This window comes from Orcinus orca, chromosome 6 (assembly GCF_937001465.1).
Source record: "Orcinus orca chromosome 6, mOrcOrc1.1, whole genome shotgun sequence".
NCBI classification, from domain to species: domain Eukaryota; kingdom Metazoa; phylum Chordata; class Mammalia; order Artiodactyla; family Delphinidae; genus Orcinus; species Orcinus orca.
In genome coordinates, this window is record NC_064564.1 from 47,382,428 (window position 1) to 47,454,516 (window position 72,089).

The following is a 72,089-nucleotide window of genomic DNA, read 5'->3' on the forward strand; positions in this document are numbered from 1 at the left end:
GTCACATTTGTTTATTTTTGTTTTTATTTCCATTACTCTAGGAGGTGAATCAAAAAAGATCTTGCTGTGATTTATGTCAAAGAGTATTCTTCCTATGTTTTCCTCTAAGAGTTTTATATCGCTTCGTCTTACATTTAGGTCTCTAATCCATTTTAAGTTTATTTTTGTGTATGGTGTTCTAATTTCATTCTTTTACATGTAGCTGTCCCATTTTTCCAGCACCACTTATTGAAGAGGATGTCTTTTCTCCACTATATATCCGTGCATCCTTTGTCATAGATTAGTTGACCATAGGTGCATGGGTTTATCTCTGGGCTTTCTATCCTGTTCCATTGATGTATATTTCTATTTTTGTGCCAGTACCATATTGTATGGATTACTGTAGCTTTGTAGTATAGTCTAAAGTCAGGGAGTCTGATTCCTCCAGCTCCATTTTTTTCCCTCAAGACTGCTTTGGCTATTCAGGGTCTTTTGTGTCTCCATACACATTTTAATATTTTTTGTTCTAGTTCTGTAAAAAAATGCCATTGGTAATTTGATAAGGATTGCATTGAATCTGCAGACTGCTTTGGGTAGTATAGTCATTTTCACAATATTGATTCTTCCAATCCAAGAACAGGGTATACCTCTCCATCTGTTGGTATCATCTTTAATTTCTTTCATCAGTATCTTATACTTTTCTGCATACAGGTCTTTTGTCTCCCTAGGTAGGTTTATTCCTAGGTATTTTATTCTTTTTGTTGCAATGGCAGATGGGAGTGTTTCCTTAATTTCTCTTTCAGATTTTTCATCATTAGTGTATAGGAATGCAAGAGATTTCTGTGCATTAATTTTGTATCCTGCAACTTTACCAAATTTATTGATTACCTCTAGTAGTTTTCTGGTGGCATCTTTAGGATTCTCTATGTATAGTATCATGTCATCTGCAAACAGTGACGGTTGTACTTCTTTTCCAATTTGTATTCATTTCTTTTTCTTCTCTGATTGCCGTGGCTAGGACTTCCAAAACCATGTTGAATAATAGTGGTGAGGGTGGGCAACCTTGTCTTGTTACTGATCTTAGAGGAAATGCTTTCAGTTTTTCACTGTTGAGTATGATGTTTGCTGTGGGTTTGTCTCTGCACTTCCTGGACTTGGGTGTCTATTTCCTTTCCCATGTTAGGGAAGTTTTCAACTATAATCTCTTCAAATATTTTCTCAGGTCCTTTCTCTCTCTCTTCTCCTTCTGGGACCCCTATAATGTGAATGTTGTTGTGTTTAATGTCCCAGAGGTCTCTTAGGCTGTCTTCATTTCTTTTCATTCTTTTTTCTTTAGTCTGTTCTGCAGCAGTGAATTACACCATTCTGTCTTCCAGGTCACTTATCCATTCTTCTGCCTCAGTTATTCTGCTGTTGATTCTTTCTACTGTGTTTTTCATTTCAGTTATTATATTGCTCATCTCTGTTTGTTTGTTCTTTAATTCTTCTAGGCCTTTGTTAAACATTTCTTGCATCTTCTTGATCTTTGCCTCCATTCGTTTTCTGAAGTCTTGGATCATCTTCACTATCATTATTCTGAATTCTTTTTTCTGGAAGATTTCCTATCTCCATTTCATTTCGTTGTTTTTCTGGGGTTTTATCTTGTTCCTTCATCTGGTACATAGCCCTCTGCCTTTTCATCTTGTCTATATTTCTGTGAATGTGTTTTTTGTTCCACAGGCTGCAGGATTGTAATTCTTCTTAACGTGGTTTTGAGTAAAGCATCAGCTTTGTCCCTGGAGGTGAAGAGAAATGAACCCACTATGTTTTGGCCTTAAAATTCTTCTGTGAAATTGCAAAAGTGTGAACTTTTTATTCTTCCAAAGAATTGTAATCCTCCCCACACTGAAGTCTAGATATCGAGTCCATCCTAAGGGAGGTGTGCTTGAAGTCATGCCCGGAAGTTGTCACATTCGTGCCACATTTCAGTTCAGTTCCGCAGTGTTATTTTCCATGTGTTGCTCAGCAATGGTGTAGTGTCATGTTACAAAGGAGATGACCCGACTCTCCAGTTGTTCATCACGTCCTGCATATCCCACACCACTTTTTCATGACCTTGTATTATATAGGTCTCTTTGTGGTCATGGAATCTTTGGTTTTGCATCAGAGTAAAATAAAATAAACCGATCATATTTGGAATATATTAAAAAAAAGAAGCAAAAGACTTTAATAGACATTTCTCCAAAGAAGATATACAAATGGCCAAAAAACACAGGGAAAGATGCTTAATATCACTAACCATTAGGGAAATGGAAATCAGCACCACAATGAGATACCACCTCATATCCGTAAGGATGGCTACCATCAAAAAACAGAAAATAAAAAATGGTGAGGATATGAAGAAAGTTGAAACCTTGTACACTGTTGGTGAGAATGTTAAATGGTACATCTACTATGGAAAACAGTACAGCAGTTTCTCAAAAATTAAAAATAGAATTACCATATGATACAGCAATCCCACTTTTCGGTATGTACACAAAATAATTGAAAGAAGAGTCTTGAAGAAATATTTGTACACTTATATAGTCATTGCAGAATTAGTCACAATAGCCAAAAGTTGGAAACAACCTAATTGTCCAGCAATGGATGAATGGATAAACAAGACATGGTAAATACAAATAATAGTCCCCTACATATGAACGAGTTCCTTCTGAGAGTGAGTTTTTAAGTCTAACTTGTTTTTAAGTCCAACAGAGTTAGCCTAGGTACCCAAGTAACACAATTGGCTATAGGGTACTGTACTGTAATAAGTTTATAATACTTTTCACACAAATAATACATAAAAAACAAACACAAAAAATAAAGGAAACATTTTTAATCTTACAGTACTGTACCTTGAAAAGTACAGTGTACAGTACAACAGCTGGCATACAGGGGCTGGCATCAAGTGAACAGGCAAGAAGAGTTACTGACTGGAGGAGGGAGAGGAGGTGGGAGATGGTAGAGCTGAAGGATCTCCAGCAGTAGGAGATGGAGCAAGCTCTAGTTTCATTCACACCTAATGTTGACAGCACAGGTTCTGGTTCCTTGCTAGGTTCAATTCTCTCTATGCTCTTGGAAAAATGATCCAGTGATGTCTGGGTAGTTGCTCTTTTTTTCTCATCATAGATGATGCGGTAGCACTGGATTGCATATTGAACAGCTACTGCAACCTTCGTGTACCGTTCTACATTCAGATCCTATGCCTCCTCAAATAAAGAAAATCCCCTTGCCATTTCCTGCATCGTGAATCTCTTCAGCTCTTCAGTTACTTCTTCCTCTTGTCTCTCTTCATCCTTTCTCTGGGGCGCCACTTCCATCAGGTCTTCATTAGTAAGCTCCTCATGTTGCACAGCAAGGAGTTCAATGAAGTCCTCTTGCAGATCTAGTTCGAAATAAAGATACTGTACTACTGTACGCTATACAGTACTGTAAAGTACACAAAAGCACAACCACTTGTAGAGGATGCATGCACATGACAATGTATGCCAGACACGTGAACTACTTTATATGATTGGACATGCAAAGGCATGGTTGCATCTTTGAAAGTTTGTGACTTGAAGGTTCATATGTAGGGGAGTTACGGTGTTATTCAGGTTTAAAAAAGAAAGAAATCCTGTCACATGCTATGACATAGATGAACCTTGAGGACAGTATGCTTAGTAAAATAAGTTAATCACAAAAGACAAATACTGTGTGATTCTACTTACATGAGGTACCTAGAGTAGTCAAAATCCAACCCAGAAAGTAGAAAGGTGGTTGCCAGGGGCTGGGCAGAGGGAAGAATGGGGAGTTGTTTAATAGTTACAGTGTTTCAGTTTTGCAAGTTGAAGAGTTCTGGACACTGCACAGCAATATGAATGTACTGTACTTAATGCTACTGCATTGTATACTTAAAAATGGTTAAGATGGCAAATTGTATTTTACCCCAATGTTACCACAATTAAAAACAAAAAATAAAAGAAACAACAGGGCTTCCCTGGTGGCACAGTGGTTGAGAGTCTGCCTGCCGATGCAGGGGACACGGGTTCGTGCCCCGGTCCGGGAAGATCCCACATGCCATGGAGTGGCTGGGTCCGTGGCCATGGCCGCTGAGCCTGCGCGTCTGGAGCCTGTGCTCCACAATGGGAGAGGCCACAGCAGTGAGAGGCCCACGTACCGCAAAAAAAAAAAAAAAAAAAGAAAAGAAAAGAAACAACAGAAAATAAGTTGGTGAAACCATAAGTTCTTTGGATAATCAGTCTGATAGGTTTTCCCCGTTTAGCCTTCATTTTTTTTGAATTTGGAGCTTAAGCTTCATTGCATATAGTTACTTGGCATTAAATGAGCCCTCTCCACACAATGTGTAGTCCAGTACTACTAAGGCACCTGAAAAGAGATTAGTTATCCTTAAACCAAACAATACTCCAAAGAAAGCTCTACCTTCACCAAGCTGTTCTGTGAAGATTGATGGATTTCCGTATATTAGTTTTCTATGCTATGTAACAAGTCGTCACAGACTTGGTGACTTAGAACAATATGCATTTATTATCTCAAAGATTCTCTGGGTGGAGTATCTGGGCACAGCTTAGTTGGGTCCTCTGCAAGGCTGCAGTCAAGATATCAGCCAGGACTGGGTTCTCATTTGGAGGATCGATGGGGAAAGATGAACTTCCAAGATCACTCAGGTTGCTGGCAGAATTCATTTCCTTGTGACCATACAGCTCATATAAGCTTGATCCTTCAAAGTCAGTAAGGAAAGCAGTTGGGGGCAAGATAAAGTCTTATATAGCATGACTTAATCAGGGGAGTGACATCTTATCACTTTTGTCATATTCTGTTGATAGAAGCAAGTCACAGGTCTCTTTCACAATCAAGGGAGTGGAGGATAATACAAGGGCAGGAACACAGTGGTTGGAGTTGTAAAGTCTGTTCATCACATTTCTCTATCGATATTTTTCTCTTATATCGTTGACACAGTGTAAAGAGTGAATAACCTGTCTTGATTAGGTTGAAAGGTGCCTATAACTGATCTCTTGCTGACCTTGGGGATTTAAGCGTGTCCATTTCCTTGTTTCTACTTCCAGTGTACAACATTTTAAAACTCTCCTTCTGAAGTTTGGGCCTTTGAATAATCCGCAAAGCTGCTGCTTATTTTCTTTAGCAGTCTATATTAAACGCAGAACACTGGTTGTTAGAAAACTAATGATCTGTTCTCCCTTTCAGCTTTCCACGTCAGATGACAAACTTCAATCTCTAATATAAATTTACATTAATTAATAAGCTAGACTCAAATGTTTTCTTGGAAACAATTAGAGATTAAAAAAAATCTTAGTTTAAATTTTTTTCTTGTTATAACATACCACCATCCTTCAATTCCTTGGAACCAAAATGTGTATTGTGTGTGTATGTGAGTGTATGTGTACAGAAATGTGGATTTATGACAACTTTTTGGTAAGCTCAGAAAAGGTCTTCCTCTGTTTTCCCAAATAGTCTCAGTAAGTGCTCTGGGCAAAATTCAAGTCTTTACATTTCTTCTCTCATACATATTTACTACAAGCTTCTACTTACCAGACATTTCTGGACCATTTAAAATGCAATGGTTATGGTAACTTTCTGTGTACCTTTTTTCAGTTCTAACTCAAGAGATTAGTGCTGATATATTTGCTCTCTAATACAGAATACCTTTTTATAAAGGCATCTTATCTATTTCTAGCTAGAATGTCACCAGAAATAAATGCTTTTGAAACACTTTCCAACAAATTATATTAGGATTTTAAAACAGACTGATGAAACTCACTTTGTTATCCAAATAATCAATACTGAGGACCACACTTTCAGTAGAAGTGATCCCCTTGTGTGTACCCATAACTCAGAAGTTAATCTGTTCTACTTTCATGGTAGAGCCAGATGTGAATTTTGTCAATTTATGATTTCCTTCTGTTTCTTAATTCCAAAGGATATCTGATAAAATTTTCACATGGACCTTCAACATACTGTTTGCCTCAGGTTTATATGTGACTTTTTTTTAAAGAGGTGAGGCTATAAAAGCTGATTTAGCTATTTTCTATTGAATGGCAACTAAAGGTTGTCATGCTACATCACAGACACATGTTGTTTCATTTCATCTGAGAAGAGGTGTGGATTTTATGAGCTGGATTTTTTTAAAATTTCTTTAATAGTTAAGGAAGGGAGGTTCTAATATTTTAGGAAATTTATACAAGATTATATGATTGTTTGGATAGTGGTTCTGGGATTTGAATCTAAACCTAGCTAACCTCATACTCCAATGAGATAGGCTCAGATGTAGTGAGCAACAGATTGAGAGGGCAGGGCAGCAGAGCAGGCCCTGCACAGGATAGAGGATGTAAAAGCAGAAAGTAGTTGCGTTCCCCAAGCCCCTCCAATAGAAGAGATGTCTACCTCAAGATTATCAACCCTTTTCAGACAGACCACTGGTCATCTTATAGGCATCACTGTAGGAGCTAAGCCTTACATCTACCCTCCTCGCACCATCTCCAATGTGGCAACTGGCTACACAAAACACAAGGGGAGCCATCTGGAGACATACCAGTAGATAAGGTTTTAACAAGTTCAGATCAGCTCCTACCTCTATCCTCTATGACTTACATTCTCCTGAATTTAAAGCCTCTTTATTTTCAAATAACTTGCTGTTTTGAATTAATTTGATTTTCTAATATTTTGGTCTTCTAAGCCACCATGATTAAGAAGAGAAGTAGCCATAGAATAGAACAACTAGTTCTGATGTGATTGACCAGCACTATGAAAAGGACAGGCTGAAAATTAAGAGTGAATGGAGTTGAGCATTTTGTGTCCTAAGCCCACAGATCCATTTAAAAATTCCAACTTTGTATTTCATGTCAGATAAACAATTTCTTATGCATTGAGGAAAAATTGTGTGTGGGTGTTCACAGGGGGACAGGTATGAAATTAAATCTCTGAGAGCTTACTGTTCAATAGAAACTATGCATATACTATAGCAGCAATTAATTTCACACTAACTCTACAATACATTTAATATCAGCCCCATTTTATAGAAAATGATACTGATGTTCAGGGAAGTTAAATGCATGTTCCAGGCCGTAGAGGTGGCGAGTAGCACATCTCATTCCTAATTCGGTACTCTTTCCCTTACAGGTATTAACCAGTTGTGGTGATCATACGTACAATATTAAGATCAGATTTTAACACAGGTTCCTTCAAACATGCAAATAGATAAAACTATCTAAAACACTGTGTAAAAGTAAATGTATGCTTCCAAGGAGACTCTACTCAACTTAGATTTACCAATTAGTATGCAATTTCAACCTAATTAAAACATGTTGTCATGCAAGTAGAATAGTATTTTAAATCATTTATTAATAATTAACATTATACTTTATCTCTCTTGAGGATTCTGTTACTTAGTCAGTAAAGTTAAAGTTTTTAAAGTTTAGATGCTATTAAGAGATACATATGTAAAACTGGAACTTCCTCAATACCCCTGAGCTCCTCTGACTGGGACAGATGTCACCCCAAGGTCATCAACCCATTTCAAACAGACCACTTGTCATTTCATAGTCATCTGCATATAATCCAGCATCACATTCACCCTCCCCATAATCAGGAGATTGGAGTGGGGTGTCTTTATTGCTGCTACAACTCCAGCTTCCTTTTGGTCACAAATATCCATTCACTCCATTTCCCCATGTGAAAAACACTAAATTCCTCTTCAAAACATCCCCATAGTCCCATTTTTACATGGCATCAGGCTCAACCAGGTCCAGATGCAGTGCCTATGGATCTGGAGAGCTAGATAAATTGTCTGCACCCCTCCCATCACATGCACCCAACATGTGATGGTAGAAAAGGGCAGGATAACCCAATAAACACCCCTAACTCGAAATGGAATGAAAAGGAGGCAAATAGAAGTTATGAGTCTACAGCAATTCTGAGATCCTAACGAGCAAATATTGCCAGAATCCTGTACCCTGGGGATAAGAAATGTACCTTGACTAAGCTTCCGTTCAGTTCAGTCGATTGTTCTCTCTAGCTCTTGACTCCACTCTCTGGGATTTTCTCCTTTGCATCATTCTCCTTGGCCATTTTTGAAAAGGGCATCGAGCAGATTTCTTGGTCAGCTTCCTGTTGAATGTCTTTTAATATCTCAAAAATCTCATATTCTTTTAGTGCAGGCAGGAGGAGGTGCCTTTGCTAGTACAACTCTCTTGAAACCTTCTGAATTTCTATGTATTTGATTCCGGTCAAATCCATGTGCCAGATGTCACCTCTAAAATAGTTTTACAAAATACCTCTCTCTCTCTCCTTAGTTACTAGAGGATTGTATACATCAGGATTCTGTGGGCTTATGACCCTACATTTCCTAGGAGTCTTGTTGGCTTAGAAGATCTACTAGATGTATCTTACACCTTTCAGAGGTTTTAACAAAGAATGTCACAGCCACAGGCTTGATTTAGTCTTTGCTCTGAGATCATGTCTTACTGTAATGCTCAGAGTGAGTAGTTGTCCTTTATCTGAGGCTGTTCTTCAGTGGACTGTCAAAGAAAGATTACACTGGACAAAGTTAAAAAAAACAGGAAGCCTTAGTTAAGATTATTGCCGCAGAGGGAAGAGACTGAACTCAAGGTGAATGTATTTTTAAGTGCTGAGGTGAGTGATCTAGTGGAAAAGGACTAGAGGACATTAAGGAAGGAGATTGGTCAGTGGGATGTGCCATCACATTCAGTTGTTCCTGAGTTTGCAGATGTTTTTCTCTATGATTAGGCCATCTGTGTTTGCTAACTGATGCCCCTTGAAGACACTATCCTACCTTTCCACTGGGACTGGGAGGTAGGAGCACTCTCATCCTTGATGACTGTATTTCAAAGGGGTGGCTCCCAGGTCTTTTTTTTTTTTTTTTTTTTAATGGATTTACATTTTTATTAGGCTTACAAAAATTCAATCTAATGGTGTCTTTAGGTACATATTTACTGAATAAAATCAAATATATATTATCTTCATAATAACTTTTTTAAAAAATGTAATGGACTTATTTAAGTTCCTTCCATGGTTCACCATAATTTAGGTAGAGAAAATTCTATTTTTAAAAATGAATGAATTATTTATTTATTTATTTTAACATCTTTATTGGAGTATAATTGCTTTACATAAGGAAAACCTTTTTGTATTGTAAAACTGGCAAGAGGCTGGGAGAATATTTACCTCTCAAAAGGGCAGAGAAAGAGTTTACAATAGCAAGTTTTCTGAAGTAAATGCCCTAAGATAAGGGAGGCAGGGGACCTACCATCGGAAGAAAGCTGAGGGGAAGATTACAGCCATCTTGGTTAGGATACACCTTTAATTTGAAGACCGACAGTTCCTTTCTCCAGCCATGCAATCTTTGAGCTCTCTATTCTAAGTTTCGCTTGCCAACTGGCTAGTTTTTGTTTTATTTTGTTCTTTAATGAGCTCATCACTTTCTTGTAGTATCTTAAGTAACTCATACATTCAACATTTTGCCTCAAAATTTTATTTTCTCTCTTTTAAATAACTGTAACTAAAATTTTACCGAAAGTCTTGCCACTATTACAGGGCTCATTCTTCCAGCTTCCCGTAAGAGAGTCTCTTTGCTGCCTCCCACCTAATTCCAAATAAAACCGCACATATTTTAGTTTTTCCCATTTGTGTGTTTTGTTTTGTTTTATGGTATCATCCCATCACCAATTTTTCATAGTCATATTTTCCTACATAAAAATCTGTGGCATACAGCATTAAGTGTTTTTCTTGCCCATGGTCTTTGGGTCAGCTTGTGGGCTCAACTGAAGGGTATTAAGATGCCAGGGAAAACTTCTCATGACAAGGGCAGAAGCACAAAAGAGAAAGCCAAAAACTGAAGCATATTTTAAACCTCCTGTGTCATCAGTTCACTAATACAGTATTCCACTTGCCAAAGCAATTTACATGGCCACGCCTAAAGTCAAGGGGAAAGGAGGAATACTCTATCCAGTATGGATAAGGGGAAAAGGAACTGAACAATGAACACGAGCAAGGACTTACTCTACAACAGCTACTTTTGTTTTGTCTTTTCTTAAATTTTTAAATGAGAGAAAAATGTATGTTTCACAGGGCTGCTGTAGGAATTATACAAAATAGCATAAGTGAAACATCTAATAAGTTTACTGGCATATGTAGAAATTTCTTAAATTTTAGTTTCTTTGTACTAAGTTAAATATCATTCATCAAGGAAAAAAATGGACACTTTACATCTTATATTTATACATAGAATATTATTTTTTTCTTTAACTGGTGTCTCCCTTTTCCCTTTAAAAATATAATTCACTTTAGTAAATTTGTCACAAAGTGTTTTAGTCTCAAATAATGTGTGGTTTTACAGGTTAAATTTTTATTAGAATCCCTTCAGATATTCTAATTCTATTCTAAGTCAGTTACAACCCAAGATCCAGAATGAGACGTTTTCCCCCCTAGGAACATATTTAAAAGAATGGCTGGAGAAGAGCCTTTTGTGGGTCAGGACAGTCTTGATGAATATTCCCACCAATAATTAATTCCTGATTCACAGAATTAGGAAGGTTATGAATCTCCACTTGGTACAATTTAATCACTTGAACTTAATTTGTGTGAATTTAGCTGGAGAAAAACTGGACTAATTTCAGACTGGTAAGCAGATGGCCAGTTTTCCTCTGCTTACTATTCCCTCAGTTCCCTTCCTCCTTCAGTTTTCATCTACTATCTCACAAGTGTTTTTAGGACTATTCCCTGGAGGTTCATAGAATGAGTGATATTCTCTGTGGCTACTCACTCTGCTTAGATAGAAAATATTCCAGGAGAAAAAGAGAAAAATATATTGGCCCTTTATGAAACTGCCTTTGTCTGCAGTAGTAGGCTCTATCTGGCAACATTAAATACATTATTTATTGCTGTCCTTAAGATTTTCTTGAAACAGCAAAAGATATATTTAAATTGAAATTAAAATAAATATGCTGCATAATTGCTTTAGACTTTGATGTCTTAGCATTTGTATATAAATTTTAATTTATATAAATATGTAACTAAACATAAAGTTGTAGCAGTGAATAAGAGTATGAAATTTGGAGTTAGATTAAATGGGGCTTGAGTTCCAGATGTCTGACTCTGGAAACCAGATAGTCTATGTGAATTTCAGTATTTGCATTTGTTAAATGGGATTAACTCTAGCACATCCTTGCATGACTACTTCAGGGGTTAAGTGAAATAACTCAAATATTGCATATATTGCCTGGGAGAACTAAATGAGATAGGCATGTAATATGCACAGTACATGACAATTAGTAAGGACTAAAAATATATATATACTCATGTTTATTTATATCCATGCATATTATATATAATAGGTATTAAATGTTTTACCATAACTTTACTAATGTGATATAAACACTTACCCATTAATATTCTTCAAACAGGTAATAATTAGCAAGTCTCTGAATTAAAATAGGAATAGACAAATTTCTCCTGCAAAGGCCCAGTCAGTGTATATGTCCTGCTTTGTGGGACATATACACTCTATCACAGCTTCTCAATTCCATTGTTGTAGCAGCCTAGAAACCATGGACCATATGTAAATGAATGAGCTGTGGCTGTGTTCCAAAAAAGCTTTATGAACATTGAAATTTAAATTTTATCTATTTTTCACATCATGAAATATTTAGTTTTTTTATATTTTTGAAACGAATTAAAAATATAAAAGCCATTTGCAGCTCCATAGCTGTACAAAAAGAGGTGGTGGGTCAACCTTGGCCCATGTGCTATAGCTTACCTACTACTGAATTAAGACACTGTACCAGCATTGACACTCCTCTTCTCCCTCTTACAGTTTTTTTTAATTTACTTAATTTTTGATTTGTTTAAGTTTTAGTTTAGTTTAGTTTTGTTTTAAATCATGTAACTAAAGAATTCTCACAGGAAGGCCATACTGATTCTATTTACTAAATGGATATTACTTATCTGTGCTCTTTTCCCACAAATTATTTTTTATTTTATTTATTTTTTTTTTTTTGCGGTATGCGGGCCTCTCACTGTTGTGGCCTCTCCCGTTGCGGAGCGCAGGCTCAGCGGCCATGGCTCACGGGCCCAGCCGCTCCGCGGCATGTAGGATCTTCCCGGACTGGGGCTCGAACCCGTGTCCCCTGCATTGGCAGGCGGACTCTCAACCACTGCGCCACCAGGGAAGCCCACAAATTATATTTTTTAGTATTAGTTTGACATGGAAAGCAATTATTAGTTGGATAAAAATAGATCTTTAACAATTATGTATGTGCTTATGCTTGTACTTGATAAACCTTCCTATTATTTCTAATACAGTTTCTGGTTTTCAGTATTTCTACTACCTTGGGTTTTTTGTTTGTTTTGTTTCTGAGTAAATAAGATAACTATTATCACTGAAAGGAGATATTTAAATAAGTAGAAATAAGTAGAGCACAAAACAAAAGGCCTAAGAAATCAAATAAATCACTATAAAAACTGCTCTAAAATGTTTAATTTCATCACTTTTTATATTATGGCATAACCATTGTTTGAGAGGCTTACTCAGGTCTGCAAAACTCAATAATGATTTTTATTTTAGTTGAATAGAGTAGTTAATAATCTGATAGGCAACCTACTATCTAAGATAGCACAACTTCCCAAGTTTTACCATGATCACAGAAAAGTCAAAGCATCAGTTAACCATCTTCAATTTACATGCGCCCTTCCTGTGATGGTTAATTTTATGTCAGCTTGACTGGGCTAAGGGATGCCCAGATAATACTTTATTTCTGGGTGTGTTTGTGAGGGTATTTCCAGAAGAGAGTACCATTTGATTTAGTAGACTGAATAAAGAAGATCTGCCCTCAGCAATGTGGGTGGTAGCATCAGTCTGTTGAGGGCCTGAATGGAAAAAAGAAAACATGAAAGAAGGAAGGGTGAATCCCCTCTCTTTTTCCTTGAGCTGGGATGTCATCCATCTTCTCCTGCCTCCAAGCACAGGAGCTCCTGCTTCTCAGCTCTTCAGACTTAGGCTGAATTACACCACCAGCCTTCCTGCTTCTCCAGCTCATTGTGTGTCTACTCCTTTAGAAAAGTTCCCAGAACTTCCTTTTGATTCTAACTGAAATATTCTTCATCTAATTATTATTACATGCCATTTTTCCCCAATGTGTCTCAGTGGAAACTAGAAATATTTTCACCACTGGCTTAAGAAGTTAGTGAATCAGGGCTTTAAAAGGGCAGAAAATACACAGATGCACAATAAAAGTTTAAAGGGCAGGCCCTGACATTTTTGGAATACCCTTAGTGAATATTAAATAATAGAATTCTAAAGCTAGTACTAACTCAGGTTCAGTGCTTCCTTCTCTGTTGTGACTGTTGACTCTGCAGAACTCCCAGCTTTTCTTCATTCTGAGCAACACTGAAATGTGATGTTACTGCCACAGACTCTTCCTGTTTACTCTTTAAATTGTTTCAAATATTTTAAAGACTGAATTGGATTCTCCATGCAGCAATCTCATTGCTGCATTCTCTTGCATATCCAAGGACTCAAAGCACAGGTAAATAAAGCACCAATATAATGAAAAATGTTTTCTTTGATTTTATAGACTGGAGGTAAAGCAAGGGTAGAGAAAAGTTAAGGGAAGTGAACAAATTATACAGAAAGTTTTCATTATCTCCAAATTAAAAGATTCTTTATATTTACACTAAAATATGCAGAATAAAAATCAGACTGAGTACAGTTAAACATTTATGGTCTTCTTTTGTCTAAAATATTTCATAAAATCTGGAAATTTGAACAACTGATACTCAAACCTTTTCTTAACAAATTATGAAAATGTCTTAGTGCTTTACCTTTCTAGACTTAATATTGCTTTAGGAGGAACCCTTGGAATTTTTTTGATATTTACTATAAAGACATTTTGAATACAATATTTTTTAACTTACACTTCTGTCTCTAATTAAAGACACTGGGGAAAAATTTCAGTATCTTGAGGCAGGAATGCATATACATATATATATATAAAATATATATTTACGATATATATTTACAATATACATTTAAATATATATTTATATATATTTATAATATATTTTATATATTTATATTATATAAATAAGTTATATACATATAATTTATTTTTATCTAATGGGTTGGTCCATGGAATTATGGAACTTATAAATCATGTTAGACTTTGTGTTATGCTGCTTTTTCATGTTTGCTGCCAGAAAGCTCAGAGCAAACTTTGTAGTTTGTTTCCATTAAGTACATAGGACTTCATAGGATCCTATGGATTCTATGAGATGAGGATCCATAGGATGAGGTCATAGGATGTCACAGGATGAGGTTTCTTGCCTCCTTCCCTTCCAAAGAAGATATTGAAGGAAATACAGAAGTGAACTGGTTAAGTTTTTCCTTATCTGTACACTGATAAATAGAGATGAAAAAGTAGACTCTCTCCAGCCAGTGAAGAAATGTCCTCCGAAGTTCCTTTGGCAGATGCTAACCAAGGCTTTATTTTCAGGGATGGGAAGTTCAGAAGCTTAGAAAAAAAATTCATTTCATTACGTAGAAAAATTCAGCTCTTTTCAGTTTTTATATCAAACTTCATTGAAAACTCAAGGCATGTCATTGAAAGCTTTGAGTATTTGGAATGTCTTTTATTTTCTTTTTCCCAGTTAATCAATTATGATTATTTTTGAGATTTAAGTGGTGATTTACAAAGATAGACTTTATTAAGTTGTGCTATTTTGGGATATATGAGCATCCAAAAAGTTAAAGAAACGACAAAGAAATAAAAATTAATAATATAGGAAATTGTCTGATGAATTTTAATTTTCAAAGGAAAAGAATAGCTATCAAAGCAGGCACATACAATCTTAGTAAAATGCAGAAGATTGCCACAATGAAAGCATAGTGAAAGGAATGCTAGCATATAAATCAGCATTTGTTAAAATGAAGTGTTGGGAGATACCTAATATATGGTATATAGTAGATGCATCTGGGAGTACTGGGCTTAGCTCTGTTTCTTGGCTAAAATAATAAAAAAAATTAGTTGGTAGATAGCACATTTCCATATAGGCATATATGGCTTAGAAAACTGATTTAAGGTTTAACTTCTTAGTTTATAAGGACTTTATTTTACAAACTTAGAATTTTATTTTTTAATCGAAATATAGTTGATTTACAATGTTTTGTTGATTTCTGCTGTACAGCAAAGTGATTCAGATATATATACACATTTTATTGAATATTCTTTTCCATTATGGTTTACCTCAGGATATTGAATATAGTTCCATGTGCTATACAGCAATACATTGTTTTTTATCCATTCTATATGTAAAAGTTTGCATCTACTAACCCCAAACTCCCAGTCCATGTCTCCCCACTTCCCCTCCCCCTTGGAAACTACAACTCTGTTCTCTATGTCAGTGAGTCTGTTTCTGTTTCATAGCTAGATTCATTTGTGAAATATTTTAGATTTCACATATAAGTGATAGCATATGGTATTTGTCTTCCTCTTTCTGACTTACCCACTTACTATGATAACCTCTAGTTGCATCCATGTTGCTGCAAATGGCATTATTTTGTTCTTTTTTATGGCTGAGTAATATTCCATTGTATATATGTACACATCTTATTTATCCATTCATTTGTTGATGGACATTTAGGTTGTTTGCATGTCTTGGCTATTGTGAATAGTGCTGCTATGAACATAGGGGTGCATGTATCTTTTTGAATTATGGTTTTTTCCAGATGTATGCTCAGGAGTGGGAATGCTGGATCATATAGTAATTCTATTTTTAGTTTTTTGAGTAACCACCATACTATTTTCCATAGTGGCTGCACCAACTTACATTCCCACCGACAGTGGAGGGTTCCCTTTTCTCCATATCCTCTCCAGTGTTTGTTATTTGTAGACTTTTTAAAGATGGCCATTCTGACTGGTGTGAGGTGGTACCTCATTGTAGTTTTGATTTGCATTTCTCTAATAATTAGTGCTGTTGAGCTCTTTTCATGTGCCTATTGGTCATCTGTATTTCTTCTTTGGAGAAATGTCTAGGTCTTCTGCCCATTTTTCAATTGGGTTGATTTTATTGTTGTTGAGTTGTATAAGCTGTTTGTATATTTTGGAAATTAAGCCCTTGTCGTTTGCATGGTTTGCAAATATTTTCTCCCATTCTGTAGTGTTTTTTTTGTCTTGTTTATGGTTTCCTTTGCTGTGCAAAAGCTTGTACGTTTGATTAGGTCCCATTTGTTTATTTTTGTTTTTATTTCTATTGCCTTGGGAGACTGACCTAAGAAAACACTGGTATGATTTATGTCAGAGAATGTTTTGCGTATGATCTCTTCTAGGAGTTTTCGGGTGTCATGTCTTATGTTTAAGTCTTTAAGCCATATTGAGTTTATTTTTGTGCACGGTGTGAGGGTGTGTTCTTATTTCACTGATTTATATGCGGCTGTCCAACTTTCCAGGCACCACTTGCTGAAGATACTGTCTTTTTCTCCATGTATATTCTTGTCTCCTTTGTCGAAGAGTAGTTGACCGTAGGTGTGTGGGTTTATTTCTGGGCTCTTTATTCTGTTCCATTGATCCATATGTCTGTGTTTGTGCCAGCACAACACTGTTTTGATTACTGAAGCTTTGTAGTATTGTACAGACTTAGAATTTTAGTAAGAACTTAGCATTCAAAACCAAACAGGTTGGTTTTATGTAGGAAAGATAGATCTTTCCAAATGTTCACCTTTGCAAACAATAAGTTCTATATTTGCTTCAAATAGCGAATTTCATTAGCTGATGTTCAAGCTGCTTCCATGACTTGGTCAGACGTTGAGGACTCTGGTATAGGTATGATGCTTTGGATCTGTTTTAAAACTTAACATCTGGACATTTGTGTCTGTGATAGTCATAAAATTTAAAGATGTATATCTCAAGATTTGCAAATATTAGAATATGGAAATATATATTTTACAATATGTTCTCTGTACAATTGAAGTCTGTAGTATATGTCAGATTATTACTGACTTCTGGCAGGGATGGTTAGGTCTTAATGCAAGGGAAGTTTGCCTAATGCTTGGGCTTTTATGCATGTATTTTCCAAGGAACTGGCACAGGCTAGGATACTTGCTGAGAGAACAACTGGAATCAAGGGAATCAATCAGTTACAGGTGACAATGATTCTGGAATCCTAAAGAGGTTATTCTATAAAGGAGAAACTGAAAAGAATAATCATCATGATTGTCATCAAGGTGGTTTGTTATCTCTTCTTCTTGTCTATACATAATTTGTCAGTGGATTTTGTCTTTGGATCACTGAGTTACCTCTCTTTGCAGCTACACACCCATTAGGGAAAATTCTTGTAATACTGAGGACTTTTGAAATAATCCAGGATTGAAAGGAAGAGCGTTAGCTAGTATATGGCTAAAACTCACCAAAGCAAAACAGAGACCACAGCATTTAGGCCTTGCTTTATTTTGTCCATGGCGGATTAAAAAAGTAGGAATGCTTTAAGACATTCTGTCAACATCAAGTGAAAAGCAGAAATGTGAGGTGTCAGAGTCATAAAGACATTGATGTAGGATGTTTACTCGTTTGTCACCCTCTTTCCTTGGTGATCTCATGCAGTCCCAAGGCTCTCAATGCTTTTGATGTTCCTTTAAGTCCCTGGCATGATGCTCCAGGCTATGTAAGTTGGATATTTAAAATGCACCTCAAATTTAGCATGTTCAAAACTGCACTGTTTCTTCCTTCACTCCTGTCACCAGCTCTCTGTTACTCCTCCTTCCTCTGGTTTTTATGGTCATAGTAAATTGCACCATCAGGAACACACTGTTCAAGCCAGAATATTACAGTCATCCTGGATCCTTTTCTCTCTTCCTCAAGTCTGACAACAATATTTGTCCTATTTCTAATTCATTCTCTTTGCTTCATTGAGACCAGCATACGTGACTATAATAAAATCCCACTAACTAACTTCCTAACTTTCTCCCTCGCTTCTCTTGTCTTTTCTCTACACAATAGCCAGAGTTATCTTAAACATAAAACCAAAAAAAAAAAGCAAACAAAACAAAGTTTAATTATGCCACTGTCTTGCTAAAATTAATTTTATTTCAATTAGATATTTTAAAAATCTTTATTTTCTTCTTATTTCAGTTAGAATTAGATTAATTGTTGATAAATGTTAAGCAACCAGCTCTCTGGGGAATGAAAAAACAAATCTCTGTTTTGTAGTGATTAGCTTAATGATTTCCTTTGTTTCAAAACTCCCACCAGTTTCAAGCTAGCATCGTCATGTGATATCACTGAATGTGGAGCTGGAAAGAGGTGTGCAGTAGCACTCCATTGCATTGCGTGTCCACCAGATAGATACAATAGTTGTAAAATGTCTATTGTGATAATAGAAAACCATAGCAAAATAATTTAGGAAGTGGTGAGCTTTGATTGCCTTTGTTTCCAAAATGATTCATTTAGTTGTAAATTTAAATAATTTAACTAATTTAACCTTGAGTGTGGATGATGTTTAAAAACAGGCTCACAATACTTATGAAAATTTAGTGATCAGCTCTCAGAAACCTGTTTGAGCAGCTCTATCAATCACCCCACTGAACAAAATCCAAGACCTTTTCTCTGCCTAACAAAGTCCTTCATAACCTGGTTGCTACTTCACTCTCTATGATCATCTCAAGTCTTTGAGTCCCTCTTTTCCAGCTCAGTTGATTTCCTTTCTGGGGCTGGAGCACAGCAAATCTTTGTCTTCTCAGAAATTTTGTATCCAAAGTGATTTGGGTGGTTGTATTTTTGTTGAAACTGAAAAGGGCTTAGGGAAATGATTATCTCAAACTTGGGATACTTCATGCACCAAATGCATGAAATTACAAATCCACATATTTTTATTTCATCGTAAGAAACTCAACAATCCCCGAATTCACATAGTATTACAAATATCTGACAACAAGGCGATCTACTTTATTTCCATCATCTGAATATATTTCATGTGAGTCTTATTAAATAATATTAACTTTAGTTATTTCCTACCATTTTCTCAGGTCCTTTATGTAACTTAATTCTCCTCTTGCTTTTTGATTATTTTGCGGTAAATGTCTGAAATTTTCATTTGGATTAAGGATTTTTTTGACTTTTTTACAGTAGGAAATCTACCCACTGTAGAAAATATTATGCTGTACTGCTGCCATTCCCACCCTGGGGGATGGCTGCAGTCAGTGACTGGTCTCCATTGAGGTACAAAGGCCCTGTCACCTTGCCTCAATTTGGGGGCCATCCTAACTAGATCGCCTGAGGAATCTGTTGCAACTGCATTACAGTTCGGCTAATCCCTTTGTCTGATTTTGACTCTTCCCAGGGAACTTGACCTAAGAAATAGGTAGAATGGACACTAGTTTCCTTTACCAACACTCTACAACGAAAACTAAGTAGCTTTATGTGGATAATTTAGTAAAACCCTATCCACCTATACACTCCCCTTTCCAGCAACCTCCCACAAACACACTTCTTCAAGAATAATTGTTTTACTAGTATATACCACTCTTTATTTGCCAAATTCATCACGGTCCAGGAAGGTTCAAAGCAAATCCTGCTTTTATCCTACACTTAGCATCTTACCAGCACTTCTGCTTCTTTTCCTTAACCAGATAGCGTGGATGGAAACTCTAGCTGGGAATTCCTGAGATACCTTTAATCTGCTAGGTGTTTATTATTCTGTATTTAATACCTCTCTTTTGTCTCACTCTGGCCCTCTCAGCTTTTTTGGAATCCCCCGCTATATATTAACTGCTTATCTTAAGTGAACCATTACCTTCTTCATAAGATAATTATAAATTTAAATGAGCTGATTAGATAAAGCACCAGGCAAAATTGTTCTGGTACATATTAGGTGTTCGACAAGGGTATTTTGTTTTCAGTAGGAACTATACCTTGGTCACGTAACTTCATCTATAAGAGGCTCATAATTCAGCAACCAAAGTCTGACAGTAAAGTAATAATCCTGGGAGTCTAAGAAACACTCAAATGCATGCAACCTAAAGTAGAAACAAGATTCAAACTTGTCTTGCTAACTCCAAATCTTGCTCTGTTTTCAGTAATCTTTACATCCACTTATATTAAGAGTAAAACCAATCATAATTTTTAAAAGTATATAAAATCACAAAAACTTACATAAACATCAGTAATTGAGTCAGTATCTGTGTACTAATCACACTTCTATTATAGGGAAAGGTAACGTTGTATAGGCCACAGTGACAGCCCTCATTTTTTAGATTGTAAAAACGTATGAGTTTCAAAAATTGAAAATATCTAGCACATAAAACATAAGTTATTAAACAAAATTAATCCTGTCTTTGAATTTCTAATCACCAATTTGGTAACTTCTTTTGTCAAATTTTAGTTTAGCATGCTTCAAAAATCTTGGCAACTACAATGTGACATGGATGCATTTAAAACAGATTATCTTTTTGGATTTAAAAATGAAACAAATATTCAATATACCTTTGAGTGGCTTTTATGTCATCGTTACCATCCAAGTATGTACATAATAAAAAATTAGAAATCATGCTGAGATGCAATACACAGGATATGTGTTAAGAGAGAATTAAATATGGCAGAATATTAACAAATCAAGGACAAACATATTTCAGTTCCAAAAGGACCGTGAAGGTCAGTGAGTTCAGAACTCCTCCCTTTTCAGTGATTTTATAATCAAAAGGGCATAATCTATTTGTTTTCAATTTTATTAAGTAAATAGTCCTTTTGCTGTATCTTCCCCTGCTCCCTCCCAACAATGGTTACAAAAATAGCTATCCTAATTAGAACCAAATAATAATAATGAAGTATTATACTTATGAGGCATTTAATATTAGAGGGACAGGTAAAATTAAAAAGAAATGCTTATGACATAATGAGCTTATTATATAGGCACTATATTCTTTGATTTTTTCCAACAAAAGTGAAAGGAACTGCTATCAGATTATTTATTTGTCTTGTTTCCTCCTTTTTCCAGACATTCACCTAGTCCACATTTTCCAACCTCTTGTAGTTAGGATTAGTCATATAGTCTACTGAGTAGTGGCTCTCTACTAGGTCTGCCTTATAAACACCTCATACGCTGACTCTCATGTTACTTTTTCTTGGAAGTTTTATACATTAAACAACCTTGAGAGAACTATATATTAAAAATAGTGAAGCCCCAAGATGGAAAGAATCAAGATCTGTCAGTCTTAGCAGAGGATAATGTTAACTCCCCACTGTTTTAAGTTTGATACTATGTGGAAAACTAATTTCTATTCTATTAAGCCTCTGAAATTTGGGGACTTGACTTAATTATTATAGCAGCTAGCATTACCCTAATAATATTCTCATTCTCATTTTAACAATTATGGAACTTGATCACAGATAATTTTCTTGCCTTGGTAGAGTCTACCAGGTTTTCTCCTTGGACTAAGGAGTAAGAAAATATCCTTCTTTTCCCTTCCATTCACCATTCTAGATAAAATGAGGCATTAACTAACTTACTTTCTGTAGGCCTATACACTTTAAGCTTCTGTGTGTGTATGTTTGTTTGTGTGTGTGTGTGTGTGTGTGTGTGTGTGTGTGTATTGAGTCACTGTGTGGTTATTTTTATTTATTTTGGTCAGTGTAGATGTACATAGCTTATAACTCAGTTATTTTCTGCATCCCATTATTTTTGCTTAATTTTCACTTGCGTCTTTGATTTTATTATTTCAGTACTGATCCACTTTGTATATTTTGCTCTCTTACTGCTATCAACAGTCTCTCTGATTATGTACAGTTTTATTTTCTTCCACATCCTGATTTTTTTGTCTGCCATTTTCAATTCTCTTTAATGGACTCCTCCAGTGGCCATTGCTCACAGATTATGAAGTTTTTATGAGTGGAAAGAATTAAAAGGTTTAAAACCATTCTCAGGATAGGTTTTATAGTTGGGATTCTGGTAATGAAGGGACAAAGAACAAATAAAGAAATAGGATAACTGTCTACAGAGGCTGATGGTTCTATTTCTCATTGATAGACCAATAGATTGAAAACAATTGTATAAGGTATATAGAAGGAAATGCCTTCATAAAATCATGTAACTTGACAATAATTTAGAATGGAGGTATAATAAAGCCACACATCCTCAATTTCCTTATTTATAAACTTTGTTCCATCAGTGTTTTTCTCCATGCACTATTCCATCAGTGGCATAGCTACTTCCTGAGTTAGAAAACCATAATGGATCTCTATATCATACAGAGTTTGGAGGACTTATTCATTTTTCCTGCAAAAGTTAAAGTGCAAAACTTTCAGCCCATCAATCCTTTAGCAAGCTGTCCAAGGTGACATTTCATTAGCACATTTTGTCAGTGGATAAATCGTACAGCATGCTCTGAAGGGAAGGTGGAAAACATCTAGTCCTTTTTCATTAGATCCATCTGAACTTCAACCACTGGAGATTACATACAAAAAGCATGTGAGACAGAAGCAGCGCTATCCTGTCTATAAACTGCATTAATCATTCATCCCCTACAGAGTGTCTTAAGTCAGTGCCATGTCTCTGGTTAGGCCCCAAACTGGCTATTCAATTTTGAGCTGCATGACAGATACATTTCAAGGAAAATCAGAAACATAACGACTCCTGCCAGGCTTGATAAAGTCCTCATTCATCAATTAAGAGGTTCCAATAAGCTCAGATGGATATGGAAAAATAAGGAAACTTGCATGATAACACTTGATGATTTTCTCTATTCTTTCTCAATTTGCTGAATTCCTGGGAATAAGGATCACAAAGGCTTACTGAAAAACCTGGATTTAGAAGGACATCCTACCATCTGAAGCAAGAGGGTTCCTTTCATATTCTGCCTAGATCAGGCTCTATCCAGAAGCAATTGATAAGGAAAAGTTTTATGGGCAACTTCATAATTCTCAGTCGTTTTAATTCACTTAAAGTTCTCACTCTCTTTTTTTTGTTTCTTGTAAGCATGAAAGTCTGTGGAAATAGGAGTTTACCCTTTACTCTCATGATTTCAATTTTGTTGGATCAAATCAGAATGCTAGGAATCTTTCCCAGTTTTAAATAGCTATAGGGTCGAAATGTTTCTGAAACATATGCTCAGATATAAATTTTTGTTCTATAATTCCATCCAGGGAATATTTCAAACCAAGAGTTTTTTGTGTGTATAAAGTGGGGAGAATATATCTTTATAAAATGTACAGCATTTTCATTAGGCAAATTATCAAAGTGAATGAAAACTGATTATAAATGGAAGCTGTACCAGAAAACTAATAAGCATGATATCTGGTCAACCCCTAAGTGTATTGTGAGAAGTAGCCAGGACCACTAAAAAATATCCAATATCACTGAGGTCAGAATTTTTAGAAGCTAATGCTAATCAATGAGAACTTCGAGAAAAGAAAATATAATTTGTATTGCTTGCTTATATGAACCCATAGAGCTAGTCAATCAACAGATATATCTAAGATCTCATTGTGCCAAAGGTAACATTTGGCATTGTTGTGAGACTGCATCATGATTAAACTTTATTTCAAATTACTTCAAAGTGCTTTGTTTCCAATAAACAAATGGTTTTCAAACTGTGCTCCTAAGAGCGTCATGTAGCTATTCCTCAGGTGTTTCTAGAGCAAAGAGGGCAGATTGGAGCTCGGGTGGGGTTTGTGGGGAGCCTTCTAACATCAACTGAAACAAACGTACTGCTACATATAGGACACTTCCTACTAAGGTTTCCTTCGGACAAAAATTCTGCATCTGAGAACCATTAGAAAACCACTGTAATAATTAAAATTGAGGATATCGTTTTTCTTTTACTGCCACAAGACACAATTTATTTTAAAAACACAAGCAGAAATTTCCATATCTGAATCTAAGCCAACCACTGGCTCAGAAAATTTGGATGAAATATCTTTATTGCATTGATGGAATTACTGAAATTGGTTTGATGATCAGTAGCATAGCCAACATCAACCCATTTATTAAAGTGATTAATCATGGTCTGTTATTAAGCAGACTCTCCAAATTTTTTTTTCCCTCTTGGCATTTTGTCTTATTAAATAGAACTTAAAAGAAGTATCTTAATGATCTTTTTTTGCTGTGAAAGTAAGTAAAGATTTACTCATGTTGATCTCAGTTAAGTTTCCTGGGGCCTATACTTGACATTTGTTTAGTGATTTTTACTTTTTATAAAGTGCCTTCATGACAATTTCATTTTGATTTTCACAGCTGTGAATTTTACATAGTGCCTAGTCAAGCTTTAAAGTCTTACTGCCCAGGTTCATCGGATGGATAAGGTGGCAGAGCTAGAATTTGATCTGGACCATCTGCCTCTTAGACCCTGGACTCTCTGTGCATAACCTTCCCATTTCTAAATGGGTCTAGCTCCAGAAGACTTATATGTGCATACGTTGTAAATAATGGTATTCCATAGCCACATAGCTATGGATTGAGAAGAGTGGGAGAATAGTGGCCAAAATAGAAAGCCTAGGAAGCTTCAGCCATACCCATACCCAAACTCTTGTAGTCTACTTTGTGAAGTCACTCCAAATAACAACAACAACGTCATCCTCATATATGGACAAGTTACATTTTCTTCATGTCTTGTCTATTCAGATAGAAATCTCTTTCCTTGACACTCAAGGCAAAAATAGTCCCAAAACAAGATACGCACTAAATATTATAAGAAGTAGACTGGGTTTGGAAATACCTTGGAATAGTTCATGTTTCTAGTCAGACAGACTGCTGCTTTGAATGTTTTAATTTACAGTAGACAGGAATTAATTTGATGAGAACTGCTAGAAAAGAAAAGAATCTTATGTCACTTGACGGCAGGTTATTTGTACTGATAAGGGTATTTAGGGTTTATTATTATTGTTGTTATTGTTTTGAATGGGTGCATAAATGTCCAATGGAGTCAGGTTGGTTAGTGTCAGAGTGAGGGCAGTGTGCTAGTGTTGCCTGAAATTAGATGTCTTGGGTCAGGGCTCAGGTTCTGCTTGCTGTTTTAGACGACTAGGGTCACTTATAGGTTGTTTTAGGAAGGATACTACCACAAGTATATTTCCCTATTAATAAATAAATTGTTTTTTTGCCTAATTGGTATACCAAAATTAAGCACAGTGAGGCAGAAAGATTACTAGACAGGAAATCAGGACCTCCACAACCTGTTCAGTGATAGATTTTAACCAAGTTTTAATCTTGGGTTGAGCTCTGGGCCTCAGTTTCCTCACTTATAACATGAGTTGTGTGTACTGTATGCATCTAAGGTGGCTAAAACTTTAAGAGAGTCTACGTAAATAAACTGAAATCATGAAAAAACACAAATCCCATATTCCTTCTCTCTACTGTCAATTCATTAAGTTTTCTTTGATTATGCCAGGCTGTTTATGACAAAATGATCACAAGAGAGCACGGACATAAAACCTTCCTCTTGCCACACTGCAAAGGTCATCACAAAGCATAAACACCAGAATGAGCAGTAAACTACTTATAAAGAAATATCCTAAAAAGCCTAGGCGTTAGTGAGGGGTAGAATTTATGTGTGAACGCCTAAGTTTATTTCCGAAACATCGGATATCACCATTTGCTTTTTTTGCTGGGTACTCCCCCAAATCACAGAGGTCAGCAGTAGAATGGGCTCCCCAAGATGTGGTTTGGGACATCACTGTAATCGCTGAAACAAGCTAAGTGCTAAGATACCAACTTGTCTCTACAGGAAGGTAATTTTTTTAAAGCTCCTACTCTGAGGAGTGCCTGTTTTATGGCTTGAAGTTAAGTTTGGCTATTTAAACAGGTGATTTTAATTTAAATAACAAAAAGATTAAGGAAGATAACTAAACAGAGACTCCCACCCAACCTCCTGTTTTTGCAGATTGAGATTTAACTATAATAGTGCCCATGATAAACCCACTTACTATATGACCTAGTAGCAACACAGATGAATGAGGAAAAACCATTTGATTGAAAAATACAGCTTATTCATTGCTGACACTTCAAACTAAAAGTCGTAAGTTATGGTACGTTAGGTAAAATATTTCATTACTTGTAATAAAACCAGTTTCGATTAAGCCAAACAGGCAAATCATTAAAAAGAGGAAATGTTTCATTGAACCCAGGGGCAGGAATACGTATGATCTCAAGGTGGGACCTTGTTGGTTTATTTAATATGTCAACATACTGGGTCACAGAGTGCCCAGATTAAACATTATGTATAGGTGTGTCTGAGAGGCCATTTCTGGATGAGATCAGCATTTGAAGTGGTGAACACAGTAAAGTGGTCAGCAAAGTGAATAAGGGAGGATGTGTCCCATTCCTGCCTGCCTGCTTGAGATGGGACATCTCATTTTATCTTCTCTTGCCCTTGGACTGAAATTGACACTATCACCTCTCCTGCTCTCAGGCCTTCAAACTTGGACAGGAATTATACCATCAGCTCTCCTGGGTCTCCAGCTTGCAGATGGTAGATCACAGGACTTCTCAGTCTTCATAATCACGTGAGCCAATTTTTTATAATAAACCTCTCTCAATAGATAGATAGATAGATAGATAGATATAGATGAGAAATTGGTTCTGTTTCTCTGGAGAACTCTGGCTAAGACAGGGATTAAAAAATCAATCTTAAAGATCTGGGCAAATAATCCCTCTCTCTCCTATTGACTTCTTTCTACCAGGGGTTTATTCCTTCAGCGGGGCTTGGGGTGGGGAATGGGGCTGGAGGACAGAAAGCAGCACTAGGAGAAGGAGATATGGTCCTAGACTAGGTAAACTGACCAAAGCTGTCTAAAAACATTGCACACAAACACCAAAATCTCCCTGGTGATGTGTCTAGGAGAACAAATATATACTTGTTCCATGGATGTAATGCTTGCTCTGTCCTTATGGATCACATTTCCTAATGTGCTGGCACTGTGGTAGTGACACCAAAAAGAACACAGCAGACTTGAACTCAGGCTGGTGGAGGAGTCAGGCTTCTAACAAGGAAATGACAACAAAGTGGGATAAACGCTGTGAAAAAGGGGTCCAGTGAGGCCTTAGGAGGCCTTAGGAGAACCAAATGAAATCAGGAGGTTGAAACAAGCTTTTCTGGAGTGATAACCCCAAGACTTCTGGGCACTGCAAATACACCCTGTTAACAACGTAAAAAGGCCCTGCTGTTGGGTATTAAATAATTAGTCCAGCATTCCTGTCCACTGGATGGGCTTTAATGAAATCTAAATGTTTAGGCTTTAGTAAATCCATGGTAAGGAATTGCCATAGATAACTAACACTACCACTGACTGCTCAGATATTAAAAGAATTAATGTCTTAATCTGTAAACCTGGCTCATAATTCTTTAAGTTTATTTTTACTGCATAATTACACTTTGCTTATACACGTTGCAGTAAAATTGGGGCAACACTGCAGATGCCATTCTTCTGCAATTCAGTTTTTGCCTCAATCAGGTTATTATAGCTGAGTTGGAAAAGATTTATTATAATTGTAAATATGAATAAACTACAGTGGAGTTTTATGGAAATATCTGTATTCTCACAATAATTTACTTGAAGAACTATACATTTTACTATAATAAAAAGTACAGTAAAACATTGTTTCACTGTTCTCTTCCTTAAAGTAGGTATATTTCATGTCATATGTACATGCTGTAAATAGCACCTTCATTTCCAAATATGTACCTGCTGTTTAAACATTTTTGTTTAGTGAATTTAGAAAACAGTTAAATTAAAATGCTGTGTTGAAGGGAAGGTTTAACCTTAAAGTGAACTTTACACAAAATGTCAGTGAGCTACTGGGACAAGGGTTAAGAGAAGAACTGGTAAAAAAAAACAAAAAGCAGAAACCAATTAGTCATCTTCCAATTAGGTGTAGGTACTGAGAACTCATGTGTCTTACACTGTGGATGAAAAAGTACTAAAACACATGGTCTTTATTCTCATAGCAGCTCGTTATACCATTGCAGAGCCCTAATTTTAATATTCTTCTTTTATTCTGCTTTCCTAAAATATTGATACTTTGTCAGATGTTTCTCAAACAATGTATAAACACTCCTAGAAGCACATGGTAGAGTAGCAGGAGGTATCCTATACCACAGATAAAAATGGCACACGATCTTAAAACTGCACTTTACGTGAAGATTTGGCGGGGAGAGAGTTAAATCATTTAACTTGTAAATAAAATCAAAACATTACTCTTTATATACTGATAGAAAATTCTCTTAAAACAAAACCTGAAATTTTAAAGAAATGTGGACTCAATGTACAATTCCAAACTCCCTATAGGTATTAATTTACTCTCTTCTTCTTTTCAGATAAATTTCACCAGTACAGACGACCCCTGACTGATGATGGTTTGACTTATGATTTTTTCTACCTTAGTGCAAAAGTGATACTCATTCAGCAGAAACTGTACTTCAAATCTGGAATTTTGATCTTTTCCCAGACCAATGATCTCTGGTATGGTACTCTCTGTGATGCTGGGCAGTAGCAGCCACAAGATTACAAGGGTGAACTACTAACACACTTACAACCATTCTGTACCAGCACAACCATTGTATTTTCAACTTTCAGTACAGTATTCAATAAATTCCATGATTTAACACTAGGATAAGATAGGCTGTGTGTGTTCGGTGATTTTACCCCATGTAGGCTAATGGAAGTGTTCTGAGCATGTTTAAGATAGGCGAGGCTAAGCTGCAATGTTTGCTGGGCTAGGTGTATTAACTGCATTTTTGACTTCTGATATTTTTAACTTAGCATGGGTTCATTGAAACCCCATCCTAAGTTGATGAAGATCTGTACTTTGAAATATCTACTTTATGTTACTTTCTTTCATATGCTCAGGTTCCTGAAAGTCATAATGTGGGAAAAATTCAAATATCAGTGATGTTCTTCTGTTTACTATGTATCTACTTAAATGCTTACTTCATGCTAGTCTGTGTGCTTAGGTTAAATATCCTGTCCATAAGAAAGCTTCCAATTTAGTTTCCTGAATATCTGACTTCAGGTAAGCAAGGCTGGACCCACTAGAAGGAAATCTAGCAGAATTTTTATTTAATTATGACCTTACAACAAACCCTATCACAATTTCCCTGATTCTCCTCTAGGTTTTCCTCTAGAACCTCAAAATTTCTAGTTTCCAATTTCCCACATTAAATGCCTCCCATTAAGAATATATCCAATATTTCATTTTTCACAATCACTATCTTAATAGCTTGTGGAAACACATCAACCTTTCTACCATAGATACTCTCCACCAGCCTAGGATCCATTAGAAAAGAGGACAATGGAGTTACTTTAAATCACCATCTATTCCTTAACTACATGTATTCTTGGCATTCAAATCTCCCTTTATTATGTGATCCTAATGTCTTCATTGCTAACATGTTGTTAAGGAATTTTGCACTGATATGCCTGAGGAATTTTGGTTTGTGATTTTCTTTTGTTTTATAATGTCTTTGTGGGTATATGGTAATAGCATTATGCTGGCTATGACTTTTGTTTTCTATTTTGTTGGTTTCTGCTCTTTATTATTTTCTTTCACCATTTTGGGTTTCTTTGCTCTATTTTTGGAGCTTTTATAGTGGAAAGTTAGATCTTTTTCCTTTTCTCATATAAAGACTTAAAGCTATAAATTTCTTGCTAAGTACTTCTTTAGCTGCATTCTGTAACTGTTGATGTTGTATTTTTATTCTCAATCACTTAAAAATATTTTAAAATTTCTTGTGTGAATTCTTCTTTGACCCATGGTTTATTTAGAAGTGTATAGTTTGGACAGAGGAGACAAGATGGTGGAGTAGAGGACGTGAACTCATCTCTTCTTACGAAAATACCAAAATCACAACTAACTGCTGAGCAACCATCGACAAAAAAGTGCTGGAACCTACTAATAAAGATACACTACATTCAAAGACAAAGAAGAAGCCACAAAGATAGATACAGCAGGAGGGGCGCAATACCTGCCGGGTGGGCAACCCACAAACTAGAAACTAATTATACCACAGAAGTTCGCCCACAGGAGTGAAAGTTCTAAGCCCCATGTCAGACTCCCCAGCCTGGGGTTCTGGCAACAGGAGGAGGAGCCCCTGGAGCATTTGAAGGCCAGCAGGGTTTGAAGGCCAGTGGGGTTTGACTGCAGGAATTCCACAGGACTGGGGGAAACAGAAACTCCACTCTTGGAGAGCACACACAAGGTCTCGTGCGCACCAGGAGACACAGAAAGTAGCAGTGACCTCATAAGACACTCAGCCAGACCTACCTGCTAATATTGGCGGTCTCCTGCAGAGGCTGGGGTCAGTTGTGGCTCACAATGGGGACAAAGACACTGGCAGGCCACCATTTTCTCCCCAAGACCTGGCCCCACGCAACAGACTGTAGGCTCCAGTGCTGGGACACCTCAGGCCAAACAACCAACAGGGTGGGAACACAGCCCCACCCATCAGCATACAGGCTGCTTAAAGTCTTCCTGAATAAACAGCTGCCTGATGATAAAAACACCCCCTGACCCAGCCCTGCCCACCAGAGGGATAAGACACAGCTCCACCTACCAATGGGCAGGTACCAGTCTTCCCACTAGGAAGCCTGCACAAGGCTCTTAGACAGCCTCATCCACTAGGGGCCAGACAGCAGAAGCAAGGAGAACTATAACGCTGCAGCCTACAGAAGGGAAACCACAATCACAGAAATGTAGAAAAAATGAGATGGCAAAGGAATGTGTGCCAGATGAAGAAATAAGATAAAACCCCAGAAGAACAACTAAGTGAAGTGGAGATAGGCAATCTCCCTGAGAAAGAATTCAGAGTAATGATAGCAAAGAAGATCCAAGATCTCAGAAAAAGCATGGAGGCACAGATTGAGAAGATGTAAGAAGTGTTTAACAAAGACCCAGAAGAACTAAAGAACAAACAGAGATGAACAATACAATAGCTGAAATGAAAAATACACTAGAAGGAGTCAACAGCAGAATAACTGAGGCAGAAATATGGATAAGGGAGCTGGAAGACAGAATGATGGAAATCACTGCTGTGGAACAGAACAAAGACAAAAGAATGAAGAGAAATGAGGACACTATAAGAGACCTCCGGGACAACATTAAATGCACCAACATTCACATTACAGGGGTCCCAGAAGGAGAAGAGAGAGAGAAAGGACTTGAGTAAATACTAGAAGAGATAATAGCTGAAAGCTTCCCTAACATGGGAAAGGAAACAGTCACCCAAGTCCAGGAAGTGCAGAGTCCCAGGAGGAATAAACCCAGGGAGGAACATGCTGAGACACAGAGTAATCAAATTGACAAAAATTAAAGATAAAGGAAAAATGTTAAAACCAACAAGGGTAAAGCAACAAATAACTTACAAGGGAACTCCCATAAGATTATCAGCTGATTTCTCAGCAGAAACTCTGCAGGCCAGAAGGGAGTGGCACAAAATATTTAAAGTGATGAAAGAGAAGAACCTACAACCAAAAATACTCTACCCAGCAAGGCTCTCATTCAGATTCAACAGAGAAATAAAAAGCTTTACAGAAAAGGAAAAGCTAAGAGAATTCAGCACCACCAGTTCAGCTTTGTAACAAATGCTAAAGGAACTTCTCTAGGTGGAAAAGAAAAGACCACAACTAGAAACAAGAAATTTATGAATGGAAAAGCTCACCAGTAAAGGCAAACATACAGTAAAGGTACGAAATCATCTGCACACAAATATTATATAAAAACCAGCAATTGTGAGAAGAGGAGAGCACAAATGCAGGATATTGGAAATGCATTTCAAATTAGAAGACCAGCAACTTAAAACATTCTTGTTTATATATAGACTGCTATATCAAAACCTCATGGTAACCACAAACCTAAAGTCTGCAATAGATACACACACACAAAAAAGAAAAAGGAATCCAAACACAACACTAAAGTTAGCTAATCAAATCACGAGAGAAAAGAACAAAAGAGGAAGGGAAGAAAAAAGACCTACAAACACATACCCAAAACAATTAGCAGAAAGGCAATAAGAACATACATATCAGGGACTTCCCTGGTGGTGCAGTGGTTAAGAGTCCACCTGCCAATGCAGGGGACACTGGGTCGAGCCCTGGTCTGGGAAGATCCCACATGCCACGGAGCAACTAAGCCCATGTGCCACAACTACTGAGCTTGCGCTCTAGAGCCCACGAGCCACAACTACTGAGCCCGCGTGCCACAACAACTGAAGACCGCGTGCCTAGAGCCTGTGCTTCGCAACAAAGAGAAGCCACCACAATGAGAAGCCCGCACACTGCAACAAAGAGTAGCCCCCACTCACCGCAACTAGAGAAAGTCTGTGCACAGCAACAAAGACCCAATGCAGCCAAAAAATGAATAAATAAATAAATGTATTAAAAAAAAACATACATATCAATAGTTCTCCAGGGTTGATCACATGCTGGGCCACAAAGTGAGCCTCAGTAAATTTAAGAAAATTGAAATTACATCAATCATCCTTTCTGACCAAAATACTATGATATTAGAAAACAACTACAAGGAAAAAACTGTAAAAAAACCCCACAAGCACATGGAGGTTAAACAACATGCTACTAAACAACCAATGGATCTGAAGAAATTGAAGAAATCAAAGAGTAAATTAAAAAATACCTAGAGACAAATGAAAATGAGAGCACAACAATCCAAAACCTATGGTGTGCAGCAAAAGCAGTTCTAAGAGGGAAGTGTACAGAAATACAATCTTACCTCAGGAAACAAGAAAAATCTCAAAAAACCTAACTTTACACCTAAAACAACTAGAGAAAGAAGAACAAACAAAACCCAAAGTTAGTAGAAGGAACACCTCCAAACTCATTCTATGAGCCTACCATCACCCTGATATCACAACCAGAAAAAGATAACACAAAAAAGAAAATTATAGGCCAATATCACAGATGAACATAGACACAGAAATCCTCAACAAAATACTAGCAAACCAAATTCCACAATACATTAAAAGGATCATACACCATGATCAAGTGAGATTTACCCCAGGAATGCATGAATTTTTAAATATCTGCAAATGAACATCAACAAATTGAAGAATAAAAACCACATGATCATCTCAATAGATGCAGAAAAAGCTTTTGAAAAAATTCAACACCAATTTATGATAAAAACCCTCCAGAAAGTGGGCATAGAGGGAACATACCTCAACATAATAAAGGCCATATATGACAAACCCACAACAAACATCATTCTCAATGGTGAAAAACTGAAAGCATTTCCTCTAAGATTAGAAACAAGACAAGGATGTCCACTCTCACCACTTTTATTCAACATAGTTTTGGAAGTCCCAGCCATGGCAATCAGAGAAGAAAAAGAAATAAAAGAAATCCAAGCTGGAAAAGAAGTTAAACTGTCACTGTTTGCAGATGATATGACACTGTACATAGAAAATCCCAAAGATGCTACCAGGATACTACTAGAGCTCATCAATGAATCTGGTAAAGTTGCAGGATACCAAATTAATATGCAGAAATCTCTTGCATTTCTATACACTAACAATGGAAGTTCAGAAAGAGAAATTTAAGAAACCATCCCATTTACCACCACATCAAAAGGAATAAAACAACTAGGAATAAACCTACCTAAGGAGGCGAGACCTGTACTCTGAAAACTATAAGATGCTGATGAAAGAAATCAAAGATGAGACAAACAGATTGAAAGATATACTGTTTTCTTTGATTAGAAGAATCAATATTGTCAAAATGACTATACTACCCAAAGCAATCTACAGATTCAATGTAATCCCTATCAAATTACCAATGGCATTTTTCACAGAATTAGAACAAAAAAATCTTAAAATTTGTATGGAGACACGAAAGACCCCAAATAGACAAAGCAATCTTGAGAAAGAAAAACAGAGCTGGAGGAATCAGGCTCCCTGACTTTGGACTATGCTACAAAGCTACAGTCATCAAAACAGTAAGGTACTGGCACAGAAACAGAAATACAGATCAATGGAACAGGATAGAGAGCCCAGAAATAAACCTGCACACCTATGGTCAATTAATTTACGACAAAGGAGGCAAGACTATACAATGGAGAAAAGACAGTCTCTTCAATAAATGGTGCTGGGAAAACTGGACAGCTACACATTAAAAAAAATAAACTCAAAATGAATTAAATACCTAAATGAAGACCAGATACTATAAAACTCTTAAAGGAAAACATAGCCAGAACACTCCCTGACATAAATCACAGCAATATCTTTTTCAATCCATCTCCTGGAGTAATGGAAATAAAAACAAAAATAAACAAATGGGACCTAATTAAACTCAAAAGCTTTTGCACAGCAAGGGAAACCATAAACACAACAAAAAGACAGCCCATAGAATGGGAGAAAATATTTGCAAACGATGTGACCAACACTGGATTAGTCTCCAAGATTTACAAACGGCTCATGTGGCTCAGTATCAAGAAAACAAACAACCCAGTCAATAAATTGGCAGAAGATCTAAATAGACATTTCTCCAAAGAAGACATAGATATGGCCAAGAGGCACATGAAAAAATGCTCAATAGTGCTAATTATTAGGGAAATGCAAATCAGACTACAATGAGATATCACTTCACACCAGTCAGAATGGCTATCGTCAAAAAATCTACAAACAATAAATGCTGGAAAGGGTGTGGAGAAAAGGGAACCCTCCTACACTGTTGGTGAGAATGTAAATTGGTGTAGCCATTATGGAGAACAGAATGGAGGTCCCTTAAAAAACTAAAAATAGAGCTATCATATGATCCAGCAATCCCACTCTTGGGCATATATTTGGAGAAAACCATGGTTTGAAAGGATACATGCACCCCAGTGTTCACTGCAGCACTGTTTACAATAGTCAAGACATGGAAGCAACATACATATCCATTGACAGATGAATGGGTAAATAAGATGTGGTACATAAATTCAATAGAATATTATCCAGCCATTAAAAAGAATGCAGTAATGCCATTTGCAGCAACATGGATGGACCTGAAGATTATCATACTAAGTGAATTAAGTCAGACAGAGAAAGACAACTATCATATGATATTGCTTATATGCAGAATCTAAAAAAAACCAAAAAGATACAAATGAACTTATTTACCAAACAGAAACAGACTCACAGACTTAGAGGATGAACTTTTGGTTACGGGGTGGGGAGGTGGAGGAGGGATAGATTGGGAGTTTGGGATTGACATGTACACACTGCTGTATTTAAAATAGATAACCAACAAGGACCTACTGTATAGCACAGGGAACTCTGCTCAATATTCTGTAATAACCTAAATGGGAAAAGAATTTGAAAAAGAATAGATACTTGTATATGTATAACTGGATCACTTTGCTGTACATCTGAAACTAACACAACATTGTTAGTCAATGATACTCCAATATAAAATAAAAAATAATTTTTTTAAATTAAAAATTAATTTTTAAAAAACCATATACTTTAATTTACGAATACTTGGGGTTTTGTAAATATGTTGTCATTGAACTTAAATTTAACGGTATCATAGTTAGAAAACATACTGTGGTGTCAGTATTTAATTTTGTTTAGATTTGTTTTGTGGCTTACCATATAGTGTCTATCTTATGAATATGCCGTGTGTGCTTCAAAAAGTGTATTTTGTGTAGTTGTTGAGTACAGTGTTCTATGGCTGTTGATTCATGGTGGTTAACGGAATGGTTTAGATCCTCTATATCATTACTGGTCTTTCTGTCTAGAGTTCTATTAATTATGGAAAGAAAAGATTTTCCTAGCCTGACTCTTGGATTATCTATTTCTTCATTTATTTCTGTCAAACATTTCTTCATGCATTTTGAAATTCTCTTATTAGGGAATATATATTGTCTCGTCTTTCTGACAAATTAACCATTTAATTGTTAAGAAATATCCCTCTTTTGCTTTAATAATACAATCTACTTTGTCTTGAAGTCTACTTTAGTTCATATAGCTATTCTAATCTTCTTATGCTTACAATTTCTATGCTATATTTTTCCACCCATTTATTTTCAACCTCCATGTGTCGTGTTGAAAATGCAATCTTATAGACAGCATGTGGTTGGATTTTGCATTTTTATCCATTCTGATACTCTCTTTTTGTGTGTTCATTCTGTTAATATGTAATGTAATATTAATATAATTGGATTTAGGTTTATAAACTTTTATTTATTTTATGTTTGTCCCCTCTGTTTATTGTTTCTCTTTCCTCTTTCTTATTTTTGATACTTGGACGTTTTAAGATTTGTTATTTATTTATCACTTGGTTTTTAAGCTACATTTCTTTGCATTAATGTTTTTGTGTTTTCACTAGGATTTACAGTATATATTGCTAACTCCTTATAGTCCATTTAGAGTTAATATTGTAGAACTTCTCATAAAAATGTAAAAGCCTTGCGATTTTGTAGGTCCATTTACTTCCAATCCACACTTCATGCAATTGCTGTCATATGTATCACATCTACACACTCTCTAAGCTCTCAAGATAATGCTGTAAGTTTTGCTTAACATAGTCATATGTGTTTTAAAGCAGTGAATATATAGTCTTACCATTTGCTATGTATTTCCTATTTCCAATGGTCTTCATTCATTACAAAAGTTTGGAATTTCCATCTGCTATTTCCTTTCAGCCTGAAAAACTTATCAGTTATTGAAGTGTCAGTATGCTGACAAAAAAATTATCTTTTATCTGAAAATGTCTTTATTTACCTTCATTTTGAAGAATAATTCCACTCGGTATATGATGCTATATTGACTGTTGACTGGCCTCTATTGTTTCTTATGAAATGTCAGTGATGTATAAACAGTATATTTGATAGCTAATTGAGTATCAGTCACCAAGTTCAGAGAAACTACTTCAAGTCAGAAAGTATCAGAGGAAGAGAAAGTGATTTAAAAAAGTGAAATGGGGGGAAGCGTCTAGAACAGAGGAGCAAAGACCTCCACAGACATTCTTCACATCAGAACAATTTAACTGGTGAAAATAATACATACAGAAAACAATCATTCCAAGTCTTCGGAATTGTCCTAAAGATATATAGAGACTGGAGAATCATTTATTCAAGAAAATTTACTGAATCTTGGGTAAGACTAGGGAGAGTTTGTGGCATTTGGGCCACTCTTTCCCTTCATCTCTGTGTGCTGCAAGAGTTCTACTCCCAATGTGTACCACCAAGAAGACAGGGGTTCCCTTTCTTGCCAGCTCCCAGCCTGGGCCTATGGTTTCACCCCAGAAGGAGCAGGCTGCAAGCCTTTCTCATCCTCCACCAGCTCCATTTTATAGAAGCTCTAATTTCAGAGAAGCAGAGCAGGCCTGGTGTACTGGGTCTCTTTTCCCTAACTCAGCCTCCACTTGTAGGGAAAAAGCTCTCCTCCAGGTGCAGGAGGCCTGTAATACTGGAGAAACTGGAACCCTCATACACTCCTGGTGGGATTTTAAAATGGTGTAGCCACTTTTGCAAATATACATGCTTAGATAGTAGTTCCTCAAGAGGTTAAATAGAGAGTTATCATATGACTCAGCAATTGTACTCCCGAGTAAATATCCAAGAGAAATGAAAACAAATATCCACACAAAACTCGTATGTCAATATTCAGAGCAGCATTATCGACAATAGTCCCAAAGTGGAAACAACCAAAATGTCTATCAACTGATGAATGGATAAATCAAATGTGGTATATTCATGCAGTGAAATGTTATTTGGCAATACGAATAGATAATACATGTTAAAACATGGAGGAACGTTGAAAATATTATGCTAACTGAAAGAAGGCAGTCACAAAGGTCACATATTTTGTGATTCCATTCATATGAAACGTCAAAAATAGGCAAATGTATACAGACAAAGTAGATTAGTGGTTGCTTAGGACTGGCAGAGGTAGGCATGGGAAAAATTAAGGTTAACTGCTAGCATGTATGGGATTTCTTTTGTGGGAACCAAAATGTTTGTAAATTAGATTGCAGTAGTGATGGCTGTGAATAGAATAAGAAAACACTGAATTGTATACTTTAAGTGGTGAATTGTATGTATGTGAATTATAATAAATAAAACTTTAAAAAACTGATGAAAGCCCCACTCTTTTCAAACAAACATGTAAAAGAAATGAAAAGAAGAAAGCTGGATGACGTTTTATATCCCAATCTCCAACACAGAGAGAGCCTATGATTTTTGGTACAGAATAGCAGATATTAATCAGTGAGTATTTACTGAGTGCCTACTGAGTGTCCATTTTTGTCTAAGCCCTGGAGAGGACACAGGGAAATCTAGATGAAAACCTAAAAGCTCATCCAGCTATATGTTTTATCTATGTGATTGCAAATATCCAGATGGTTAAAGCTACTTTTGCAAATATAAATGCTTAGATAAAATCATTCTCTCTTTAAGTCTTTCCCTCCATTCTGTTCTCTGTCTGTCAACATTTCACACTGACATCCAATTAACTGTGCTGCAAAATCCCACTTGGTAAGCAAGAACGTTGACTTCATTATGTTTTCATTACATTTCCAATAGTTTCTTCTGCAATGGAAATTAAGTTTATAGTATGATCAAAGACGTTAACGTACCACCTGTCCTATGTCATAATACTTACCCTTTTCAGTGGAATAAAGGCTATAGTGGGAATTCTTTTAAACAACCAAGGGTAGATATGCGTATTATATTGCAGATTTTGAGACACTTTTCCTGCATATTTAGCTTTTTGCCTCCTCTTTCTTTCTTTGCTTCTATTTAGTTATTTAATCTGTTGATTTTTTCCATCACAACAAATATTATTTAAACCAATATTGTAGTGAAAATATTATTAAAAGTTACTTATAAAATATTGTAAAGCTACTTCAGAATGTATAAAAATCGTGAACATTTCTTAAACCCCGCCAAAGTAGGCTGGATATTTCAAATACTTGGAAAATGTTACACAACGAATTTGGTAAACTTATTGAAACCTAGGTTAGTTATTTTCGTATGTATTTCAAGATCAATTATGCCTTAAGCAGGATTCTCACTTACTATTACAGTTACTTCTTTCCTGTAAGAAATGGTTTTGAATGCAAAGGATTTCTGGGTCTGGTATATTAGAGAAAATAATGGTCACTGTGGATAAACTAGGTGGGGACAATATTTCCTAGGGTTATGGTAATCATTAGATGAGTTAATGCTTGTGAATTCCTTAGCACAGTGCCTGGAACATAGTTACTGCTCAATGAATGTTGGTTAGTCTTTACACTCTTTATATTATATATTAATTAACTGTTTATATTGTATTTAGCAAATATTTCTAATATTTCTAAATAGTTGATGAAGTTGGGCTTCCCAGAGTTGCAAACCCTCCTGGAGTTGGCAGATGTCTTGCTTTTGTTCCACCACTCTCCCTCCTTGCACCTATTACCAGATACACTGATGGATCACAGCACTTTGACTTTAAGTATGTATCTTAAAATCAAGATGTTGTATCAATATCTTTCTCAACGCTGCTAGTAGTAGCACTAATGATGGATTTAATTTGACACATGAGATGAAAATTAGACACTGTCGAGCCATGTGGCAATCTGGGGTTGCAGGGGATTTCATGATGGAAGAACTTGCATGGTGCCTGTAACTTTTTCTTATCTGAAACTATTTCCACAGTTTCAGGAAACTTTCTGCTTAAAAAATATTCTCACAATGACCCCTGTGGACCACTTCCTTCTCCTTTTTACCTTTGACCTAAGAGATCCAGAACCAAATTCACTCATGGTTGAACTGAGAACCTTAAGGATGGAAAAAAATAAAATAGACTAGGGCATCTTTAAATTATTTTGCTAACTTGTTAAACCTCATTTGTTTTCCTGTCTGGAAGAAGACATGACTCTTCTCATTGTTTACTGAGGGTGCAGTTACCATAAAATGGATCTAACCTCAAAGTGTTATGGCAGATACGGGGTTTCCAATTCTATATCCTGGCCTAAAAAGTTCTGATATTTGGCAAACAAGACAAAACAAAGAAACTCTGAAATAAGAGGTAGCATCCAAAATGCTAACTGGCAGTGGCTCTCCCAAATCCATCTACAATAAAATTAAAATATACCCACATCCTTAAAAAATCTAAAGTATTCAGGTATCTCTAATTCAGGCCTGACTAAGTAGATAGTAGATTATGGGGCATAAGGTTTCATAGGTATAAGATGATAAGGAATATCAAAAGCCTCATATTCAGTAGGATATTTTCCTTATTATTATTAACTGTATAAACCAATGTTAACTTTCCTAAAGTTTATAAATGAAAGTAAAAAAAAGAAACATCTGAGGGAATGTTACTCATGTGAATGTGTGTGTGTGTGTGTGTGTGTGTGTGTGTGTGTGTGTGTGTGCGCGCGCATGTGAGAGAGGGGTGGGGGGAGAGAAATACAATCATAGCATCCAAAAATAAAGATATTGCTTAAAATGGTATATGTTGATAATTCCCACCTCTTCCTCTGTCCATTCTTTCTCATCATCTTACCTTTGCTTACTATAAATAACTATTTGTAATATGTTCTTGGATTTCTCTTCAAGATTATTTATTCTTATACAAGCAAACATGAAATATTTCCCACTGATTTTACATAAATGGTCACTTATTACGTAATTTTCTGGACATTATTTTTCACAAAATAATACACCCTGGAAATCTCTTTTCTTTTTCCTATACAGTAATTTAAAATATCCTAATTCTTAATTTTGAAAAAACTGCATAACAGTTCATGATGTGGATGTACATGATGTTCATACTGTAACCAAATTTCTAATGATGGACATTAATCCAAAAAGTACAGAACTAGCTATTGGAGTACTAGACACTCTACCAAAAATGAATTCCAACAGATTTCTGGTTTCAACTGTGACATATAAAAAGCTTAAAAATCACTTCCATCCTTAAAACAATAAAAAGCTGAACAAACTGAAAATCAATGGATCTTTAAGGGAATTGATATCATAGGGCAAACTCCCACCCAGAAATCTGGAAAGATAGGCAAATACAGAGAAACAGAGCCAAGATAAGTTTACTTGAAGCAAAAGCTTCTGGAGACAAAAACTGGTAGAAACATATGGTAATTTTCACTAATTGCTGGGGGCTGAGTATAGACTGGCTTGAAAGTGAGAAACTCCTAAGGCCCAGTCTTAGAGGAAACCCCATACTTTTATGAGTTTTAACTCAAAGAACTCTAACAGGTTCTCACAGTGAAGAGTCAAGGAAACTCCACTTGCATTTCTGACAGGGTAAGAAAAAAGTGAACATTTGCAGTATGCCCAGAGAGATATCAAAAACAAAGGACTCCCTCCAAGAGAAAAGACTTTACCATAAAAGACTTTACCCAACCTAAGAGAAGGGCAGTTACCCAAATCCAGCCCCCTCTGTCCTTTCTTTCTCATCTAAGGTGGTGAAGGGTCAAGCTAAGAAACATTTGTGAAAGATGTAGGCCCACTAAAAGATAAAGATTGAATTACAAAATTAGATTATGCTTCCCCTCCCCCAACCTCACCACCGTATCATCAGGGCTCCAGTATAATAGCAGTGGATTACAGATGAAGGAGCTGCAAGAAACAGACTCTACTTAAGAGACTGCTCATATGAAAACCCAAAGATAACGGGAGGCAAAGACAAAGACACTAGAGGAAGCCTCTATCGTCCACACGACAGAAAATATCAGAGCCAAACTCCTAGCCAGATTAACATAAATCTTAACACTGATGGTCTACTTATCTCAGTTCCTATTACCCAATGCATTATATCTTGCTTTCTTTTTTAAAATAAATAAAACCCAAACAGAATAAATACCAAAAAATAAAAAATAAAAAAAACTGCACTAAGGCATATCCTACTCAAAATACAGAAAACCAAAGACAAAGAGAAAATCTTGAATGTAGCCAGAGGAATAAAACACCCTACCTATAGAGGAACAAAGAAAAGAGTTATAGTGGAGTTCTCATCAGAAACCATGCAAGCAAGAAGAAATTGGAGTGAAATACTTAAAGTGTGGAAAGAGAAAAGCAAAACCCACTACACTCAAATTCTACAGTGAAATCAACCTTCAAAAGTGAAAGAGAAATAAAGACTTTCTCAGACAAACAAAAATTGAGGAAATTCATCATCAACACACATGTGTTGATGTAAACATGTTAAAAGAAATTCTTCAAGAAGAAGGAAAACGATACAGAAACTTATATCTACATTAAAGAAGGAAGTGCACCAGAGAAGGAATAAATGAAGGTAAAAATAAAATCTTTCATTTTTCTTATTCTTAATTGATCTAAGAGATTTTTCAAAGTAATTATTTTTTACAGAGTAATAACAGCAAAATGTATTGTGTGATTTTAGTATATGAATAAGGGAAATAAATGACAGCAATATTATAAGGGGAAGAAGGGAAGAATTGGGAATAATACTCTTTTACAAATACCTGGATATCTGTGAAATAATATAATGTTACTTGAAAGTGTCCTCAGATTCATTTAAAATATATTGCAAACCCTTAGGACACCACTAAAAATTTTTGTTAAGAAGTGTAATTGCTATGCTAAGAGAGGAGAGAAAATGGAATCATATACAATGCTCAACCAAAATCAGAGAAGGTAGTAAAAGACAAGAAAATATAAAAATAAACCAAGAGCAATTGCACTGATTAGACAACAGTCACAAACACAGTAGATGTTAATCCAGGTATACAAATAATCACTTTAAATGTGAAGGATCCAAATATACCAATTAAAAGATGGGGTTTGTCAGATTGAAAAAAAATTAAAAGATACATTTAGGTCAAAATTAAAAGGATGGAGAAAGATATATCATGCTAATAAAAATCAAAATAAATTGAAGGAAGCTGTATTAATTCCAGATGGGGTACATTTCAGAACAAGGAAAATTATCAGAAATAAAAAGGGGTATTACATAATAATAAAGGGCTCAATTCTCCAAGAAGACATAACAATCCTTAACACGCATGCGCCTAATAACAGAAACCTGAAATACAAGAGACAAAAACTGATGGAACTGCAAGGAGAAGTAGACAAATCTGCTACTATGGTTGGATACTTTCACACCCTTATTTCAGTAGTTGATAGATTCAGTAGGTATCACATATGAAAGGACACACTTGACCCAAAAATCGCTATCAATCAACTTGATATAATAGATATTTATAGAGTACTCAATCCCAAAACAATACAATATACATTCCTCTCAAGCTCACATGGAATATCCTACAAGACAAACCATATTCTAAGTCAAGAAAAAAATATCTTAACAAATTTAAAAACAGAAATCATACAAAGTATTTTTTTAAGCCATAATGGAATTAAACTAGAAATCAAAACCAGAAAGATAGTGAGAAAAAACCCCAACATTTTGAGATTAAACAACATACTTCTAAATAACATGTGAGTCAAAGAAGAAGTCCCAAGAGAATTTTTTTAATTGAATTAAATGAAAATGGAAACAGGACTCATCAAAAGTTGTAGAATGCAGCAAAAACAGTTATTAGAAGGAAATTTATAGCATTACATTTATTGGAAAAGATGAAATATCTAAAACCAACAACTTAAGCTCCTATCTTAGAACATGTAAAAGAGAAAATTAACCTTGCAGCAAACAGAGAAATTGTACAAATTGGAGAATAAATAAAATTGAAAATAGGAATACTGTACAGAAAGTCAATAAAATCAAAATCAAGTTCTTTGAAAAGATAAATAAAATTAATAACACTCTATCCATACTAGCCAAGAACAAAAGTAATGTTACTAAAATAAAAGAATCAAGGCAAAGATTTCACACCTTTCTCAAAAGTTAACTAGAAATACATCATCAACTTTATTAACAAATATATACAACTTTTAGAAAATAACACAGGAGAATATCTAGGTAACCTTCAGTTCGGTGATTCATTTTCAGGTACAACATAAAACATAAAATTCATGAAAGAAAAAATGATAAGTTGGACTTTGTTAAAATTAAAACCTTCTGCTATGCAAAGGCACTGTTAAAAGAATGAAAGGACAAGGCACAGACTGGGAGAAAATATTTGCTACTATTTAGTTGATAAAGAATTTGGTATCCAATATATACAAAGAATTTTTAAAACTTAATAATAAGGAAACAAATAACCCAACTTAAAAAAAAAGTGTAAGATCTGACTAGACACTTCAGTAAAGAAGATATACAGATGGTAAATAAGCTTATGAAAAGATGCTTAGCATCAGTTTTTATTAGAGAGTTGCAAATTGAGACAAAATGAGATACCACTACATACCTATTAGGATGGCTAAAATCTAAAACCTGTCAATACCAAATGGTGACAAGAATGTAGAGCAGCAAGAACTTTCATTCATTGCTAGTGGAAATACACAGTGGTACAGCCACTTTGGAAGACAATTAGCTAGTTTCTTACAAAACCAGATGTAATCCTATAATATGATCCAGCAATTGTAATCTTAGGTATTTATCCAACTTACTTGAAAAGTTATATATACAAAAAAACCTGTTCACAAATTTTTATAGTAGACTTAATCATAATTGCTTAAATTGAAACAACCAAGATATCCTTCAGTAGGTGAATGCATCAACACTATGGTATATCCATGCGGAACATTTTTCTGATCAAAAGCAATGATATATCAAGTCATGAAAAGATATAGAAGAACTTGAAATGAATATTGGTAAGTTAAAGAGGATAGTCTGGAAAGGCTGTACACTACATGATTCCAAATATTTGACATTCTGGAAAAGGCAAAACTATAGAGGCAATGAAAAATATCAGTGCTGCCCAGAGGTTGGCAGGGGTGGGGGGAGTAGTTGAAGCATGAAAATATTTTAAGGCAATGAGAATATTTTTTCTGATACTGTCATGGTGGACACATGTGATAGTCGTCAAAATCCATGGAACTGTACACTGGATAGAAACAAGCCAGGACTAAACTGTGGGAACCCAGTATTGACCCCTTCTGATGATTCTGATCCCCAAACTACAACTTAAGAAAGTTCTATAGAAAGATAGCTTAAACTATAGTTGCAAACTATAGAGGGCACATAGCAAGGACGAATTCTAAGCAGTCCTTATGCTCGTTAAATTTTATATCACAGTGATTTGATGCCACTGTTTCAGTTATTTGAATGATATCATTCTATATCATTCTATAGAGGAAAAAATAAGCATTTTCTCCTCTTTATAAGACATGGTTTTATTATTTCCATAAGCATGTATTGCTATGTCTAATTACTGCCAGAAGAAGGACTATAGATCATTGATTACAAAACTAGTCATGATTTTTTGGCAACCATTCCCCAAATGTTGGCTGCTTTAGGCTAATAATCTTTATATTTATAGAGCAAACAGAAGAATAAAAAAGCACAGTAGGCTGGGACAAAGAGACATATGCACTTGATTGACCCTTGAGGATGTAACTCTAACACAGTATAACAAATGGGTCTCATAATAATAATCATAGAACGTGCAATTAAAAATTGGAAGGCAGCTAAGGAAATATATAACCCAAGCACTGACAAATAACAATCAACATAACCCCAACACAAGAGCTGTGTTAAACAGAATTTTGAGGCCCTGTCCCAGAAGGAAGGAGCTTTGTAGTGGATCGGATATTTCTATTGGAGGCTCTGGAGGGAGCAGCAGTGCCATGGGTTTCCATCATGCCCTGCTTGATATCACCTAATATCTCATTTTACTAATTAGGAAACTGTACAGATTGACTATGTTTCTTCCCTAAATTCAGAAAGCTAGTAGAATCCCCTTTCTACAGAATCTCGTGGTGGTTATTTTAGATTCAGCTGACAAATAGGGCCAAATTCTCTGATGCTTTTAAATACATTGTCTCACATCCAAGATCAGGGTCAACTTCAACTTAAAAGAACTCAGGCTAGGTAAAAGCTGAGCACAAGTCCTAAATCCCCTAGTGGTCCAGAATATCCTTTGTTTCTCTAAATAGTAGAGGGCCTTAACCCCCATTCATCGGCCCTTTAAAAAGCAGATACATTGGCTCAGGAGTGAGGTCTAAGGAAAAGGAGGGAGGTAACATTCATTTAACAACTACATGTTCTGATGGTAGGTCAGGAAGTTTCATAAATTTCTCACAAACCACTTAGAGAATAGTGACATTATTCACTTTGGAAGATTAAAAAAATCTGAGGCTCGTACATTTAAATAATTTGCATAAAGTCTTACAGACAGAAAATGCCAAAATTAGATTTGGACTCAGGTGAGTTAAATTTAGATTGTGCTCTTTTTCCTTCATCCTAGTGCCACCTTGGCAAAGGGCAGAGAAACTTTACTGATCGCACACAAGTAGAAGGAGGTAAAAGTTGTATACTTAACTTGCTGCTTTCAACACAGTGCATGTTAATAAAGGGGAGCAATTATGGGGGAAGTGACAGAAAAAAAGATGAATGAAAAAAGGGGAAAGCTGTAAAGAATCTTACACTTTAATAGTTTTATAAAACTAATATATATAAATATATGAAAACATTATTCTTATTCTTAAGAGATACCAGCTCAGAAATAGCAAAGAAAGACCTCATACTGTCTGTCATAATTTAGGATGAATCAGTGGCATTAATATTGACTTTTCAAAAAAAAAGGACATTTAATTGATCTTTAGTCTTAAATCTCTGGACAATTCAAAGAGTTCTGAAATATCAAGCTTTGAAAATATACATTTTTGGTATGGTACCATCACTGAATAATAGTAGTAGAAATGGAATAAATGGCATTTATAATTTCTTATTTTATTACTAAGATGTAAAATAGGTATAACTCTGCTCAAATACATGTCAATTAGTTACACAGGAAATAAAGGGAGATATCTCTGTGGCTACTTATTTACATGGTGTGAAAACATTGTCTAGAGACAAGGATAAAGATTTTGAGAAATATCTCGTTTCATTTCACAACTTTGGAACAGATAATTACACCATAGATCTGGGTTAAATAGACCTATACACCAAGGTTCTTGCTTAATTACTAGACATGTGTCTCTCAGAAAAGCTTTATATCTGCCAACTTACCACCTTGATAGCATGTTAAGTAAAGCAGGAACTTCACATAACTCATTTAGGCTCATTTTTCTCTTGATATTTTCTTTGGATTTTTCTTTTTTGGTCTATTTTTTAACCCTTCTGAATCTACTTTATCCTCTTCTATATAGTTGATGGATTTTTAGATTTCTCTTTTCAAGCATTCCATTCTTAACTAAGATTTCTTCCAGAAAGCACTTGGTTGGAATTCTCTTTCATTCTTAGTTTCTATAATGTAAAATGGGATAAAATATTTCCTCCTTAAGGTAAATATTTAATTGAAAAACAATGATGCCTCTGGCACATAGTAAGTACCCAAATGGCTCACCAGTATGAGATTCTAGAAGGAAGAGATCATATTTTATTTATCTTTTAGCTCAGTGTTTGTCCTGTAGAACTTGCTAACTGAATGTTTGTTGAATGGATAGGGACACACAGATTGAAAAATTAAAACAAACAAAACATAAACTAATGTCTTTCCCTCCTGGACTTTATAGAAAATAAGGTGGGGAAGATATATGCAATAAAATAACTTCAATACAGAGACATAAACAACATAACTGAAGTATGTGTTGAAGTGCTATAAAATCCCAGACATATAAAGGATTATAGCAAATCACATTTGCAATATTGCTTTACTTGGAATCTCCCATGCAGCAACACATGCGGAATGGTGAGAGGGACCTTCAGGGATCTGTATATGCTCATGAAGCCTTGATATTCTTACAAGGACAAGCTCTCAGTAGGGTGTGGTTCTGTGTGTATTTGTGGAGAGTGGAGGGGGTGTGGGAAATTCCACCCAGGCTCTCCTCCGGCCATTGTGCTCGCCATACTTCCCCATGATCCCTCAAATTAACTGCACTGAGAAGGCCATGTGCATCAATCATATTCTTCCAAAAATGAAACTAGGTAAGTTGGTAAGGAAGCAGAGATAAGGAAGAATTAATTGCTCTCTTTGGATGGTCTTTCTCTAACCACAGGCAGACAAGTCTGCTAAAAGTGGAAGAATCTCTATTCATTATAAACATCCTCCATGAATTTCTCAATTCTCTTTTTAGAGGAGACACAAGGGATCTTCCTTAAAATATGGAATAACACATCCCCTTCCTTAGGGCTACAGTGTAATATCTTTCAGTGTCAGGGGAAGAAGGAACTTCAATAATCTTCTCCTCTTGTGCTTTTTTATATTATACATTTCCCTTTCTGGAATAATTGTCATGAGGTGGTAAAACTTGGGACTTGGTAAAACATTGGCTTCTAAGTGCTTGGCTTCTAAGTGCTTAAGTTCTGGAAAATACCAAAAGAAGGACGTGGCCCAGGGAAAACAGATAAAGGGTATGAAAAGGTTAAATATGGTTGCTGGCTTTGAATAAGGAAGGTTAGAAGAGATAGAGATTCAGGATTGTAACCCTATTAGGAAATGGAATGTAAATTTTGCTGCTCTACCTCTTGCATTTTAGTTTCAGAGATCACAATGTTGATACTGGAGTTGATGGGGAAATGATTTGGCTGAGTAAGAGAAGCTAACAGCTTAGTTTCTTCTTTTTTTATAAATTTATTTATTTAATTTATTTATTTTTGGCTTCATTGGGTCTTCATTGCCGCGTGCGGGCTTTCTCTAGTTGCAGCGAGCGGGGGCTACTCTTCTTCACAGTGCACGGGCTTCTCATTGCGGTGACTTCTCTTGTTGCGGAGCATGGGCTCTAGGCACGCAGGCTTCAGTAGTTGTAGCACGCAGGCTCAGCAGTTGTGGCACACGGGCTTAGTTGCTCCACGTTATGTGGGATCTTCCCGGACCAGGGCTTGAACCCGTGTCCCCTGCATTGGCAGGCAGATTCTTAACCATTGTGCCACCAGGGAAGCCCTAACAGCTTACCCTTACCACTACTTTTAGACCCATCTCCACAAAGTTCTAAGGTGGCATGAAATAACTGACTGTCAGAACTTTGGAGTCTCTGTGCTCTTAGACCCCACTTTCCAAGATAGAGAATGTACACTCAGCCCCTCTAAAGGTGCTGAGTGTTTATCACTGAAAACAGAAACGAGTGGTGTTAGCCACAATGATGAGAGGGAGGCAGGGACAGATAGAAGACCTCCATGAGCCAATTTTCTACCTTGACAGTTCCCACTGCCTTTTCTAATACAGTATTTACTACTTGGTGATGGAGGGGGCTATTGGGGTGGTGGAAATATTCTAAAATAATTCCTTATTGTGATCCATGGATTTTTCTTTCTGCTTATACTATATTCATTTCCCATAGCATTGGTCAAATAAGGCATCAGAGGAACAGAAGAAAATAGAGGGAAAAATATTAAGTATTCACTTTGTACATGTGACAATACATGTATTATCTTCTTTTAATCTTCACAGCAAACATGCAAGATTTATGTAATCATTCCCATTTTACAAAATAGAAAACTGAGAGTCAGAGATAAGTAACTAAGTTTAGCTGACTCAGTCAGAATTCAAAACCTGGATTCTGACTTCAAAGGTTGTGAATGTATTTTACCACTCTCTGAGATACTCAAAATACTTAAGCATTTTAGAAAGACAGATGGTCAAGTTTCAAGGTCTATAAAGTGTAATCTGATATACAGAGTCTTACCTTACTTATTCTGATTTACATTACTACTTTCTTTTACAAGTCCTCCTAGTTTCATTTCCAATTTGATGACTCTCTTAGGCCCGAACAGTCTAAACTTGGGGATTACTATCCTTTCTTGTATTCAGTAGGCACTCTCATTTTAAATCCCTATGTTCCATATCACAGCTGTTTTGCTAAGTTCCTCAGTGAAGTAATCACAAATGGAAACTCTTAATCCTGTTCATTAGCCCTTTGCTATTTCTGCTCCTAAAATGTCTTTACTCTTTTCTGTCTTCACAAGATTCACTAAAATCCCAGAGTCAAAGCATGGCTATTTCTCTTCTTCGATTATCAACTAAGATTGTAATTTATGTCATAAATAGAAAATGGTATCAGATTTAAAAAATTTTATTAGATTGTAGCCCTAAGCCCTTTTTCAGGAAAATTCAGCTTTCACAGTGTGACCCCTGTGCATGTGTATTCTACCAAGTTCAAAGTCTAGAAGGGCCTTGCTTCTTGTTGTGAAAGAACAGAGTCTGACTAAGAAGATTCCATGCCAAGTATGTGTCCTACATTGTCCCTTGCCTTTCTTAACTGAACTATTTAGTGACAACTCTCGGTCTATGTCTCACTCCTGCTCTAACTCTGAAGGTAATGCCAACTCTACAAAAGAGGGTCCATGTTCAACTCACCTGGAAATATCATAGGACCATGGGATATTGAATTAATGGTACTTGATACTGATTTTAATGGACCCAAATACTTAACACTCTAAGCATAAACACCAAGTGTGATTGTGTTTTATATGACTGGCATTGTCTCTCCATAAATGATGATTATTGTAACAAGCTGTTGCCCTATGGGTATTTTTCTTTTGTAACGTATGTTGATTAACAGCAGAGGGCGTAAGAAATTATGCATAAATGTAGATGAAATAAAATGTGAGCAAATTGTAAAGGAGAGTCCACACATGGTTCTCTCTATTCCTATTACAGTTTCTAGCTAAATAAATGATGATAATTTGACCCAATTTGTTCTCCTCATACTAAATAGTATTTTCCACTGCATTTTGAAAGAGTGAGAAGAAGATCTGGGAACCAGGGTGCATGTGGAATTGCCATGGAAACGGCAGTCACACTCAGCCAATGAAAAGCTTCCAACATGCTCCTGCAACTTCACTCTACTTCCAAATTTAGTGATTTAAAACACCTGTTCTCTAGCACATGATTACTGTGATTTAATGGAGGTTTATTAGAGCTGAAAATAGGACGGATTTTTTTATTCAAGGTGTTGAATATTGGTGTGCATATCAATTTCTGAAAAGGGTAAAATTCTCTCCAACTGATATTTCCATATCTATGAAATTCTTATTCTCCTGTATTTGGTGATTTTAAAAGGCAGAATGAGGTGAAGTAAGCATCCTTGATGTTATCTTGTTGATATACAAATAAATAAGGCTACAGTCAATACTAAATTCCATAAAAAAGATATATTTAGACTGAATCCCAAGTACACCTAGTGCATTAGATATCCACAGTGCTGACATTCATACAGAGATGAACCCTTCTAATGTCTGCTGTGACTTTATTCATTTCTTACCTCTGATCTCTACCTCTGTCTCTGTGGTTCGTGCTCCAGGATGCATGCGTATGTTTTCTCAGGTGTTTCATATATATTTAAAATCAGAACTCATAGCATGTATTTTCTCTTGTGAAATGCAAAGATCAGTTTTATTTTGATTGTTTTGATGCTAGTATAAATGCTAAAGTTTTGCAAAGGCCAGCTAATTGTTTGCAACTATTTGCCTTACTTTATATAACTGAACTATATATATATATAATATATATATATACACTTTGTTTATAAAAATATTATATATATATATATACACTTTGTTTTTTCAAAATATTTTTAATGCAAAAATAAACCATTCCATGTGACAGAAGGGGTTCCAGGATATAAATACATGGGAACATTCTGAAATTAATAATTTTTAATAAAGCTATAAGATATTGGAAATATGCCCAGAAACAATGCATAAAAATGTATGTGATATTCATAGATATTAAGACTGTTTTATTTTAATATTATCAAGGAGCACTGTAATTACTGTGATTCCTCCAAAATATAGGGGAAAAAAAGCAAAGTAAATTACAAAATTTTTAAAAATTACAGAAATTTGGAAAGTGTAGTCTATGTATTAAGAATGCAGTAAGAATCATTGTACTTAAAATAGGACCACTGACACTGAAAGATGATTGCTGTTTATGTATATATCAATGATCCACTTAGCCATATAAAATAGGATTGTCTGTTGACAATGCCTCATAGACAAATTATTGTGTATAACTAGTTCACAGTTATCTTTAGCAAAGGCTGAAAATCCAAATGTTCATGAAAAATAAATGTTAAAAAATTGAAATGCATTTATACTGTCTATAGATGTGAGACCAAAGCATTTAGTCTATTTGGATTTTCTGGAGGCAAAATAATGACTTTTCACATATAAGAATGTTATCTAAAACACTATTTCTCTATTTTTGTGTGCCATATGAAGACATACAGTAAAAACTTCCAGGCCTTCACAAACACTTTCATTGAATCCCTCTTGACAATCTAATTCTGGACTGGAAGAAGCATGCATGATTTTTTTTTTTTTTTTTTGCGGTACGCGGGCCTCTCACTGTTGTGGCCTCTCCCATTGTGGAGCACAGGCTCCGGACGCGCAGGCTCAGCAGCCATGGCTCACGGGCCCAGCCGCTCCGCGGCATGTGGGATCCTCCCGGACCAGGGCACAAACCCATGTCCCCTGCATTGGCAGGCGGACTCTCAACCACTGCGCCACCAAGGAAGCCCCATGATTTTTTTATCATGACTATTTTCTTCCTAAATAAAATAGGCTATTTACATCCTCAAGATTGCTATTCTTTATCAACCCTTTTAATATATCCATTCATGGTGTCTATTCTGGAAGACCATTGTTATTTCCATAATCTACTGTTAAGAATGTATCTTTTTTTTCTACTTCATTTTTTTTAAATTGAAGTATAGTTGATTTACAATGTTGTATTAATTTCTGCTGTACAGCAAAGTGATTCATATATATATATATATATTTTTTTAAATTCTTTTCCATTATGGTTTCTCACAGGATACTGAATATAGTCCTCTGTGCTATACAGTAGGACCTTGTTGTTAGTCCATTCTATATATAATAGCTTACATCTGTGAACCCCAACTTCCCACTCCATCCCTCTCCCAACCCCCTCCCCCTTGGCAACCACAGGTCTGTTCTCTATGTTCATGAGACTGTTGCTGGTTTCACAGGTACATTCAGAAATAAAAGAAAGGGAATGTATAAAAACAATACCTTTTAAAATCACACCCCCCAAAATAACATACTTAGGAATAAACCTGACCAAGGACATGAAAGAACTATAAAACATTAATAAAGGAAATTAAAGAGGATTCAAAGGAATGGAAAGATATCTTATGCTCTTGGATTAGAAGAATTAATATTTTTAAAATTGCAATACTACCCAAAGCAATCTATAGATTTAATGTGGTCCCTAACAAATTACCCATGACATTTTTCACAGAACTAGAACAAATAATCCTAAAATTTATATAGAATAATAAAAGACCCAGAATTGCCAAAGCAATCCTGTGGAAAAAGAACAAAGCAGGAGGCATAACCCTCCCAGACTTCAGACAGTACTGCAAAGCTACAGTAATAAAAACAGCATAGTACTGGCATAAAAACAGACATATGGATCGATGGAACAGAATAGAGATCCCAGAAATAAACCCACACACCTACGGTCAATTACTCTTTGACAAAGGAGGCAAGATTATACAATGGGAAAAAGACAGTCTCTTCAGTAAGCTGTTGGGAAAGCTGGACAGCCACATGTAAATCAATGAAGCTAGAACACACCCTCACACCATACACAAAAATAAACTCAACATGCCTTAAAGACTTAAACATAAGACATGACACCATAAAACTCCTAGAAGAGATTGTAGGCAGAACATTCTCTGACATAAATCACACCAGTATTCTCTTAGGTGAGTCTCCCAAGGCAATAGAAATAAAAACAAAAATAAACAGATGGGACCTAATCAAACGTACAAGCTTTTGCACAGCAAAGGAAACCATAAACAAAATGAAAAGACAACCTACAGAATGGGAGGAAATTTTTGCAAATGATGTGACCGACAAGGGGTTAATTTGCAAAGCATACAAACAGCTCATACAACTCAAGAAACAGAAAAACAACCAACCAAATCGAAAAATGGGAAGAATCCCTAAATACACATTTCTCCAAAGAAGACAAACAGATGGCCAACAGGCACATGAAAATGCTCAACATCGCTTATCTTAGAGAAATGCAAATCAAAACTACAATGAGGTACCACCTCACACTGGTCAGAATGGCCATCATTAAAAAGTCTACAGGTAACAAATGCTGGAGAGGATTTGGAGAAAAGAGAACACTCCTACACTGTTGGTGGAATGTAAGTTGGTATAGCCACTATGGAAAACAGTATGGAGGTTCTTCAGAAAACTAAAAATAGAATCACATGATCCAGCAATCCCATTCCTGGGCATATACCCAGACAAAACTGTAATTAAAAAAGATACATGCACCCCTATGTTCATAACAGCACTATTCACAATATCCAAGACATGGAAACAACCTAAATATCCATCAACAGATGAATGGATAAAGAAGATGTGAAACATATATACAATGGAATACTACTCAGCCATAAAAAAGAACAAAATAATGCCATCTGCAGCCACATGGATGCAACTAGAGATTATCACACTAAGTGAAGTAAGTCAGAAAGAGAAAGACAAGTACCATATGATATCATTTATATGTGGAATCTAAAATATGAAACAAATGAACCTACCTAAGAATGTATCTTTTTAAAACTCTGCCAGGCATCCAACTGGCTAGTCATCCATTCATTCATTCATCTCTCCATACTTGTAACAAATATGTTTTTAATGGATACTGCATGCCAATGCAATGTGCTTATTAGCCCTATGAATATAACAATGGAGAAGAAAAAAGCCTACAGGTGGCTCAAGAGAAATTGCTTTCAATGTAATTCTAATAAAGATTAGTTAGAAAGGTTTGAGCATTTTTCTGTGAGAGACTATATTTATTTTGGGGTGTGATCGTGTCATTGTGCAGGTATTTCTAATTATCAAAGAATTAACAATTGATAAGGATTGCTAAAAGGATATGTCTTTGTGCACTGAAGACCTATATCAGGAAGAATCATGCATTGCACATCTTCATATTTATGTTCATATACTCAATAATTCTTTGGTCCTGATGCTCTATGATGAGAAAAGAGAGGATTGGTTCACTGATGACTGTAGGTTATCCAACAATAGAATATCTACTTTCCTTTGATGTTCCCATAACTACATTATAATCCTTTTAAAAATTTTATTTTACTAGCAAATGCTCTTGATATTACTAAGAAAAGTATACTTTGATATCTATTGATTTGATGTATATATTGCTATGGGTAGGGGTAAGCAAATCTGATGGTTACACTGGGATTACAGGAGGCAATAATGTGGCATAATGGGCACAGACAGACCATACTTGTAATGGGCAGCCTGTTAACTTGTCTTTCTCATCCTTCACTCCTCACCTTTCTTTCTTTGGATAGTGAGAATTCCTTCTGGGATTCTATAGTTTTTCACCAGTATCCAGTATATTTAAATTTAAAAAATTCTTTCTGGTTTACATGAGTACTGCAGTTGGGAAACAGAGGCAGGAAAATTAGTCACTGTCAGTCATCACCACTGAAAAGTCCTGCAAACATACACATACGAAGGAGATTTTTAAATAGCATGCGACACAAAACCAAGTGACCTTGTGTTATGAGGTTTGCTTCAACTTACTCTGCTGTTTGTAAAATTTTGACCTATCTCAAGAACCTCATTTGATTTTCTCAATCCATTTTTCTTGCCACTAAGATCATCTTAAAAGCATCAACTAGGTAGACTGGTCCTTGAGAAATGGGATTCTGATAACCCTTTCTGTATATTAGCTCTAAGGTCAGGTCATTTAAATTTCAGTTTTGGGGCATTTGGCATATAAAGAGAGAGGGAGAGAGAGATAAAAAGAAGAAATGTATTTTGAGAGGAATTCCATACCCATATGATGAAAACTGAACATTAGTCTATATTCTATTGCCTACAGCACCAGGCACTAGCATTTATAGTTTTTAATATTATACATAGTAAGAAATACATTTCACAACATAATCCAATATACACATCTATATGTATGTGCCTGTGTACACACCCACACATATATATAATCAGTAACATCCCAAAACAATGCATACTCTTACTATGATAAACTCTGTATTTTGATATTTTCTATTCTAAATTGTCATAATTAATTAAAATATACTTACATGAGACTCACCAAACCAATTTAATGACATAATAAAGACCCATAATTTGAAAAACATTGGCCTAAAGTATGACTGCTAATCAGTCTCTCTTAACATAAATTGCAGGTACAAATTGAGTGTTTCTTAACCTTTAGAGCAAGTCTTCACCCTGGGGTACTGTACCATGTGAATATCGCCATGTCAATATTTAGGGAATCAATTTTCAAATCCTCAGCTTTCACAGTGTTCTTTTCTAAATTTGATTTGTCCGATAACTGGCGTAAGAATGGTCCCTCTTCTTCCTTTCAAAACATTCTTTTTCCCATTTTTCAAAAAGACAAAAACCCCTCACATATCATGAATCCATGCATTCCCTTTTAAAAATTCCCTCACCCTCACCTCAACACACATGCATTGAAATATGTTGGTTTAGGGAGGCTCTTTTAGTGGTCCTCAATTTATATTTATTGTAAATTTGGTGATGGGGTTGCTTATTGTCAAAGAATGAATTGCTCTTGAGGGAAAGTTTACAAAAGCAAGACAAAGTTTCAAATCTTAACACAGATTTTTTTTCCCCACACGTATGTTAGAAACACTGATTCCACTGATAAAATCCATTAAAGGCTCTGTCACAGTATCTGTCATCTGATCCTAATTCTCTGAAACAATAATATGGACAGTCATTTAAAAAAATTTTCTATGGGGCTTCCCTAGTGGTGCAGTGGTTGAGAGTCCGCCTGCCGATGCAGGGGACACGGGTCCGTGCCCCGGTCCGGGAAGATCCCACATGCCCCAGAGCAGCTGGGCCCGTGAGCCATGGCCGCTGAGCCTGCGCGTCCGGAGCCTGTGCTCCGCAACGTTAGAGGCCACAACAGTGAGAGGCCCGCGTACCGCAAAAAAAAAAAAAAAAAATTCTATGATGTAAGATACTATTAAAATAAAATTTTCGTATCTTAAATTACCATTTCATTTACAAAGCATAGTCAATGAATCCAAAGAATATAAATATATTACATATTTTGACACATAAATAATATATATAAAAAGGTAATTTGGGGGAAATGATTTTTTGATGACATATATTGAACTTTGTATATCTTCATTATTTATCAGTTCATGAATATTAATTACTGGTAGAATGAAACAGGGTTTGAATCAATTCTATCCTACTTTCCCATTTTAATAAAAGCAGTAAGTATATTTGTTTTTGTAAAATAGTAGATAGGAATATTAAAAGGCATACGGAGATAGACTTTTTTTTATAATTGCTAACTTGCTCAGTTTTTGGAAACTGAATTACATGACACGGTATGGCATAAAAATTATTTTTAATGACCTTTCACTGAATGACTAGGTTAGAAGATAATTTAAAATGTTTCAAAGCAATGAATTGGAAACCCCCTTAATTGCACAAAAATATGTTAATCATGAAGTTCACTTACTTTCTTAATTTGAGGGGAATATTCTAAAAAGGTTTAAACAGCCTGTTATTATTAGGGAGCCTTTTTAAGCATGAATTGTCCAGAAAGGGTTGGAAAATATTAATTAATTTAAATACATTTTTCCCATAAACCAGAGAGCTAGCTCTGTCATGTATCTTCTTATAAGGGCACTAATCTCATTATGAAGGCTCCACTCTGATGATCTCATCTAAACCTAATCACTTCCCAAAAGGCCCCATCGCCAAACACCATCATACTGAGGGCTAGGGCTTCAACATATGAATTCTGGGGGGACAAAATGCAGTTCATAGCACCTAGTAACTATGTTATGCTTTTAGGATGATTTGTTTATATTTTGTTAAGTGTTCCTAGTTGCCATGCTTTATAGAGCATGAAGGTTGGTCCAAATAACCAAACTTAATAATACTACAGAAGGAAGACTCCTCTCGAAGGAGTTTACTCGAATTCTGTGCAAGTTCATATAGATCATTATTCTTTTCATGCTCCTCAAGTGTAAGGATTTATTGTATATTACTTGTATATCCGTCAAGATGTCTATAGGTATATATCTTTTAAGGTATTCATATGGAAATATGAATATTTCATATGGAACTAGAGATTATGCAACTCTAGTTCATATTCATATGGAAAATATGGATAAGTAAAAGTGAAATAAAAACATTTGCAATCACATCACCAAGTGATGAGTTATTAATATACTATAATTGATTATGATAGCATTTTCTGCACACATGTATATACATTCTTCCTTTCAAGTATAGTTTTTTTACTCATGGATCCTTTTTAACTTAAAATATTAGGACTTTTTTGTGTCATTAATATTATCCTTTGGTCTATATTGGAATAACTACATAATATGTCATTCCATGAATGCACCATTAATCAATCTCAGTTGTTAGATATTTAGACATTCAGAGCTTTTTAAAAAGTGTTCATGACAATTGTGTGTGTGTGTGTGTACACTGGTTTCTAATTGCTTCATATTTATTTCTCCATTTAAATAGAACTTTTCCTTTTTGAATTCCACTGAGAAGTAAATTTAATAATACATTGCTAGTAGGGTCTTGATTGTTTTATTTACCCACATGTTATTATTGTAACTTTCAAAAACGATAGGAGTTAGTTTTTGATTGAGTATAATGAAAGAAGGTACACCATGGTATCTTCACATTCTTAAATAAATTGGGTCTTACTAAGCTGTAGTCTTTTGCAATTTTTTTGCATATGTTTTTAAGTACAAAAAAAAACAGAATGAGTTTCTTTCTTCCCATTGTCAAATGAATATATTACACAGCCTCTTCAAAATTAAGTAGAGTTTTGATCATTCACATAATATGTCCACTCTGATCATTTTCAAACAACAAAGCATTTTTCAGCTCAGTGAATATGATTATAAGAAATGTGTAGTCTTATGAGAAAGGCTTATTTAAAGTTCCTTTGACTATAAAAAGATACCATGATCACCACCACCACCATGTTTCAAATCAATAAGTCCAGAGATGCAAATAGAAGAGTTATTAAAAATTAATCTCTACATTAAAATGCCTGTATGACTAATAGCAAGTAAAAAATATATATGGTGTCATAAATCTTTGCACTGGCACTAAACCCCTCTTCTCATAAAAACATTGTGATGTGCATGCACTGGTTATGCCTTGGAATTTATGAACAACAAATAGCAACATGACAGGAAAAAATATCATACTCTGAAAGAAAAATGGAGAAAGCAGAAGGAATTTAAATAGCAGATTGGCTCAAGGAGGAAATGGACTTAAGATAGACCTCTGATGCTCAGAGACATTTTACTTTTCTTGGGTGGTACACCAGAAAGAGTAAACATAGGCTAAGCAATTTAACTAATAAATATGTCTCATAGAAAGACATTATCGTGTACTTTTTCTTTCTCTTTTTTCAATACTTTTGTATTCACAGGGGATGTTAGAAGAAACATTTGATTAATTTAAAACTAAAGCATGAATATTGCTAAAGAGAAAAAAAACACACAGTGAGGCTTTGAGTGTCATATTCTCATGTAACTTTTTGTAGATATGATTTGCTATACATTCTCTATAAAAAACCTTTTACACCTTTTTAGGATATGTAACTGTTTAATGCATAGGGCAGAAGAGGGTGAAATGATCAAAGAGACGGGATTCAGGGTAACTGTAATAATTTGAATTTACAAGAATCAGAATTATTCAACGGATCAGTTAAGGTATTTTTATCTCAACTGCAAGTGACTCAAATCCGACTAAAATCCAGCTTCAATTTTTCCAAGCCAATAAGGGGAGATACAAGAAAAGAATTTAGAAGTTTTTCCCTGTTATAGAGTGAATGTTTGTATCTCCCAATTGAACAAAATTTAAATGTTGAAGCCCTACCTACAGATGTGACAATATATTTAAAGTTAGGGCCTTGACCAAAGTAATTAAGGTTAAATAAGGTCATAAAGGTAGGGCCCAGATCTGATTTGATTAGTTTCCTTATAAGAAGAGAGTCCAGAGAGCTTGATGTTTTTCTCTCTTTGCACATGCAAAGGAGGTCATGTGAATACACAGCCTCAAAGGCAGCTGTCTGGAAACCCGGAAGAGACTCTCACCGGAAACTGAATTGACTGGCACCTTGATATTGGACTTCCTGGCCTTTGGAACTGGGAGAAATAAATGTCTGTTATTTAAACTACCCAGTCTGTGGTATTCTGCTATGGCAACATGAGCAGACTACGACATTCTCTGCCTGTCTTACAACCAGAGTGCCATCAATATCACCTCCTAACAGTCATTGTTCTTCCCAGTGGCTTTTTATTTTTTGTGTCCCTTTCTCAAATTCATGCTTCATGCTTGCATTTATAGCTTCTCTAGTTTCTACTTCCAGGAAGGGAGCCAGATGCCGAAGCTAGCTCTCCATCTTGTCAGTGCCTTTTGCTTTTTCCACATGCATAATGGTGAAGATCATATGGCCCTAATAAATTATTGAGTGTAGTGATTAAATATACTTCCGTTCCTGTCAGAAGCAAACATTTCAGCAACCTATGGACTTCGGGGTGCTGTTAAAAACTCTGGCCAGCATGAATTCTGTACTCGTTATTATAGTGATTAGGATGGTAGTTGGTTTCTGTTTATCTTCCTCAGAAAGACCATCTTATTTAAGAACCATCTATGAAAAGCACTCAAAAATATAAATTACTCTTCAAGTGTTATGTGTACAAGGGACCATATGACTTTCATAACATAACTGCTACACATATAATTGTGAAATTAAAAGTTATAATTTTCAATAGTAAACTCCATATATCTCATTTGGGGATCAGAGTCAACCATAATACTTTATCATTTATGTGGGAAATATGTTACTCCTCTAGAGTTCTCATTCATAATGTCTTGCATAATGGACACTTGGTGGGGAGTATCCTGTTTTCATTTTTCAGGTCACATTCTCATTTTTGTGTATCCTTAAGCATATATCAATGCACTCTGAATACTTTGGATTGTAAATATGAGTCCTTCTCTGGAGTTATGTGATGTGAATATTTAAGTCAATATAATTGAGAACAGAGATTCGTGTTATTTGGATACAAAAAAGGTATTATGTTTGGGCCAGAATTTTGGGTGATGCCAATAATCATAATTCTTCGTGATTGATTGACATTCATTTATTCATTAAGAAAGAAATTAAATAGTTACTATGTATCACATAATTTTCTAGCCAGTTTGTTGAATATGAAAATGCATAAGATATGAAATCTCACTTTCCATAGATTAAGAGCAAGGGGAATTTATGTAATGGAGGTAGGACATACCAAAAATATGTAATGTAATTATTATTTGGAAATGAAAATATTGAAGAGATTGAAATCAGCTTCAGAGATCAACTGAGATACAAAAATGTATGTAACTTTTCTAGGCAGAGAAGTATGGTAAGAAATTCTTAGCAGAAGAATTGGTAACTGTAACAAAGAATGTTATATGTTAATGAAAGAGAGAGGGAAGAGGAGAAAGGGAGAGAGGGAGAGGAAGGAAGGAAGGAAGGAAAGAAGGAGGGAGGGAAGGGAGGGAGGGAGGAAAATATGGAGTATTTGGGAACACTGGGAAATTCCATGTGCAGAGATTATATTGCAGGTATTATGATGTAAAGATTGATCTGAATGTAAGAGAAGCTCCTGGCAAGGCGGCATTGTGGTTCGGGTTTAGAAAGAATGAAACTAATTAACTAAATCCTAAGGAGACCTTGAAAAGGAAAAGCCAAAATGCAAAGCCATGTTCCTCAAATCATGGCATGCTCCTGAGTGAAGTGATAAGTTGAAAGGTAAAGTTTGTAGGACTTTCTTGAGAAGATGAGACAGGAACCTCGGGGTTTTCTTGGGCTGTGAGTGCACTGTAATGGCTTAAAGGCACACAATGAGAGACAACACTTCTGGACTCTTCATTCTACACCCAGTCTTGGGGGAAGGCAGAGCTGGACTGTGGTTCTGGTAAAACCCAATCTAGACATCGTGAAGGACAAGGTAGGGGTACAATTTAAGTAGAAGGCTGAGAAAAATATTTTGAACATTGGTCAATTTATAGAGCTACATCCACTACATCCTCTCTGTTTGAAGAATATGTTTCTAAAAGAATCTGCTTACCATTTTGTATGTGGAAATATTGTGTGTACATTTAACCTCTGAAATACATTAACACTAAATTTACCTTAAATATTTTTAAATACAATAGGACAATCAAAGAAAAATGATGACTAATAAATGATAGGTTTGCTTATTATAGGTAAGTTGAACACATGCATTTAAAAACATTTAAAACGTTAACTAAGTCCCAGTCTTCTCTTTTCTTTTCATATTGTTGTTCAATAAAGTTCTGTGAAGATCTACACTTTGAATCTTATTCCTAACTCTGTTTATGTGACCTTGGACAAATCACCTTACCTCACCATAGCTGGCCATTATCTATAAAATGGGAATCATGGTCATAACTACTTTGTAGGGTGGTATAAGGATTACATGTATAGATACATACAAGGGAATTCGAATTTTGCCTAACACATAGTAAATTCTTAAAATATAACTCCTCTAACATCTCTTTCACGTTCAAAATCTTAATAATTGACACTCTTCGGCTCCCTTGGTTTTGCATACCCTAAACTCTTATCCATAAACAAAGTTTTGCTCCACAAGAGCAGGGACACCTGTCAGGAAGCCCATTTCCTAACTGCTCTCTTCGGCTTCCCTACTTACTCGCCTTCTGAGTTGAGAACTGCCAGACTCAAACTTGAGGTAGATGTGATTTTCAGACCTGCAAATTATCTTCCTGTTAGAGGTGACCTTTGCCTTTTTGGGCAAAACCAATTTTCATTCTTGAGCCAGTGGCCAGATGTACCCGACAGTCCTATGGACCTTTAACAGACAGGTTTGTTACTGAAAATTCCCAGCCTCCGAGGAGCTCACACTTGTCTCGAATCCTGGGTGACAGAGGTAAAATTGCCCCTTTTGCTACCTGAGCCTCCTTTTGAGAGGGCTTCGCCCCCACATACACCAGGTGAGTTGCTCTGTGTTTGCTCCCACTAGTAGCATGCGGAGGCTCACAGTGGTGTGATAGTTGTCTGTAAGCAGTCTGGAGTTGACATTCTAGCCAAGCAATGCATAAGGCCCCAGGTACCCTTGTTGCTTGCTTCCTAGCCTTTTATCATACTAGTCAACTACAAGTTCAGAAACTGCAGTCATTTATGTATTTATTTTTTCTCCTCCTCTGTCCTTTCATCAATGTCTGCATGCTCTCTGATGGCCTTACAGCACTATGTATGTGTAGGGGAAGGGCAGGGGGTGTGTGCTTAAGTTACAACACCCTAACTCCACCTCCACAGACCCAATGTCCTATCTTTCACCCCTGTATGTGTATCATAAATTAAGCTTATTGGTTAATGCTACTCCCCTCCCCCAATAACCGCACCAACCCCACATACAACCATTAACCTTCCATTTATACATAAGAACACAGCTAGTTAACTAGCTAGCCAGCTAAAGATATCAATCTATATATCTATGTGCCCTTAACATGATTCCACTGTGAGCATTATCTTAATGCTTATTTTTTACATTAAAATATCTGAACTTTCCAGGTGGACAAATAGAGATCTACATTGTCATTTTAATTATTGAGGCATATCGACGCTATGACTATACATTTGTACTTTTGTAAGCAATGTGAAGAAGAGCAGTGGTTTCTTAATATAACCATTTGAATTTAAGAATGAAAAACTGAGAGAAAAGAGGCATATTATAAATCTGTGCAACATTATTTTATGGGAAAACAGAATAACTTAAAAAGTTGTACTAATAATCTTAACTAGTATCATCTAATCATATATCATAAAAGATTAAATCACAAAGATTGAGGTACTTAACTACTGATATTGTGTTGGTAATTAATGAAGCCTTACTGAAAATACTTTAGCTCTACTGAGCCTACAATATAAGGAGATTCAGTCTTAAAATACTGACTGGTTTGGGGGCAAACCAACTTTTGTAGGTTGCCTAAAACTGCTTGGAAGTGACAGTCACTTTCTTGTGAAAGAAAAATGCAAAAGTAGACACAGTCAAAATCACTGTGGATTTATTGCACATTTTGCCTTATGCTAAGCACTATACAATCATTCTTTTGTTTAATCCCTTAACCCATAATTAGATATTTTAGATAGTAGAACAAAGATATAGAAAGATTAGGGGGACTCTATATCATATACTTATTATGTGATATCTTTAAGAACCTAAGCCAGGTTTACCGATTCCAAAGCCTATGTGCTGTCAATGATTCATTTGAGAGGTTGCCTAGAAGGTTGGTTTCTTGAATCTGACAAGCATTTGGAGGTTTCAAACCCACAGAAACCCAAAAGTAAAAACAGAATGTAAAAATGTACAAATTATTGGGTGAAACCAGATGACAGACATAATTTCAATCAAAGTTCCATTAAAGAATACAGAACCATATGGCATAACACAGCAAAATTTGTTTTTGTATGTGTATATATATATATATATATTTTTCTAATATTTACCTTCTTATTTAACTTTGCCATCCTCAAAAGAATCTTCATGGATGGAATTTCATATTATGCTCTACATTTGGTATGAAGGAGATAGTTGGTGTTTTCATAAATACCCAAAGCCCAGAAGAAGGCTTATTTCTTTCTGAGTGAACAGATACCTGTACCTTCGTAAAGAAGACTAGCAAACTGGGGACTGCAGGGGGCAGGGCCCAGAGCAGCTTGGCAGTTTTGCACAGAGTTTTAAAAAAGCCGGTAAGTTCCTTTTGGCCTTTCTAAAAGACAAACACTTTGCAGAAAAGCTGTGCAAAGGGAAACTATCAAAAATCATTCTTGTAGAACAGGGAGGCAGTGAGGCAAGCACTAACTCCCTCATGGTTTTAGAGTCAGTAATAGAAATTAACAGTGCCATATGCAGCCCGATTATGCACTTTAAGATCCCCTCATGGTTTATAGCGTGCATTACGGTATACAGCAGCAATTTTTGCTAAGCTAGTCACAGTTATATTCGTTTCCACAAAATTAAAAGATCCTAAGGACATAAAGAATACCAAGCCAGAGGTGGGGGAGACGCCATGTGAGCATTAAAGAACCTTTTTCATCTGGGTTTATTTGACATCCTCCAACCCACTGGCATCAATTCTCTCTAGTTCCTTACTGCCATCTTCACCTCCCTCTAGAAATAAATATTTTACTACTAAACTAAATTATATTATCTGCTCTGCTGGTCTAAGTTAGCAATTTATTCTATATGTTCACCATCTTTGTGTGAAGTCTCCCTGAATTTTCTATTTGCTCTTAAGCACTCTAATTTTTGAAGATAGCCAAATACTCTGCCTAGCTAGAATAGGCAGAAAGAGGTTAGTAGTTCTGTCAACGACTCACATCATCATCCATGGATAGGAGAAACCTAAGGGATTTTTTCTGAAATTCAGTTTAAAATTAGTAAATTAATTTGTTAATTTAGTTTACAAATTGTGCCAGAAGGTTTTTGGTCATCAGTGTTCGTTTATGAGATGGAATAACATGGGTATTTAGGAATTAAAGCAGAAACAGATGTGTTAAAGTGCTACCTGTCTTACATGGGTATGTCATAAAACTTGCACTGTATATTTTGCTCAGTATTTCCAGTTTAAAATACAGTGTATATTATACAGCATATCTATATGAAACAATCTGTTTTGCTGAGAGTGGAGGAAAACTAACACTTATTGGATTCCTACCTTAATGAACACTTAGGTAGTTTTACATTTCATTTATTTTAGACCCATAAAAATTCTCTGTGGTGAAATTATCAACCTTCATTTTCCAAATGAAGAAAATGGAGACCCAAGAGATTTAGTTATACCTTGCTATAATATCTGTTGACAAGTTGACCACCAGCATGGTTTCATTTCCTTTAAGTCAGAGAAATATCACCAGTTATCTCTCTGTATTACAACTCTCCAAGCTTCAAAGTCAGTTAAAGGGGATTACCTACTTTGATGAAGATGGTTCTTTGGGCATGGATATATAAATGCAGGTATATGCTACCCTCTAAAACTTTCTATGGCTAGCAAGGACTGGCCAAGATTCAGTAGCAACTGTAACTTTGGCTGGAACCTACAGTAATCGAATAATCTTAAAGCTATGGACCAATGAAACAGTTTTCTCCTATACTTTCAAAGGAAGTACCAAAATTATGTTATAGAATTTGCAAATGCAAAGAGTGAAATAGCTGGAGATAAAATATTACAGGTACCTCAGAGATTCAGAATAGCAACAGCCTTTATTGCTTTTAGACAGGCTCCCTAACAACCATGCTATTACTTTCTACCTTTTTACTCAACTTTTTCATTTAAGCAAGGCTATAACAGCTGTTGACATCATCAGCTCTCTTTATTGTTATTTTTTTCTGTTATTTTAATGACCAATATCTGCCCAATTATTTCATTATATTGAGCAGCTGATCTGACTTGGATGATCGAATGGCCAAATATTACTTTTGTTTTAAATGAATTACTCTTGCTTTATAGCCAGAGCCTGAACATAGCATGAACTAGTTACCACTGAAGGGTTCATGTCAACACCAGATATAAGATCACTAAATGTAACACAGCAAAGCAAAGAGTGAATTTTATCTCTTATATATTTTCTAAGTTTGTTCTGATCATTTCATCCACATCAGTTGTCCTGCTACCCAGCTTGTATAGAGTTTGTTTGATATGCCAGGCATTGTGGTAATTTTCACACGATATTTCATTTAAACTAACACATTCATGAGTTAGGTGCTATTATTATCCCCAATTTTCTTGCAGAAACAAATTATCAGAAAAGTTATATACCTCATCGAAGGTTACATAATAAGTTGTAGAACAGGAATTCAAACCCAGGTTTTTCTGACAGCAGAGCCTATGCTTGAAATTGGCGCTTCTCTAACTTAAATATGCCCACAAGTTACTAAGGGATCTTACTGATTTTATGACTTGGTAGGTCTAGAATATGGCATGAATTCTCTGTTTCTATCAACCTCTCAAGTGATATCCATGCTGCTAGTTCTCCGACTACATTTGAATAGCAAAGCTCTAAATCTCCATACCACCTCCCATTTCTTTAGCATCTACAGAGGGAAACAGCAAATGATTTTACTAGGAGAGAGTGAGATAAATAAGAATTCTCTTCCTTATGTTCTTTCCTGAACTCCTTTCTTCCAATAAGCACGCCCCACCGCCACACCCAACCACCACCTTCATGTGTCTTCCTTTAATCACTCAGGGACCAAATAGGCCTGGGCTGCATGTTCTTGTTTTTTAAGTTTTGTTTTTTGTTTGTTTGTGGTTTGTTCGGCTGATAGCCTCCACTGCTTTTCCCCAGCAAAGATTTATTCTTTTAGGTCTTTACGTATACTTAAAAAAACAGTTGATTAGTTTGTACTTCAACTTCATCAAAACACCTTTTGCTTTACTTTAGAAAACTGATTTCCTTTAGCAACGAGGAAAAACTATCTAAATATGAATCTATTCATCTTAATTACAAATGAAGAGAGGTGGAACTAAAAGTTATGTTAACATTTTTAAAAGGAGGCTTACAACTGAGTCTCATGAGATTTGTCCTTTTTGGGGTTGTAGGAAATGAGGTTAATCCAATCATTCTTAAGTTATAGGAAATGGGCCACCACCTGGGCTGATCCAGATCAGACTTTATCCACAAAAACACATTTCCCTAAAACCCAATCAGAAAAGAAGTAATAGAGGGAGAGTTTAAGCCACACTTTTAAGTTCTTAACTGGAGGATATTAGCTAATCTTTTTGACTTCAATGAGACAGCTGCTTACCCAACTTCCTTGTTATTCTTTGTAGATTTCAACACCTCTCTAATTTTTATGTGGTCCCTAAAACCTCACTGGACCTTTTTTTTTTTTAATACAGATAGATTTTAATAGAATACATTAAATCATATTCTTTCTTCTTTCCCTGTTAGTTGCTTGATAAGTTTTTTCCTATTTTGTTTTCTCTCGTGATGAATCCTGCATACATCATGCTTCTTATAAGCATTCTTTAAATCACTTTGTCCTCTCTCACAGTTGGCATTTTTAAAAGTCTGATGATTTTCTGTTGTTTCCTTTAGAACTTGGCCTCATGAGCATTTTAAATCTAATGATGTTATGATCACTCGATCTTAGATGCTCCCAATGTGAAGCTTATTTAACATACTTGGCATTCTTTCAGGGAGTAAGTCCAGAATTCATTGCAGTCATGTTGGCTGCTCAACAGACTATAGAGAAAAGCAATCCTGCTATATAGGCCCTGAGGAAACATGGAGTCTCTTCTTTCCCCAGTGCTGCCAAAGCTAGTTTCTCTAGTAATATACCAGCAATGGAAATTCTCATGCAGGACCTATTTTTAGCATGAATCTTGCAATATAACCCAGTTTCTTGTTCTAAAGTCTTGGGTGAAAATCAGATGAGGAAGCAAGTCTTTTTATAACCATCTGTTGTTCTGGCTAGCTTAGTACCTTTGATTCTCCTCATTCCTTTTTACTTTTCAAAATCAACATTTCTGGACTTGAAGCTGCTTTTGATGCCCCTTGAACTGTTACATGACCAATGGGCTGAGTTTTCAAAAGTGGATGTAGGGGAAATATGCATGCAGTAAGTATACTGACTCCATTTTATTTTTATCCACAAATTCTGCTGAACACATGGTCGCAGTAAAAATCCAGTCCATACACTTGTATATGCAATTGCTTTAAAGTAACAAACTTTATAATACAGGAAAATAATGTTCAAAATTTAGCAGGCATAAAAAAATACATAAAATTTTCCTCAAATCTTTCCATCCAGGAAAGATGATAGAAAATCTCTTTAACTTTCTGCTATATCTATTAATAACATATTATGTTTTTATATTATGTATATTATTATAGTATAATAATACATTATTGTATAAACCTTGTCCCTTTAAAAATGGCTTTATTCTTGTTCTGTCAACCAAACAGTTAATTTGGACTCTCAATTGCAATTTTGTTTTGTAATATTATGGAATCATCTTGATCTGATAATATTTATAACCAAGAGAGCAGAATTCTGGGAATTGGAAATTAAGTCTGTTTGGATATAGGAAATCAAGAGAGTTCCAACGTTTTCCTTTAATAGATGTTAGTCCAATTTCACTCAAGAGAGAATAAAAGAATAAATGTTTAAGCAAATGTTCTAAACAAACGTTTCAAAAATATACAAATTATTTAAGGCATGGCTGCTGAATTAGATCTCATTGAGACCTAATGATGGTTCATATATGCCAAAACACATTCTAAGAACTTCCTGTCATATAGATTAGGTATTATGTTTAAGTTCAGTTAGTATTAGCTGTTATAATAAAGATATTTCAAAATTTTACTAGCTTGACACAACAGGCTAATTTCTCATATTATCAAAACAAAAGAATGTGTACTTTCACATCTAGACAAGTTGGGGCAAAGGAGATCAGATTTCATACTACTCTCTTAAATAAATAAAAACAATATATAAACAATGGTTGTTCAGACACTGAATATCAAGTAGTGAAGGGCACTGATCTCTGAGAGGGGGGGAAACAAACCTGATGAGCCCAACATTTGCCTCAGCTTATAATCTGTAGACAGTTTCCAGGTAATGATGAAATGAGAAAAAGCCCAGAACTTGCTGGGCCTCCTAAATTAAGAAGACAGAGTTGAGGATGTAGGAAGACCAAAGTGGCTAGAATTCACAGGGCAGTGTACTTGAAAAAAGTACGCAGCTTAGAGTGATGGCCTCAGAAATCTTCGGAGAATTCAACTTAAGCTATCACCTAAATACAGATAAATACATGTATGTGAGACAACTATTTGAAGTTAGAAAAGGAATGACAAAAATGGAACAAAGCAAACAATATACGCAGCTTACACAGGACTGGTTATAGCTCACTTCAACTGCCAAAGTAAAGAAACCTCATAATACATGGGCTACTGGGAAGAGTATTTGGAAGTATGCGGTCTCAGTTGTAGGGTCAAAGTAGTCTTTGACCCAAAGTAGTAGACTAGAGGTTGCTCTGGTACCACCTAACAATTTAAAACAAGCCTTTAAAAAATAACATTGTTAACAATTAACTGCATCCAAGAGCAAAGCCCATTAACAGTTACAGTAATAAGAAGATAAACAGATACCAACAAAGTAATCTCATAATATCTAGCATCTAATCAAAGAATACCAGGAATGTATAGAAGCACAAAAATAGAACTGATGAAAGGAGGAATATCAGTCAGTCAAAACCAATGAGGAAATGACACAGATGATAAAATTAGTAGATGAGAATATTAAGATAGTTGTAAAGAAATAAAAAAAATGAATAACAATTAAAATGGGTATAATAAACGTATTCTATGGCAGATATTAAAAAGATAGCAATAAAATTATAATGGAGATAAAAAATTCAATGGATATGATACACAGCAGAAGAAACACTGTGCAAGATTAGTAAAACTGAGGACATAACAATAAATATAATCTAAAATGAAAGAGAGAAGAAAAGACTAAAAAATTGTCAGAGCATTAGGAAATAATAAGATATCTTGATGTACCCGAATATAGCTGTAATTGTCAATCCCAGAGAAGGACAGGCACAGAAAAAAATACTGAAAGAAAAAGTAACTACAATTTCCAAATTTGTTGGAAATAATAAATTTATAGATTGAAGTAGCTCAGCCAACCCCAAGTAGAAGAAACATGATGAAGACTATAAAAAGGAATACTGTAAGCAAATTGCTTAAATACAGAGATAAAATCTTAAAGTTTGTTTCAAAGTAAAACAAACATTTTACACAGAATAACAGAGATAAAGATGACAGCTGACTTCTGTTTGAAACAACAAAAGCTGGAAGGCAGACCAGAAACATCAATGAAGTGCTGAAATTAAAAAAAAATCTGTCAACTTAGAATTGTATTTTCAGGGAAAATATCTTTAAAAAAAAGGCAAAATATAGATTATTTTAGAAATAAAATAGCTAAAAAAATCACTACCAGCAGAGCAGCAGCATGCCAAGATATGTTAAAGAAGAAAAAAGACACCCGATGGAAATATGGACCTCAACAAAGAAATAGAGTGCCAGAAATGATAAACAGGGAGAGAATGTCAATACATGTGTTTAAAATCTCTTTTTAAGGATAACTAACATTTAAAGGCAAAATAGTAACAATTTTCTAATATATATATTTTCTATTCCATACCTTTCTCAAAATCCATTTCTTTCAATATCTGTCTTAATATATTTGTTGGAGAATAAAACCTTAACTTTTATCACAGATAATTTCAAAACTGGATCAATAACATGTGTGGCAACAAAATCACACTGGCTGGAAGAGAAGTGAGTGAACAGTTGTAAAGTGCTTATTCCCTATGTGAAATGCTATGATATTACTTGAAAGTCAAATGAGATAAGTTAATTATATATCCTATAAATCATAAAAGAAACTAAAATAATACAGTATAGCCATTAAACCTGTGAAGGGGATGAAATAAAACCTTAAAAAGTACTCAATACAGAAAGCGGCAGAATAAAAGAAGGAAAAGGGAACAAAGAACAGAGAGGACAAATATAAACCAAATAGATCATAGCAATAATCATATTAAATATAAATAGTTTTAAACACCCCAAACAAAAGGAAAAGATTTTAAGATTGGATAAAAGAGTAAGACCAAACTATAGGGGGCTTACTTTAAATATTAAGACACAAATAGGTTAAAAATTTAAAGGATGAAAGAAAATTTTATGCTAGCTCTGTTCAAAAGAAAGTTTGTACTGGCTGTATTAATTTTAGAGAATATAGGTTTTCTATCAGGAAAAAATAGGATGACCTTCATGATGTTATCAATAAGATGTAATTATCCTTAATGTTTCTCTTCCTAACAGAAGAGGTTCTAACTATATGAAATCAAAATTCATGAAAACTAAAGAAATAGACAAATCCATTAACTACAGTCAGTTTCAATATAGGAGATTTCAATACTCCTTTAGCAATAATGGACAGACCTATAC

At 35.5% G+C, this 72,089-nt stretch overlaps 1 long non-coding RNA gene across 1 annotated transcript; it reads left to right on the forward strand.

The window, feature by feature from the left end:
* Positions 1-21,674: 21,674 nt before the first annotated feature.
* On the forward strand, positions 21,675-37,534 carry LOC117203375 (uncharacterized). The gene is made up of 2 exons (XR_004486109.2): positions 21,675-26,513; positions 28,325-37,534. It is a non-coding gene; the product is annotated as an uncharacterized LOC117203375 (long non-coding RNA).
* The last annotated feature ends 34,555 nt before the right edge of the window (positions 37,535-72,089 follow it).